The 57,519-nt window shown below is 40.7% G+C and overlaps 2 protein-coding genes across 2 annotated transcripts; both read right to left on the bottom strand.

The window, feature by feature from the left end:
- Positions 1–3,351: 3,351 nt before the first annotated feature.
- On the bottom strand, positions 3,352–7,240 carry LOC134332104 (zinc finger protein 239-like). Its single transcript, XM_063013601.1, has 3 exons — positions 7,127–7,240; positions 6,450–6,590; positions 3,352–4,411 (listed from the first exon to the last, which is right to left on the bottom strand). The coding sequence occupies exons 1-3, from the start codon at positions 7,236–7,238 to the stop codon at positions 3,513–3,515; spliced, it is 1,152 nt and encodes a 383-aa protein (XP_062869671.1). The 5' UTR covers positions 7,239–7,240; the 3' UTR covers positions 3,352–3,512.
- A 10,984-nt stretch (positions 7,241–18,224) lies between these two features.
- On the bottom strand, positions 18,225–19,936 carry LOC134318330 (zinc finger protein 420-like; the record flags this gene model as incomplete). The annotated part of the gene is made up of 1 exon (XM_062999196.1): positions 18,225–19,936. A coding segment is annotated over one exon (1,584 nt), but the record flags the coding sequence as incomplete, so codon positions are not given.
- Positions 19,937–57,519: the final 37,583 nt, after the last annotated feature.

Here is a 57,519-nt window from a genome sequence, read left to right as displayed (position 1 = left end):
TCATTTTGCTGGATCGGTTCAAATGAATCGGTTCATCAGTACTGAATCATGTGAGATGCTAACAGTTAGCGGAGAAGCTAGTAGTTTGTGTGAAAAGGAAGTTAAAGCTCCTCAAATCCTCACAGTGATATTTTATTATGAACTCTAGTTTTGTTATTAATTAGAATGTAGTTAATAATTAAAGTGTAATAAATAAATAAATCAATATTTTACTTACAGATGATTCACTTCAGTACAAACACACCAGCTGCTGCAGCTTCTTCTTCTTCTGTTTGAATTGAGGTGGTTGATCTACAACGTTCAGGTTTATTAGCGCCCCTACTGGACTGCAGTGTAAGTACTGACACTAACTCATTCATTCATTCATTCAGCTTTATTAAGCCTGATCAAGGTCGTGGGTTCACCTCCTTACAGGCTCAAAAAGAGAGACCACATCACCCCAGTCTCTGCATCTCTCCAATGGTTCCCTGTAAGTTACAAGTTATTTTACTCATCTTTAAGTCATTAAATGGATCTGCGAAGTTTTACATTGGAAACTTGCTCCAACCCTATCATTCATCCATATTATTGAAATGTTTAAAAACAATGAACCTCAAATGAAGAGTGGAAGGGATTTGCATATTGTGGCGCTGGCGAGTAGGAAGGAGAGCGTCGGGGCTGCGAGTGAGCTGCCCTTGGCAGTTCACTCAGTGGATTAGGACAGACATTCATACAACAGACAAACATAAAGGCTGCCTATCCAGCCCTCACCGTAGCCACCCCAGCCCCAACACCGGGCTACACGGCCACGGTAAGTACGGACAGCATGGCCGCAAGGGCTTCTGGGTAAAGCCCGTGGCGGCCTCCTAGCGGTGACGCTACATTGCCCCCTCCCTAATGGTCAACCGACCCGGTGACCAACTCGCCAGCGTCCACTGGGTGGCTCCTCGGCCAGACCGCACCCCATTACACTGCCGAGCCGCTCTTCCACCCACTGCTGGACCGGGCACCCTGCCCCTACAGCCACCTGGGCTAGCGCACTCAAACAGACCGGACATATTGGCCCACTGTACCACCAGAGCCACCCAAATGCCACAATCCCACTTCTGACACCAATGTGGCGCCGGCGAGTAGGAAGGCGAGCGTCGGGGCTGCGAGTGAGCTGCCCTTGGCAGTTCACTCAGTGGATTAGGACAGACACTCATTCATGCACACAGACATTCATACAACAGACAAACATAAAGGCTGCCTATCCAGCCCTCACCGTAGCCACCCCAGCCCCAACACCGGGCTACACGGTAAGTACGGACAGCATGGCCGCAAGGGCTTCTGGGTAAAGCCCGTGGCAGCCTCCTAGCGGTGACGCTACAATATTTCTCCCTCTACATTGCATAATATCATTGTGCACCAGATAACACAAGACATGATGTGAGATAAAAGTAGAGGTGCATTAATCTCAACACTGGCTCTCAAAATCAATACATACATGCAGCATGTGTGATTGTTCTTACTTATTTTGGTTCAATGACAAAATGTAGACTTAGCATGTATGCTAACACAATTCTTTGTGGTCAGTCATACTACAAACATTAACATTTACCTCAGATATGTCAGATATTTAATAATGGTTTTTATTGAGCTACAATGACACAATTTAGACTTAGCATGTATGCTAATACAATTCAGTGTGGTCAGTTATATTGAGAACATTAACATTTACCTCAGATATGCTGGCAGATTTCTAATAACTGTGAAGTTCATAGTAAAACTGTTTACCAAGTTTACATTTGAACTGGGACACTTGAAAGTAGCTCCAAAAATTGCACCTAATGTGGCAGGAAAATCCCCTGACAGGCAGAAACTTGGATGTTTAATGTGATGCTGTACAATCTTCTACAGTATAATGTTATTTAAGTCTATGGCATTGTCTCCTAATTACTCATTACTTATTATGATTAAATACAGCTGCTGACATCTTTGTGTTCATATAAACAGAACATGTCAGCCATGTTTCAGCAGCTTCTAACTTATGGCAGACCAGTTTTTTGGTGGTTCCCTGATGAAATGTTCTGTCTGCAGAAGAAAACAGTTTGGGACTCTTTTATAAACCTTTAAAAAGAGACCACTGTTCCATGATACAGTCAAACAAAAAACATCCTACCTGCACCATCCCTCTAATAAACCCGTTCTTAATCTGGTCCATCCTCGTAACTCCCAGTAAGAATCACAGCATCTTCATCTCCACGCTCTCCTGAATTTGCTCTTCTACTCTTGCTACAATTCATTTAATACACAATTATAATAGTCCACGATGACTTCTGTCTAACCTCATTAGTCAGAGTGTCCATGACCATTACAAACAGGAAAGGGTGCAGAGAGGAGCTGTGGAATTATAATATACTACTTCTCCATCAACACACTTTGCTAGCATGAAACCATAATGCTGCTCACAAATCCTCACCTCTCTTCTCAACCTAGTTCTTCTTCTCTTTCCCAGATCTTCATGCTGTGGCTGATTAACTTTATTCCATCTGCACATCACCCTTATTCTTAAAAACTGGAACAATTCTCCTTCACTCCTCAGTTTCAAATTTCACCAGAGTCTCATATGACATTGTTGCAGCTCTTGATGTGATTATGGAGGTGATTTTGGGTCATACAGGAACGTGGACGAGAGGAGCAGGAGAAATCGTTGTTCATCATTAAGCAAAAGCTAAAAGGACACTACTTCTGAGGGACAAACCTTGCCCTGCCCTTTGTACATTTTTGATACAAGCCTGGGAATGACCTAAACATTAAAATGTAACTGTTCAAAAAAATCATGTTTACAGGGCATTTGTACAAAGTTATAGAAGTACCATTTGGAAAGTGAGTTTCTTTAGCTGAAGATGCCAAAGGCCTGCCCTCTTTCAGAGCAACAAAAATGCCTTACCAAGTTAAAACAAATCAGGGAAGAAAGGAAAAGAAACGTGTGGAAGAAGTTGAGGTCTAAAAGAAAAGAAGCTTTAAACTTCTGAGATCCACCTAATTAAATTTAAACCTCTAGAACAACTCAGTTTAGTCTTCGTCTTCCCAAGTCTAAGTTCTTTGTAAGTTGCAGTTTCAAGTTGGTCACTACAGTTAGAAGTCCTTTCAGGTGTCCTACAGTAGAGTTTTACTCCAGTTTGATTTCAGCAATCTGAAAGAGCCTGACGCCTTCACCAGCCAGAAACGTATGCTTAGCCGAAGTCTGTGTGCTAGCACCGCTGCTACTCGGGATATTAAAGATCATTTAAAGTAAAAAGAAAAGTAACTTTTACATGTAGAATTTTAAAGGAAAACTTTCACTCACTCACAAGAAGGATTTTGTATCAGTCAGTCCACATACTGGTATGTTTTTAAGCCACTGTTCCACCCGACTGCAGATACTGTGGGTTCATTTATTACAATAAAAAGAAACAGGTGCACATGCTAAACATTACAGCTGCTGCTACATTAACAGGAACACTTGGTGATTACTTTGGGAATGTGGTATTAAAAATCAAACCCTTCGTTTATTCGGTACAATTGAATGTGTCACACTTGTGTTTCTTAACTGTTGTTAAATGAGCAAAACTTTTTCCACACTGTGAGCAATTATACGGTTTCTCTCCAGTGTGAATGCGCTGGTGTGTTTTGAGACCACTTTGAGTATTAAAACTCTTCCCACATTGTGAGCACTGATACGGTTTCTCTCCAGTGTGAATGCGCTGGTGTTCTTTAAGATTACTCTGTTGATTAAAACACTTCCCACACTGTGAGCACTGATACGGTTTTTCTCCAGTGTGAATGCGCTGGTGTTGTTTGAGATGATTCTGTCTATTAAAACACTTCCCACACTGTGAGCACTGATACGGTTTCTCTCCAGTGTGAATGAGCTGGTGTCGTTTAAGATGCCTCTGTTGATTAAAACTCTTCCCACACTGTAAGCACTCATATGGTTTCTCTCCAGTGTGAATGCGCTGGTGTTCTTTGAGATTACTCTGCTGATTAAAACTCTTTTCACACTGTGAGCACTGATACGGTTTCTCTCCAGTGTGAATGCGTTGGTGTCGTTTAAGATGCCTCTGTTGATTAAAACTCTTCCCACACTGTGAGCACTCATATGGTTTCTCGCCAGTGTGAATGCGCTGGTGTATTTTGAGTTCACTGTGGAACCTAAAGCTCTTTCCACAATCTGAGCAGACGTTTCCTTCTTTCTGTGTGGGACTGAGAGAGGTGTTAATGCTGACAGTACCAGAGGACGTTTGCTGATTACTGGAGCTTCTGGTGGACGTCAGATTCTCATGTTCAGTCTCAGATTTGACCAGAGTCTCATATTCATCATCGCTGTAGATCTTGATGTGATTGTGGAGGTGATTTTGGGTTGTAGAGGAACGTGGACATGAGGAGCAGGAGGAATCCTTGTTCAGTTCTGAAGCAGAAAGAATCAAATATATTTCTATAAATAAACATTGTTAGTAAATGTTAAAAAGGAAACACATTTTTCACCTAGAAAATAAATATGCTTCAACAGTTCAAAATGTTATGTTTGCTACTTAAGGAACCTTCCAGGTTGTGGTGGAAATAGAAAAATCAATGAGAGAACCCAACAAAAAGTGACTCCTGCATAAGTCACCCCACACTTCCCAGCTGAGATAAAGAAGTAGGTCTAGAACAAAAAGCAAAGTGGGTGCTGGTGACGTATTTGACCCCGGGGCCTACAGCAGGTAATGACCAAAAGCACACATCCCAAATGATTAAATAAGAGTGTTTAAAAGCGGCCAGCACAGAGTCCTGAACTTAATCCAACTGAAAATCTTTCGAGAGCTGAAATTTATCCCTATTTTAGGAATCACACTGCTCATCCTATACAGGGAAGGAACTAGAAAAGGTGTTCCAAACATTGCCTGCCCTTTCACCACTAACTGGCCAGCATACCGCGGCTGTCAGTAAACCCTCCTAGCGGTCAGTTAAACAATAAAAGGAAAAAACTCTTCGTAGGTGCCTGGAACATATGTACACTTGTAGGGCCAGTGATAGCTCAGTGGTTTACACTATTATTTACACTCTATATGCTTCCACTAGGTGAAATTATTCATAAACATGGTATAAAATTTCACTGCTATGCAGATGACATACAGCTGTATATATCAGCCAAACCAAATGATACTGACACAATCAGTAAGATAGAAGATTGTGTAAACGACATAAAAAACTGGATGTCGTGTAATATTCTTACTTAATTCAGATAAACTGAGGTTTTACTTGTTGGCTCTAAAGCTGCAAGAGACAAGTTGTCTAACCTGGTGCTAAACCTAAACACTTTCTCTGTTACTCCCAGCGCTATATAAATAAAGTTGACTTGACTTGGTTAAGGTACTAGACTAGTAAACAGAAGGTTGCCGGTTCAAGCCTCACCACCACCAAGTTGCCACTGTTGGGTCCCTGAGCAAGGTCCTTAACCCTCAATTGCTCATCATGTTCAGCTCATTGTGTAAGTCGCTTTGGATAAAAGCGTCTGCTAAATGCTGAAAATGTAAATGTACACTTATGCACAGTGATGCCACAGAAAGACCCCAGAGAAGAACCACGTTCCTGGCAAGGGAACTAGCCCAGCACAGAATTGACATTGCTGCCCTAAGCGAGATTCGCCTCACAGAGGATGGCTCGATCTGTGAACAAGATGGCAGATATACCTTCTTTTGGAAAGGCAAACCTGCAAATGAGGACAGGATTCATGGCGTGGGCCTTGCCATCTGAACAGCCCTGTTGAAAAGACTCACAGATCTACCTACTGGCTTGAGCTAACGTCTGATGAAGCTCCGTCTCCCCCTCACTGGAGCTTATGCTCCAGCCCTGACCAGTAGTGATGAGGAAAAGGAAAGGTTCTGTGCAGACCTTGATCACCTTGTGAAGTTGATTCCTGCCAGCGGAAAAACTCATCCTTCTAGGTGACTTCAATGCACGAGTCGGCAGTAATCATTGGGGCCAACAATGGGTTACTACTACTTACCCTATGCTCTAAAGACGACCTTTCCATTACGAACACCTTTCTCAGGCTGCCCAACAAATATAAGACCACTTGGATGCATCCAAAGTCTAAACAGTGGCATCTCATAGATTAACAAACCTGGCGAGTCATAGTCAAAAAAGCTGTCAAGGTTTTTAAAGAAGGTTGTAAAAAGCATACTGTCCTAGCAAAAGAAAAGTGCAAGGCTGCACCACCAGCCTTACCAACTGCCACCTTTGCCCCAGGGTGTGCGCATCCAGTATTGGCCTACTGAACTACATGCAAACTCACAGAGATATTGTTATGCACAGCTGACATCATCGAGATTGATGGTCAACCAACATTAAGACAAAAACAGAACCAGATCAGAACGACTGCACTCACAACACTGGATCTAAAGTAGCTTTATAACCACTTTAACCCCCCCCCAAGTGCAGCAGTGTGTTCCCATATTGTTTACCTGACCACAAAAAGTGTTCATCTGTATCTTCAGGTTCTTCCTTCTTCACAGGCTTCATCTGGAAACCTCCACACTGTTGGTCCACTGGGGTGAGGTGTTCCTCTGAGATTACTTGTTCCACAGGGATTACAGATCCTTCATCTAAAATTACATCAATATGTGAAGAAGAAACTCAACAACTGGAGGAAATGTAAAATTGTGGGTTTAATCCTAAATAGATTTAAATTTAAATCCAGACTGGAGTGGAGCAGCACTTCTCCACAGGACAGTACAGTACAGTACAGGTTCTAATCCCACTATCCCCATTCTATTATTATTTCTACTGATTAGTGACACCAGTACTAACCACACTGTACTGTACCACACTGTACTGTACCATACTGTACTGTACCATACTGTACTGTACCATACTGTACTGTACCATACTGTACTGTACCATACTGTACTGTACCTCACTGTACTGTACCACACTGTACTACACTGTACTGTACTGTACCACACTGCACCACACTGTGCTGTACTGTACCACACTGCACTGTACCTCACTGTACTGTACCTCACTGTACTGTACCACACTGTACTGTACCACACTGTACTGTACCTCACTGTACTGTACCACACTGTACTGTACCACACTGTCTGGTGGAGAAATGGCTCATTACTCCATATTTACTTACAGAAGAAATCATCGTCCTCATCTTCATCTTCTTCTATTTTTATTATTTTTATCTGGAATCCTTCATGTTGTAGATCCTCCGGGGTGACGTGTCCCTCTTCTGCTGACTGCATTATTAAAGATCTAATACAAAGATAGATAGATGTACTTATTTCTCCTTTAAGGAATATTCTGCCTAATTCTTTTAGACTCTTTTAATTGGCTATTGTTTATTCTGTGAGGCTCTAAACACGGTGAGAACGTTACAACTATTGTGGGCAGCATCTGGCAGAAAAGATCTCTAATAGAACTTCTTACATCTTCAGTAAAATAAAGATTGAAGAGAATGAACACATCACACATTCTTCTTTTTACTGGGTTTGAGCTTTGTACAATTTGTCTGAATAACTAAATGTAAAATAATAAATGTGTTTTAAATCATTGATCGATTTATTTAAAACTACTTACAATCAATCACATTTATAGCAATTATAACAGAGAACAAAGAACTGAACTGGTAGCTCAGTGGTGGAGATACTGGTCTAGTAATTGCTCACTGGTTCTAGCCACACTCTTCTAAGTTACCACTGTTTACATTGTTTGATTGAATCGATTCATCAGTACTGAATCATGTGAGATGCTAACAGTTAGCAGAGAAGCTAGTAGTTTGTGTGAAAAGGAAATTAAAGCTCCTCAAATCCTCACAGTGATATTTTATTATGAACTCTAGTTTTGTTATTAATTAGAATGTAGTTAATAATTAAAGTGTAATAAATAAATAAATCAATATTTTACTTACAGATGATTCACTTCAGTACAAACACACCAGCTGCTGCCGCTTTTTCTTCTTCTGTTTGAATTGAGGTGGTTGATCTACAACGTTCAGGTTTATTAGCGCCCCTACTGGACTGCAGTGTAAGTACTGATACTAACTCGTTCATTCATTCATTCAGCTTTATTAAGCCTGATCAAGGTCGTGGGTTCACCTCCTTACAGGCTCAAAAAAGAGAGACCACATCACCCCAGTCTCTGCATCTCTCCAATGGTTTCCTGTAAGTTACAAGTTCTTTTACTCATTTTTAAGTCCTTAAATGGATCTGTGAAGTCTTACATTGGAAACTTGCTCCAACCCTATCGTTCATTCATATTATTGAAATGTTTAAAAACAATGAAACTCAAATAAAGATTGGAAAGGATTTGCATATTTCTTCCTCATAATATCATTGAACAGTTCAAGGAATCAGTAAGAATTTTACTGCGTAAAGGCCAAGGGTACAAGCTTTAGCTGAACGCCCATGATCTTCCATCCCTCAGACGGCACTGCATCAAGAACCGCCACTCAACAATAGCTGTTATAACCACATGGGCAAGGGATTACTTTGGCAAACCTTTATCAGGCTCTACAATATGGAGTTACTTCACAAATGCCACGTAAAAGTTTACTGTGTGAAAAAGAAGCCTTAATGATGGTCTAAATATATGTGTCAGACCCTGGTGTGATTTCCCTGTTAGTGCGGTTCAGTACAGTGAATCTGAAGCTTCCTTACAAACTTAGGTGCACCAGATAAGTGGAGCACAACACAAGACATGATGTGAGAGAAAAGTGGAGGTGCATTAATCTGAACACTGGCTCTCAAAATAAATACATACATGCAGCATGTGTGATTGTTCTTACTTATTTTGGTTCAATGACAGAATTTAGACTTAACATGTATGCTAACACAATTCAGTGTGGTCAGCCATATTACAAACATTAACATTTACCTCAGATATGATGTCAGATAACTAATAATGGTTTTTATTGAGCTAGAATTTAGACTTAGCATGTATGCTAACACAATTCAGTGTGGTCAGTCATATTGAGAACATTAACATTTACCTCAGATATGATGACAGATAACTAATAATGTTTTTTATTTAGCTACAATAACAGAATTTAGGCAAGGCAAGTTTATTTGTATAGCACCTTTCATACACAGTGGCAATTGAAAGTGCTTTACATAAGGAAAAAAATTAATTAAAAGCATTAAAACATTCCTGAGATCTAGAACCTCAGAAAGACATATTGCAAACATTTAGTTACAATTAAGATAATATGAAATTCAAACAAGAGAGATAAAAAATTAAGAAAGTGAAAAAAAAAATATATATATTGTAAAATATACCCTACAATTTGGGAAATGTGAAATTAAAACAAGAGAGATAAGCAATTAAGAACATGAAAACTAAAAGAAAATATAGTAAAATATACACTACAATTTAGAAGAGCATGAAAAACTAAAAGAAATATGGTAAAATGAGGGTAATAGCAAAAATTTCGAGCTCAATCATAGGCACAAGAAAAAAGAAATGTTTTTAACCTGGATTTAAAGATTTCTACATTTGAGGAACATCTAATATCTCCTGCCAGTCTGTTCCAGTTATATGCAGCCCAACAGCTAAATGCTGCTTCACCATGTTTAGTTTGGACTCTGGGCTCAACTAGCTGACCCGAGTCCATGGATCTAAGAGATCTACTGGGTTTATATTCTCTAAACATTTCTGAGATGTATTCTGGGCCGAACCCATTCAGTGATTTATAGACCAGTAGCAGCACTTTAAATTCTATTCTGTAACTAACCGGAAGCCAGTGTAGAGATTTTAGAACTGGAGTGATGTGCTCAGTTCTCTTCGTCTTGGTTAAAACTCTAGCAGCAGCGTTCTGAATGAGCTGTAACTGTTTAATGGTCTTTTTGGGAAGTCCATTTAAGAGACCATTACAATAGTCCACCCTACTGGAGATAAAAGCATGGATCAGCTTCTCTAGGTCTTGTTGGTACACTAGACCCTTGATTTTGGCTATATTTCTAAGATGTAGAAGGCTGTTTTGGTGATGGTTTTTATATGGCTGGTGAATGTGAGATCTGAGTCTATTAGAACGCCAAGATTTCGGACTTAGTATTTGGATTTAAGGCCCGGGAACTGAGGTGTTCACTGACACTAGACCTCTTTTCTTTGCTGCCAAACACGACAATCTCTGTTTTGTCCTTATTTACAGTGCCTAGCAAAAGTATTCGGCCCCCTTGAACTTTTCAACCTTTTGCCACATTTCAGGCTTCAAACATAAAGATATGAAATTGTAATTTTTTGTGAAGAATCAACAACAAGTGTGACACAATCGTGAAGTGGAACGAAATTTATTGGATATTTTAAACTTTTTTTAGAAATAAAAAAACTGAAAAGTGGGGCGTGCAATATTATTCGGCCCCTTTACTTTCAGTGCAGCAAACTCACTCCAGAAGTTCAGTGAGGATCTCTGAATGATCCAATGTTGACCTAAATGACTGATGGTGATAAATAGAATCCACCTGTGTGTAATCAAGTCTCCGTATAAATGCACCTGCTCTGTGATAGTCTCAGAGTTCTGTTTAAAGCGCAGAGAGCATCATGAAGACCAAGGAACACACCAGGCAGGTCCGAGATACTGTTGTGGAGAAGTTTAAAGCCGGATTTGGATACAAAAAGATTTCCCAAGCTTTAAACATCTCAAGGAGCACTGTGCAAGCGATCATATTGAAATGGAAGGAGTATCAGACCACTGCAAATCTACCAAGACCCGGCCGTCCCTCTAAACTTTCAGCTCAAACAAGTAGAAGACTGATCAGAGATGCAGCCAAGAGGCCCATGATCACTCTGAATGAACTGCAGAGATCTACAGCTGAGGTGGGAGAATCTGTCCATAGGACAACAATCAGTCGTACACTGCACAAATCTGGCCTTTATGGAAGAGTGGCAAGAAGAAAGCCATTTCTCAAAGATATCCATAAAAAGTCTCGTTTAAAGTTTGCCACAAGCCACCTGGGAGACACACCAAACATGTGGAAGAAGGTGCTCTGGTCAGATGAAACCAAAATCGAACTTTTTGGCCACAATGCAAAACGTTATGTTTGGCGTAAAAGCAACACAGCTCATCACCCTGAACACACCATCCCCACTGTCAAACATGGTGGTGGCAGCATCATGGTTTGGGCCTGCTTTTCTTCAGCAGGGACAGGGAAGATGGTTAAAAATGATGGGAAGATGGATGGAGCCAAATACAGGACCATTCTGGAAGAAAACCTGTTGGAGTCTGCAAAAGACCTGAGACTGGGACGGAGATTTATGTTCCAACAAGACAATGATCCAAAACTTAAAGCAAAATCTACAATGGAATGGTTCACAAATAAACGTATCCAGGTGTTAGAATGGCCAAGTCAAAGTCCAGACCTGAATCCCATCGAGAATCTGTGGAAAGAGCTGAAAACTGCTGTTCACAAACGCTCTCCATCCAACCTCACTGAGCTCGAGCTGTTTTGCAAGGAAGAATGGGCAAAAATTTCAGTCTCTCGATGTGCAAAACTGATAGAGACATACCCCAAGCGACTTGCAGCTGTAATCGCAGCAAAAGGTGGCGCTACAAAGTGTTAACGCAAGGGGGCCGAATAATATTGCACGCCCCACTTTTCAGTTTTTTATTTCTAAAAAAAGTTTAAAATATCCAATAAATTTCGTTCCACTTCACGATTGTGTCCCACTTCTTGTTGATTCTTCACAAAAAATTTAAATTTCATATCGTTATGTTTGAAGCCTGAAATGTGGAAAAAAGTTGAAAAGTTCAAGGGGGCCGAATACTTTTGCTAGGCACTGTAACTGTAAAAAATTCTGGCTCATCCAGTTATTGATGTCCTCCAGACACTGACACAGTGAATCTATTGGGCTGTAATCATCTGGTGAGAGAGCCAGATATATCTGTGTGTCATCTGCGTAACCATGGTAATCAATGTTGTTAGCCTGTAGCATTTGGCCTAATGGCAGCATATAAAGATTGAACAGAAGAGGTCCGAGAACTGATCCCTGGGGGATTCCACATGTCATAGCCACCCTGTCAGATTCACAGCTGCCAATAGTGACGAAGTAACTCCGGTCTTCTAAGTAAGACCTGAACCAATTAAGGACTGTTCCGGAAAGTCCAACCCAGTTTTCCAACCTGTCCAGCAGTATTCTATGGTCTACAGTGTCAAAGGCAGCACTAAGATCCAGTAAAACCAGAACCGATATTTTACCCGAGTCAGTATTCAGCCGTAGATCATTTAACACTTTTACGAGAGCCGTTTCAGTGCTGTGGTGAGCTCGAAAGCCTGACTGAAATTTGTCAAAATAACCACTGGAATTCAAAAAACTGCTGACTTGATTGTAAACAACTTTCTCAATGATCTTGGCTATGAAAGGAAGATTTGAGACCGGCCTGTAGTTGTTTAACACAGACGCATCCAGAGATCTCTTTTTTAGGAGTGGCTTAATGGCAGCTGTTTTCAGTGACTTTGGGAAAATGCCTGATTCTAGTGAGCCATTAACTATTTGTTGCAAATCAGTTTTTACAGAGTTAAAAATAGTTGTAAAAAATTCAGATGGCAGCATGTCGATGATTTAAGATGCTGAACTGTTTTCTCCAGAGTTTTTTGGTCTATTGTATTAAATTGTGACATAATAGTCATGTTATTTTTAGGTGTCTGTAGGGGCAGCATGGTTTCATCGTTTGACTGAGTGGCGTTGATGGTCAGTCTAATAGTTTTGATTTTTTCACAGAAGAAATGAGCAAACTCATTACATTTCTCTGTGGACAGAAGTTCTGGTGTGATCCGTTTTGGAGGATTTGTAAGCTTGTCGACCACGTTGAATAGAGTGCGGGTGTTGTTGATGTTCCTGTTAATGATCTTAGAGAAGTGCAGCTGTCTAGCCCTGCATAACTCGGAGTTAAAACTACAAAGGCTTTGCTTATAGAGATCATAGTGGATTTGAAGTTTAGTTTTCCTCCACTTAGGTTCAGCTCTCCTGCATTCTCTTTTCAGAGCTATTACCATCATTGCGTTATGCCATGGTGCTTTCTGTTTGCTCAACGTTTTCATGACTTTTACCGGGGCAACCACATCCATGACAGTCAATATTTTCACGTTAAAGTTATCCAGGAGTTCATCAACTGACTCTGCAATTAAAGTTGGTGATATAGCTATGGCCTCCATAAACCGAGAACTAGTACTTTCATTTATGCACCTTTTCTTAACAGAAACTGAGCTAGTTTGAGCATCTGGAGTGATCAGCATTTCAAAGAAGACACAAAAATGATCAGAGAGGGCCAAGTCCTTGACCATAACAGAAGAAATGTTAAGACCTTTAGAAATAACTAGATCCAGAGTGTGCCCTCGAGTATGTGTAGGCCCTTTCACATGTTGCAATTGACCAAACATGTCAAAAAGTCCAAAAAGTTCTTTGGTGTTATTGTCCTTGTTATTATCTAAGTGGATGTTAAAATCCCCAGTTATGATGAAGAAGCTGTACTCAGTGGAGATAACTGACAGTAGTTCAGCAAATTCATCTATAAAATGTGCAGAGTATCTTGGAGGTTTATAAATGGTTAAAAATAAAATTTTGGGAGTACCCTTCAAAATAAAACAGAGGTATTCAAAAGACATAAAATTGCCAAGTACAGTCTCTTTGCACTGGAATACATCTTTAAATAAGGCAGCTACTCCTCCACCTTTGCTACCACTTCCACACACATTCATAGAACTGAAGTTTGCTGGTGCTGTTTCGTTAAGAACAGCAGCACTGCTGCCTTCTGCTAACCATGTTTCAGTTAGAAACAGAAAATCTAAACTGTATGATAGAATTATGTCATTCACTAAAAATGATTTGTTGGCTAGAGATCTAATATTAAGCAGAGCTAGCTTTAAAGAAACCACAGGAGCCCCTGGGGCAGCCCGAGGTTGTGGTGGTACAGGTAAGAGGTTAGACTGGTTGACTTGATATGCTGAATGCGTTCTATTCTTTCTATTTCTAATCAACACAGGAATAGAAAACATTTCAGGCATACTGGGTCCAAGCTTACTCTCCAAACTGTTGTCAGTATCATATCTGCTATAGCGAGGACCCTGAACACATCACAACGTGTTATCATTGTTTTGTATTCTGAAGCCGCTATCAGTAGCACTCGCTGAACATTCTGAACTCTGTACAGCCAGAGTAGATAAAGTACAAGGCTGCTGCTGACGGTGCTGAAGTGGCCTCAGAGAACGGGGAGGGGGCTGTGGACAGGGGGGGAAGGGGTGCCCTGCGCTTTTTGGGTCAAACCTGTGGACTGGCTGAGATGGAGTGTGAGAATTTAGTCCCAGCACACACCAGTTTCTCCATTTTCTCTGTGAAATCCATATGTGGAGGCGATGTTGTTGAGAGAGAGAAGTTGGAGGATGACTGTGATGTCGCTGCTGCTGACTGCTGTGTCACTGCCTGATGATGAAGGTCGTAATAGCTTTCGTCAAGAGTCAGGAACTCAGCCTGAGCTGTGTTCTCCAGTGATGGGGATTGTATGTTTGATGGTCCTTCATGGTTGAAGGCAGGTGAGGGAGGTTGAGGATGCACGTATTGTGTCGAGTCAGTCCAAGAAGCAGATGGGTGGCGAAGAGCAAAATGGAGGTTGTCCTTTAGTGCCTTCACTCCAGTCTTGCTTAGGTGGGTGCCATCTGAGTAAAAAAATTCTCTGCGTCCCCAGAATAGATTAAAATTGTCAATATAACCCAAACCTTTCAAACTGCAGGTTCTGCTTAGCCACGTGTTGAGGTTGAGTAGCCATGAAAACATATTAGATCCTCGGGCTGGGAGAGGCCCACTGATGAACTTCTGAGCAGTCAGCTTCTCAAGTGTATTAAACAGTTCAGTGAAGTTGTTCTTTAAGATTTCTGACTCTCTGCGAATGTCACTTCTGCTCACGTGCAGAATAATTCGGTCGATCGCTCCATGCTGGGAGAGGATGTTGGGAAGTTCCTCATTTAATTCCGAGACAGTCACGTTCGGGAGACAGCATGTTAGCATTGATCTGCTGCCTATATTCTTGATGGCAGAGTCACCGACGATCAGAGTTTTCGGAGCGTTCTCTGCGTCAGGCGAGGGCCTCTGCTTAATCAGCCTCGTGTTTTTGCTAGCCCGCTTTGAGACCCCTTTTATAGTCAGCTTCTCTGGTTTTGTTTCGTTACCATTACCACTGGGGGTAACCTCGATCAGATTTCTGAGTGGTTCAAAACGATTCAGCAAAGGGATCGGTTTTTGTTGCGACCCTGCTATTTTCCCAAGGGGTGCAATTGTGCTAGCTTTTGGAATAGTTTTAGCTTTCCGAGCCCATGATAAACAGTCTGGCGTGGAAGAAATTAAGACAGCCACCTGCTGCTTTTGTGCTTTTGGTTTTGCTCCAAGTTTTTGCCACCGACTTATTCTCTCACATGGTTCGTTTCTGTTCCCGTTTTGATTGAATTCTGTCAAGCTTCGGGAAGTCTGTTAAGCTGTCTAGCCTTAGCTTAGCTGGTTGTTCTGTGTTAGATTTTGACTCACCCTCGAGTGATCTGGAACCATTTCTTCTGTCCGTTCCAGGTAGGATTGTGAGCATTTTTGTCTCCAGCACAGCGATTTTCCGTAGGAGTCTGTAGCAGTTGGAGCAGCACGAAGAACCCGCTGTAGTGATAGGAGCCATGGTAGTCCTGATAACTGTGCCCGAGTTCAGTCTGACGGCTAGTGGAAAACTCAGTTAACTAAATGTCTAGTTTAATGTATTTCTGTGCCTTTCCAGCCGATCTATTGTCGGTGTCTACTGATTGAGCTCTATATTTTAGAAATAAAAGATAAAAAATAACTAAAATAGCTAAAAACTAAAAGCAAGCGGAGAGCAGACAGAAAGCGTGCAGCCAGCATGTATGCTAATACAATTCAGTGTGGTCAGTCATATTGAGAACATTAACATTTGATAGCTAGTGATAGCTCAGTGGTTAAGGTACTGGACTAGCAAACAGAAGGTTGCCGGTTCAAGCCCCGCCACCACCAAGTTGCCACTGTTGGGTCCCTGAGCAAGGCCCTTAACCCTCAATTGCTCATCGTGTTCCGCTCATTGTGTAAGTCGCTTTGGATAAAAGCGTCTGCTAAATGCTGAAAATGTAAATGTAACATTTACCTCAGATATGATGGCAGATAACTAATAATGGTTTTTATTCAGCTACAATGACAGAATTTAGACTTAGCATGTATGCTAACACAATTCAGTGTGGTCAGTCATTTTAAGAACATTAACATATACATCAGATATGATGACAGATAACTAATAATGGTTTTTATTCAGCTACAATGACAGAATTTAGACTTAGCATGTATGCTAACACAATTCAGTGTGGTCAGACACACTAGTAACATTAACATTTACGAGGCTGTAATTCTAGTGTGTTTATTTGATATGAAGTTTCACAAGTTATTCCGGTCATTTAGGGTTTGTTTTAGGGCTTCCAAACACAACAGAACTCGTATCTGATGATTGTGTGGTGGTCGGATGTATCAGGGATGGACAGGAAGGTGAATACAGGGACCTTGTGGACGGCTTTGGCAAGTGGTGCGTGAAGAACCATCTGCTCCTGAATGTCTCCAAAACTAATGAGATGACCGTGGACTTCAGGAGGAAGAAGACTGTGACCACCCCTGTTACCATCATGGGTCAGCATGTTGAACAGGTGGAAACGTACAAGTACTTGGGTGTCTGGCTTGACAACAGACTGGACTGGAAGGTCAACACAGAGGCTGTGTACAGAAAGGGGATGAGCAGACTCTACTTTCTGAGAAAGCTCAGGTCCTTTAATGTGTGCAACAAGATGCTGACCATTTTCTACCAGTCTGTTGTTGCGGGGGTTCTGTTCTTCCTAGCAGTGTGCTGGGGAGGCAGCATCAGAGCAGGAGATGCAAAAAAACTTAATAAACTGATCAAGAAGGCTGGCTCAGTCTTGGGCTGCTCACTGGATGGCTTCGAGTTGGTGGTCGAAAGGAGGTCTGTAAACAAACTCATTTCCATACTGGACAATCCATCACATCCCCTCCATGACCTCCTAGTCAGACAGCGGAGCACCTTCAGCAACAGACTCTTTCAGCTCCGCTGTAAGAAGCAACGATACAGGAAATCGTTTGTACCAACAGCGATCTCACTGTATAACTCATCCCCACCGTGCCGGGACATCATCGCTCACTGAGTTAATACCAAGACTATCAGGACAGACTCATAGAACATTATCTGTCACTCTGTTTATTTCATTACACATCTGAACATTTAATGACAAGACACTTATGTAATTTTTCTATTATATTACATATTGCATTTATACTGTATTTATTTCTACCAACATTGTACTACAATGCTTACTTATTATTTCTTATGCACCGTAAGCCTATTTAATTAATAGTTTTAACTGGGTCATTTATTTACTTAATACTTTTTGCTATTGTACCTTGAGCTGTTGTAATACTTGACTTTCCCTCTGGGATTAATAAAGTGATCTATCTATCTATCTATCTATCTATCTATCTATCTATCTATCTATCTATCTATCTATCTATCTATCTATCTATCTATCTATCTAATGTTTACAGTTGAAGGAACTAAGTAGACAGGATCTTAAAGTTCACCTTAAAACCCTCAACATCAAGTTGAAAGCTTAACTGTAAACTGATGAACTTACAGTAACTGTGAAGTTCATAGTAAAACTGTTTACCAAGTTTACATTTGAACTGGGACACTTGAAAGTAGCTCCAAAAATTGCACCTAATGTGGCAGGAAAATCCCCTGACAGGCAGAAACTTGGATGTTTAATGTGATGCTGTACAATCTTCTACAGTATAATGTTAATTAAGTTTGTGGCATCGTCTCCTAATTACTCATTACTTATTATGATTAAATACAGCTGCTGACGTCTTTGTAATCATATAAACAGAACATGTCAGCCATGTTTCAGCAGCTTCTAACTCATGGCAGACCAGTTTTTTGGTGGTTCCCTGATGAAATGTTCTGTCTGCAGAAGAAAACAGTTTGGGGCTCTTTTATAAACCTTTAAAAAGAGACCACTGTTCCATGATACAGTCAAACAAAAAACATCCTACCTGCACCATCCCTCTAATAAACCCGTTCTTAATCTTGTCCATCCTCGTAACTCCCAGTAAGAATCACAGCATCTTCATCTCCACGCTCTCCTGAATTTGCTCTTCTACTCTTGCTACAATTCATTTAATACACAATTGCAGACTGCAGAAACTGTGGGTTCATTTATTAAAATAAACAGAAACAGGTGCACATGCTAAACATTACAGCTGCTGCTACATTAACAGGAACACTTGGTGATTACTTTGGGAATGTGGTATTAAAAATCAAACTGTTAGTTTATTCGGTACAATTGAATGTGTCACACTTGTGTTTCTTAAATGTTGTTAAATGAGCAAAACTCCTCCCACACTGTGAGCACTGATATGGTTTCTCTCCAGTGTGAATGCGCTGGTGTTTGTTGAGATTACTCTGTTGATTAAAACTCTTACCACACTGTGAACAATGATATGGTTTCTCTCCAGTGTGAATGCGCTGGTGAATTTTGAGATGACTCGGTTGATTAAAACTCTCCCCACAATGTGAGCACTGAAATGGTTTCTCTCCAGTGTGAATGCGCTGGTGGGTTTTTAGATGACCCTGTGTACTAAAGCACTTTCCACACTGTGAGCACTGATATGGTTTCTCTCCAGTGTGAATGCGCTGGTGTTGTTTAAAAGTACTCTGTTGATTAAAACTCTTCCCACACTGTGGGCACTGATAAGGTTTTTCTCCAGTGTGAATGCGCTGGTGATTCCTGAGATCAATCCGTGTAGTAAAACTCTTTCCACACTGTGAGCACTGATATGGTTTCTCTCCAGTGTGAATGCGCTGGTGGATTTTGAGAGCACTCGGTTGATTAAAACTCTTCCCACACTGTAAGCACTGATATGGTTTCTCTCCGGTGTGAATGCGCTGGTGTATTTTAAGATCACTCTGTCTATTAAAACTCTTCCCACACTGGGAGCACTGATATGGTTTCTCTCCAGTGTGAATGCGCAGGTGATTTTTGAGAACACTCTTTATATAAAAGCTCTTCTCACACTGTAAGCACTGATACGGTTTTTCTCCAGTGTGAATGCGCTGGTGGGTTTTAAGAAGACTCTGTTGATTAAAACTCTTCCCACACTGTGAGCACTGATACGGTTTCTCTCCAGAGTGAATGCGCTGGTGGGTTTTGAGATTACTCTTTGTATTAAAACTCTTCCCACACTGTGAGCACTGATACAGTTTCTCTCCAGTGTGAATGCGCTGGTGTTCTTTGAGATGACTCTGTTGATTAAAACTCCTCCCACACTGTGAGCACTGATATGGTTTCTCTCCAGTGTGAATGCGCTGGTGGGTTTTGAGACAACCTTGTGTATTAAAACTCCTCCCACACTGTGAGCACTGATAAGGTTTTTCTCCAGTGTGAATGCGCTGGTGTTGTTTAAGAAGACTCTGTTGATTAAAACTCTTCCCACACTGTGAGCACTGATATGGTTTCTCTCCGGTGTGAATGCGCTGGTGTATTTTGAGAGCAATCCGTGTAGTAAAACCCTTCCCACACTGTGAGCACTGATATGGTTTCTCTCCAGTGTGAATGCGCTGGTGTATTTTGAGAACATTTTGTGCATTAAAACTCTTCCCACACTGTGAGCACTGATACGGTTTCTCTCCAGTGTGAATGCGCTGGTGTATTTTGAGATCGCTCTGTCTAATAAAACTCTTCCCACACTGTGAGCACTGATATGGTTTCTCTCCAGTGTGAATGCGCTGGTGATTTTTGAGAACACTCTTTATATAAAAGCTCTTCTCACACTGTGAGCACTGATATGGTTTCTCTCCAGTGTGAATGCGCTGGTGGGTTTTAAGATGACACTGGAACTTAAAGCTCTTCCCACATTGTGAGCAGACGTTTCCTTCTTCCTGTGTGGGACTGAGAGAGGTGTTAATGCTGACAGTACCAGAGGACGTTCGCTGATTACTGGAGCTTCTGGTGGGCGTCAGATCCTCATGTTCAGTCTTAATCTTCACCAGAGCCTCATATTTATCATGGTTGCAGCTCTTGATGTGATTGTGGAGGTGATTTTGGGTTGTAGAGGAACATGGACACGAGGAGCAGGAGGAATCGTTGTTCAGTTCTGAAGCAGAAAGAATCAAATATATTTCTATAAATAAACATTGTTAGTAAATGTTAAAAAGGAAACACATTTTTCACCCAAACTGAGATCCTGTGTTAAAGTCCTGTAACCTGATTCATCCTGAATTATTAATGTCCTGCTCACATAAGTGATGAAACCCAGAACAAATCTTTATTAGTAGTAGTGACGGTGGTAGCGGTAATAGTAGTGGTGGTAAAAGTCATAGTAGTGGTGTTAGTAGTGGTAATAGTAGTGGTGTTAGTATTGATTTGTGTTCTTGGACTGGTGTTCATTTAAACCAGAGTAATGAAATGTTTACTATGGAAGCACTTCTGTAAGTCACTCTGATTAAGGGCGTCTGCTAAATGCAGAAAATGTAAATGTAGTAGTGGTAATAGTAGTGTTAGTTATGGTGGAGGTACTAGTTTTAGTTATGGTGGAGGTACTAGTAGTGTTGGTTATGGTGGAGGTATTAGTAGTGTTGGTTATGGTGGTGGTACTAGTAGTGTTAGTTATGGTGGAGGTACTAGTTTTAGTTATGGTGGAGGTACTAGTAGTGTTGGTTATGGTGGAGGTAGTAGTAGTGTTGGTTATGGTGGAGGTACTAGTAGTGTTGGTTATGGTGGCGGTAGTAGTACTGTTAGTTATGGTGGTGGTACTAGTACTGTTAGTTATGGTGGTGGTACTAGTAGTGCTGGTTATGGTGGAGGTACTAGTAGTGTTGGTTATGGTGGAGGTACTAGTAAGGCAAGGCAAGTTTATCTGTATAGCACCTTTCATACACAGTGGCAATTCAAAGTGCTTTACATAAGGAAAAAATAAAAGCAGTAAAACATTCCTGAGATCTAGAACCTCAGAAAGACTTCTTGTAAACATTTAGTTACAATTAAGAACATGAAATTCAAACAAGAGAGATAAATATTAAGAACATGAAAAATTAAAAGAAAATATTGTAAAATATACCCTACAATTTAAGAAATATGAAATTAAAACAAGAGAGATAAGCAATTAAGAACATGAAAACTAAAGGAAAATATAGTAAAATATACCCTACAGTTTAGAGAATATAAAATTAAAACGAGAGATACACGTTATTATAAGTGATTAATTATACCGCAGTAATGTCAACAAACACTCATACACTACTCTATAAAAAACTTATTAAGAGCATGAACAACTAAAAGAAATATGGTAAAATGAGGGTAATAGCAAAAATTTTGAGCTCAATCATAGGCACAAGAAAAAAGAAAAGTTTTTAACCTGGATTTAAACATTTCTACATTTGCGGAACATCTAATATCTCCTGCCAGTCTGTTCCAGTTATATGCAGCCCAACAGCTAAATGCTGCTTCACCATGTTTAGTTTGGACTCTGAGCTCAACTAGCTGACCTGAGTCCATGGATCTAAGAGATCTACTGGGTTTATATTCTCTAAACATTTCTGAGATGTATTCTGGGCCGAACCCATTCAGTGATTTATAGACCAGTAGCAGCACTTTAAATTCTATTCTGTAACTAACCGGAAGCCAGTGTAGAGATTTTAGAACTGGAGTGATGTGCTCAGTTCTCTTCGTCTTAGTTAAAACTCTATCAGCAGCGTTCTGAATGAGCTGTAACTGTTTAATGGTCTTTTTGGGAAGTCCAGTTAAGAGACCATTACAATAGTCCACCCTACTGGAGATAAAAGCATGGATCAGCTTCTCTAGGTCTTGTTGGTACACTAGACCCTTGATTTTGGCTATATTTCTAAGATGGTAGAAGGCTGTTTTGGTGATGGTTTTTATATGGCTGGTGAATGTGAGATCTGAGTCTATTAGAACGCCAAGATTTCGGACTTGGTCTTTGGTTTTTAGAGCCCGGGAACTGAGGTGTTCACTGACACTAGACCTCTTTTCTTTGCTGCCAAACACGACAATCTCTGTCTTTTCCTTATTTAACTGTAAAAAATTCTGGCTCATCCAGTTATTGATGTCCTCCAGACACTGACACAGTGAATCTATTGGGCTGTAATCATCTGGTGAGAGAGCCAGATATATCTGTGTGTCATCTGCGTAACTATGGTAATCAATGTTGTTAGCCTGTAGCATTTGGCCTAATGGCAGCATATAAAGATTGAACAGAAGAGGTCCGAAAACTGATCCCTGGGGGATTCCACATGTCATAGCCACCCTGTCAGATTCATAGCTGCCAATAGTGACGAAGTAACTCCGGTCTTCTAAGTAAGACCATAACCAATTTAGGACTGTTCCGGAAAGTCCAACCCAGTTTTCCAACCTATCCAGCAGTATTCTATGGTCTACAGTGTCAAAGGCAGCACTAAGATCCAGTAAAACCAGAACTGATGTTTTATCCGAGTCAGTATTCAGCCGTAGATCATTTAACACTTTTACGAGAGCCGTTTCAGTGCTGTGGTGAGCTCGAAAGCCTGACTGAAATTTGTCAAAATAACCACTGGAATTCAAAAAACTTCTGACTTGATTGTAAACAACTTTCTCAATGATCTTAGCTGTGAAAGGAAGATTTGAGACCGGCCTGTAGTTGTTTAACACAGACGCATCCAGAGATCTCTTTTTTAGGAGTGGCTTAATGGCAGCTGTTTTAAGTGACTTTGGGAAAATGCCTGATTCTAGTGAGCCATTAACTATTTGTTGCAAATCAGTTTTTACAGAGTTAAAAATAGTTTAAAAAAATTCAGATGGCAGCATGTCGATGATTTAAGATGCTGAACTGTTTTCTCCAGGGTTTTTTGGTCTATTGTATTAAATTGTGACATAATAGTCATGTTATTTTTAGGTGTCTGTAGGGGCAGCATGGTTTCATCGTTTGACTGAGTGGCGTTGATGGTCAGTCTAATAGTTTTGATTTTTTCACAGAAGAAATGAGCAAATTCATTACATTTCTCTGTGGACAGAAGTTCTGGTGTGATCTGTTTTGGAGGATTTGTAAGCTTGTCGACCACGTTGAATAGAGTGCGGGTGTTGTTGATGTTCCTGTTAATGATCTTAGAGAAGTGCAGCTGTCCAGCCCTGCATAACTCCGAGTTAAAACTACAAAGGCTTTGCTTATAGAGATCATAGTGGATTTGAAGTTTAGTTTTCCTCCACTTACGTTCAGCTCTCCTGCATTCTCTTTTCAGAGCTATTTCCATCATTGTGTTACGCCATGGTGCTTTCTGTTTGCTCAATGTTTTCATGACTTTTATCGGGGCAACCACATCCATGACTGAATATTTTATCTGAACGTTAAAGTTATCCAGGAGTTCATTAACTGACTCTGCAATTAAAGTTGGTGATATAGCTATGCAGATGACACACAGCTGTATATATCAGCCAAACCAAATGATACTGACACAATCAGTAAGATAGAAGATTGTGTAAACGACATAAAAAACTGGATGTCATGTAATCTTCTTTTACTTAATTCAGATAAAACTGAGGTTTTACTTGTTGGCTCTAAAGCTGCAAGAGACAAGTTGTCTAACCTGGTGCTAAACTTAAACACGTTCTCTGTTACTCCCAGCCCAGATGTAAAAAACTTAGGTGTCACAATAGATTCAGATCTCTCATTTGATACACACGTTAATAATATTACTAGAGTTGCTTTCTATCATTTGCGTAACATTTCTAAAATAAGAAATATACTATCTGTTAATGACGCTGAAAAACTGATCCATGCGTTTATAACTTCTCGGTTAGATTATTGTAATGCTCTTCTAACTGGATGCTCTGGTAGATCCATAAACAAACTCCAGTTAGTTCAAAATGCAGCAGCTCGAGTGCTAACTAGAACTAAAAAATTTGATCATATCAGTCCTGTTCTATCATCTCTACACTGGCTGCCAGTAAAATTTCGCATTGATTACAAAATACTTTTACTAACTTATAAAGCGCTACATGGTCTGGCTCCACAGTATCTGAGTGAACTTATTAATCACTACAGCCCAGCACGTCCACTTCGTTCACAAGATGCAGGGTTACTTATAGTTCCTAAAATTAAAAAGACCACAGCTGGTGGAAGAGCGTTTTCTTACAAAGCTCCACAACTTTGGAATAATCTTCCTGCCTCTGTTCGGGATTCGGACACAGTCTCAATGTTTAAGTCTAGACTGAAAACATATTTATTTTCTCAGGCTTTTGATTAGTATAGACAAAGGCGCAGAGCTTGGGGGTTCTTGGTTATAGAAACTTGTGGTGATCAGGGATGTTGGGTTGCTGTCGTTCTGCCTCTCTTGTCCGATCACTCAGGTTTGGTGACGGTGGGGAGATGGGCGCTGATGTCCTGTGAAAGCCTTCATGACCTTGTTACCTGCTCGCTCTCCCTTTTAGTTATGCTGTAATAATTAGGGCTGCCGGAGTCTAAAACTCTCTGTAAAACTGTTTGTCAACTAGCATTGTACATTATTAACTACATTCTCTGTTGTTTTACCCCGAGGGCATTCTGATGGAAACCTGTTTACCCGCCGAGGTTAAGGATTAAAGTCGAGACTGCAGTGCCAACGATGCTGCTCCTGCCGGATGTGACTGGTCTGGAGTAATTGCAACGACAAGAAATCACTACAGACTTTATTGAAGACTAGAGCGGATAACAACTCTATTATTATTTAATTGTTTATTTATCTATTTATTACCAGTTATGACTTTTAGATCATTTAATTCTGTGTTTGTATGATTTGTGTATTTATTTAAAGTATCCTCCAGACCACCCAAGAAGGATGGGCCCTGCTGAGTCTGGTTCCTCTCAAGGTTTCTTCCTGTAATTTTCAGGGAGTTTTTCCTTGCCACAGTCGCCCTCGGCTTGCTCAACAGGGGTTTTTGTATCTGTTGGTCCTGGATTTTGTAAAGTTGCTTTGAGACAATGTATATTGTAAAAAGCGCTATATAAATAAAGTTGACTTGACTTGACTATGGCCTCCATAAACTGAGAAGTAGTACTTTCATTTATGAACCTTTTCTTAACAGAAACAGAGCTAGTTTGAGCATCTGGAGTGATCAGCATTTCAAAGAAGACACAAAAATGATCAGAGAGGGCCAAGTCCTTGACCATAACATAAGTGTTGGTTATGGTGGTGGTACTAGTAGTGTTGGTTATGGTGGTGGTACTAGTAGTGTTGGTTATGGTGGAGGTACTAGTAGTGTTGGTTATGGTGGAGGTACTAGTAGTGTTGGTTATGGTGGAGGTACTAGTAGCAGGACTAGTGATACGATTTCAATTCCTGGAGCAAAAATAAGGTCACAAAATAACACTTTATTAAATAAAAATGTGATTTTGCTGAAGATAAAAAAAGTCTTACTGAGTTCATCTGTATCTTCAGGTTCTTCCTTCTTCACAGGCTTCATCTGGAAACCTCCACACTGTTGGTCCACTGGGGTGAGGTGTTCCTCAGAGATGACTTGTTCCACAGGAATTAAAGATCCTTCACCTGAAATTCCATCAACATGTGAAGAAGAAACTCAACAACTGGAGGAAATGTAAAATTGTGGGTTTGGTTTTCCAATCACAAATAAATCCTAGTTAGATTTAAACCTTAAATCCAGACTGGAGTGGAGCAGCACTTCTCCACAGGACAGTACGGTACAGTACAGGTTCTAATCCAACTATCCACATTCTCTTATTATTTCTACGGTACTGTACCACATTGTACTGTACTACACTGTAATGTACCACACTGTACTGTACTGTACCACACTGTACTCTACTACACTGTACCACACTGTACTGTACTGTACCACACTGTACTCTACTACACTGTACCACACTGTACTGTACTGTACCACACTGTACTGTACCACACTGTACTGTACCACACTGTATTGTACTGTACCACTCTGTACTGTACCACACTGTACTGTACCACGCTGTTCTGTACCACTCTGTACTGTACCACGCTGTACCGTACCACGCTGTTCTGTACCACACTGTACTGTACCACGCTGTTCTGTACCACTCTGTTCTGTACCACGCTGTTCTGTACCACACTGTACCGTACCACGCTGTTCTGTACCACACTGTACCACACTGTACTGTACCACGCTGTTCTGTACCACTCTGTACTGTACCACACTGTACCACGCTGTTCTGTACCACTCTGTACTGTACCACACTGTTCTGTACCACTCTGTTCTGTACCACTCTGTTCTGTACCACACTGTACCGTACCACGCTGTTCTGTACCACACTGTACCACACTGTACTGTACCACGCTGTTCTGTACCACTCTGTACTGTACCACACTGTACCACGCTGTTCTGTACCACACTGTACTGTACCACACTGTACTGTACCACTCTGTACTGTACCACACTGTACCGTACCACACTGTACTGTACTGTACCACGCTGTTCTGTACCACTCTGTACTGTACCACACTGTACCACGCTGTTCTGTACCACTCTGTACTGTACCACACTGTACCACGCTGTTCTGTACCACTCTGTACTGTACCACACTGTACCACGCTGTTCTGTACCACACTGTACTGTACCACGCTGTTCTGTACCACTCTGTACTGTACCACACTGTACCGTACCACACTGTACTGTACCACACTGTACCACACTGTACTGTACCACACTGTACTGTACCATACTGTACCGTACCACACTGTACTGTACAACACTGTACTGTACTGTACCACGCTGTTCTGTACCACTCTGTACTGTACCACACTGTACCACGCTGTTCTGTACCACTCTGTACTGTACCACACTGTTCTGTACCACTCTGTACTGTACCACACTGTACCACGCTGTTCTGTACCACTCTGTACTGTACCACACTGTACCACGCTGTTCTGTACCACACTGTACTGTACCACGCTGTTCTGTACCACTCTGTACTGTACCACACTGTACCACGCTGTTCTGTACCACTCTGTACTGTACCACACTGTACCACGCTGTTCTGTACCACACTGTACTGTACCACGCTGTTCTGTACCACTCTGTACTGTACCACGCTGTACCGTACCACGCTGTACTGTACCACGCTGTTCTGTACCACTCTGTACTGTACCACACTGTACCGTACCACGCTGTACTGTACCACGCTGTTCTGTACCACTCTGTACTGTACCACACTGTACCGTACCACGCTGTTCTGTACCACACTGTACTGTACCACACTGTACTGTACCACACTACTGTACCACACTGTACTGTACCATACTGTACCGTACCACACTGTACTGTACAACACTGTACTGTACTGTACCACGCTGTTCTGTACCACTCTGTACTGTACCACACTGTACCACGCTGTTCTGTACCACTCTGTACTGTACCACACTGTACCACGCTGTTCTGTACCACTCTGTACTGTACCACACTGTACCACGCTGTTCTGTACCACACTGTACTGTACCACGCTGTTCTGTACCACTCTGTACTGTACCACACTGTACCACGCTGTTCTGTACCACACTGTACTGTACCACGCTGTTCTGTACCACTCTGTACTGTACCACGCTGTACCGTACCACGCTGTACTGTACCACGCTGTTCTGTACCACTCTGTACTGTACCACACTGTACCGTACCACGCTGTTCTGTACCACTCTGTACTGTACCACGCTGTTCTGTACCACTCTGTACTGTACCACACTGTACCGTACCACGCTGTACTGTACCACGCTGTTCTGTACCACTCTGTTCTGTACCACTCTGTACTGTACCACACTGTACCGTACCACGCTGTACTGTACCACGCTGTTCTGTACCACTCTGTACTGTACCACACTGTACCGTACCACGCTGTTCTGTACCACACTGTACTGTACCACACTGTACTGTACCATACTGTACCGTACCACACTGTACTGTACAACACTGTACTGTACTGTACCACGCTGTTCTGTACCACTCTGTACTGTACCACACTGTACCACGCTGTTCTGTACCACTCTGTACTGTACCACACTGTTCTGTACCACTCTGTACTGTACCACACTGTACCACGCTGTTCTGTACCACTCTGTACTGTACCACACTGTACCACGCTGTTCTGTACCACACTGTACTGTACCACACTGTACCACGCTGTTCTGTACCACACTGTACTGTACCACGCTGTTCTGTACCACTCTGTACTGTACCACACTGTACCACACTGTTCTGTACCACTCTGTACTGTACCACACTGTACCACGCTGTTCTGTACCACTCTGTACTGTACCACACTGTACCACGCTGTTCTGTACCACTCTGTACTGTACCACACTGTACCACGCTGTTCTGTACCACACTGTACTGTACCACGCTGTTCTGTACCACTCTGTACTGTACCACGCTGTACCGTACCACGCTGTACTGTACCACGCTGTTCTGTACCACTCTGTACTGTACCACACTGTACCGTACCACGCTGTTCTGTACCACTCTGTACTGTACCACGCTGTTCTGTACCACTCTGTACTGTACCATACTGTACTGTACCACGCTGTTCTGTACCACTCTGTACTGTACCACACTGTACCGTACCACGCTGTACTGTACCACGCTGTTCTGTACCACTCTGTTCTGTACCACTCTGTACTGTACCACACTGTACCGTACCACGCTGTACTGTACCACGCTGTTCTGTACCACTCTGTACTGTACCACACTGTACCGTACCACGCTGTTCTGTACCACACTGTACCGTACCACGCTGTTCTGTACCACTCTGTACCACGCTGTTCTGTACCACACTGTACCGTACCACGCTGTTCTGTACCACACTGTACTGTACCACACTGTACCACGCTGTTCTGTACCACACTGTACTGTACCACGCTGTTCTGTACCACTCTGTACTGTACCACGCTGTTCTGTACCACACTGTACCGTACCACGCTGTTCTGTACCACTCTGTACTGTACCACGCTGTTCTGTACCACTCTGTACTGTACCACACTGTACCGTACCACGCTGTTCTGTACCACTCTGTACTGTACCACACTGTACCACGCTGTTCTGTACCACACTGTACTGTACCACGCTGTTCTGTACCACTCTGTACTGTACCACGCTGTTCTGTACCACTCTGTACTGTACCACACTGTACCGTACCACGCTGTACTGTACCACGCTGTTCTGTACCACTCTGTACTGTACCACACTGTACTGTACCACTCTGTTCTGTACCACACTGTACCGTACCACGCTGTTCTGTACCACACTGTACTGTACCACACTGTACCACGCTGTTCTGTACCACACTGTACTGTACCACGCTGTTCTGTACCACTCTGTACTGTACCACGCTGTTCTGTACCACTCTGTACTGTACCACACTGTACCGTACCACGCTGTACCGTACCACGCTGTTCTGTACCACTCTGTACTGTACCACACTGTACCGTACCACGCTGTTCTGTACCACTCTGTACTGTACCACGCTGTTCTGTACCACTCTGTACTGTACCATACTGTACTGTACCACGCTGTTCTGTACCACACTGTACTGTACCACACTGTACCACGCTGTTCTGTACCACACTGTACTGTACCACGCTGTTCTGTACCACTCTGTACTGTACCACACTGTACTGTACCACACTGTACCACGCTGTTCTGTACCACACTGTACCGTACCACGCTGTACTGTACCACGCTGTTCTGTACCACTCTGTACTGTACCACACTGTACCGTACCACGCTGTTCTGTACCACTCTGTACTGTACCACGCTGTTCTGTACCACTCTGTACTGTACCATACTGTACTGTACCACACTGTACCATACTGTACTGTACCACACTGTACTGTACCTCACTGTACTGTACCACACTGTACTGTACCACGCTGTACTGTACCACACTGTACTGTACCATACTGTACTGTACCACGCTGTTCTGTACCACTCTGTACTGTACCATACTGTACTGTACCACGCTGTTCTGTACCACTCTGTACTGTACCACACTGTACCATACTGTACTGTACCACACTGTACTGTACCTCACTGTACTGTACCACACTGTACTGTACCACGCTGTACTGTACCATACTGTACTGTACCACACTGTACTGTACCACACTGTACTGTACCACTCTGTACTGTACCACACTGTACCATACTGTACTGTACCACACTGTACTGTACCACGCTGTTCTGTACCACTCTGTACTGTACCACACTGTACCACACTGTACTGTACCACGCTGTTCTGTACCACTCTGTACTGTACCACACTGTACCGTACCACTCTGTACTGTACCACGCTGTTCTGTACCACTCTGTACTGTACCACGCTGTTCTGTACCACTCTGTACTGTACCACACTGTACCATACTGTACTGTACCACACTGTACTGTACCTCACTGTACTGTACCACACTGTACTGTACCACGCTGTACTGTACCACACTGTACTGTACCATACTGTACTGTACCACGCTGTTCTGTACCATACTGTACTGTACCACGCTGTTCTGTACCACTCTGTACTGTACCACACTGTACTGTACCACACTGTACTGTACCACACTGTACTGTACCTCACTGTACTGTACCACGCTGTACTGTACCATACTGTACTGTACCACACTGTACTGTACCTCACTGTACTGTACCACGCTGTACTGTACCTCGCTGTACTGTACCACACTGTACTGTACCACACTGTACTGTACCTCACTGTACTGTACCTCACTGTACTGTACCACGCTGTACTGTACCATACTGTACTGTACCACGCTGTTCTGTACCACTCTGTACTGTACCACACTGTACTGTACCACACTGTACTGTACCTCACTGTACTGTACCACGCTGTACTGTACCATACTGTACTGTACCACACTGTACTGTACCTCACTGTACTGTACCACACTGTACTGTACCACACTGTACTGTACCACGCTGTACTGTACCACACTGTACTGTACCACACTGTACTGTACCACACTGTACTGTACCACTCTGTACTGTACCACACTGTACCATACTGTACTGTACCACACTGTACTGTACCACGCTGTTCTGTACCACTCTGTACTGTACCACACTGTACCACGCTGTTCTGTACCACTCTGTACTGTACCACACTGTACCATACTGTACTGTAGCACACTGTACTGTACCACACTGTACTGTACCTCACTGTACTGTACCACACTGTACTGTACCACACTGTCTGGTGGAGAAATGGCTCATTGCTCCATATTTACTTACAGAAGAAATCATCGTCCTCATCTTCTTCCTTTTTTATTGTTTTTTTCTGGAATCCTTCATGTTGTAGATCCTCCGGGGTGACGTGTCCCTCTTCTGCTGACTGCATTATTAAAGATCTAATACAAAGATAGATAGATGTACTTATTTCTCCTTTAAGGAATATTCTGCCTAATTCTTTTAGACTCTTTTAATTGGCTATTGTTTATTCTGTGAGGCTCTAAACACGGTGAGAACATTACAACTATTGTGGGCAGCATCTAGCAGAAAAGATCTCTAATAGAACTTCTTAGATCTTGTTGGAATGAGTCTGGAGCTAAATGGATTTAGATGATGCTTAATCGTATTAAAAACATCTATTTAAAACATATTCAGGTTTGTTTCATGACTTTTTGTTTATTCCATGATTCCATGTGTGTTCCTTCATAGTTTTGATGTCTTCAATATGAATCTACAATGTAGAAAATAATAAAAGAACTTCTGACTGGTACTGTGTGAGGGTTCCATTAACGTGGAAGCGTCTCATTAATAGAAAAGCTGATGGATCTCAGAGCTAAACACCTCTGGAGCACATTTTTGGAGTCTGTTACAGCATCAAATTCTAAATATGTTTCTGTTTACAAACTACAATGAAGTTAATCAGTGAAACATTGGAAATCTTTTCTTTCTACTTTTATCAGTGAAATAAAGATTGAAGAGAATGAACACATCACACATTCTTCTTTTTACTGGGTTTGAGCTTTGTACAATTTGTCTGAATAACTAAATGTAAAATAATAAATGTGTTTTAAATCATTGGTCGATTTATCTAAAACTACTTACAATCAATCACATTTATAGCAATTATAACAGAGAACAAATAACTGAACTGGTAGCTCAGTAGTGGAGATACTGCACAGCTAGCAAGATAGATCTGGGCCAATTCCGGCTCCGGTTCGGCAGTGTCGGCTGTCTGTCGGCTCGGCACCCCGCATCTGGCCCGATTATGGCTGCATGTCTGCTGACTGAGACTCAAAGCAACTTTTTTAATCCAATATAGTTGTATATGTATGTGTAAAATTATTTTACAGTCGCTTGATAAGCTTGTTTGACTTGAACCAGATGTACATACGCTAAACAATGATAATTGTTTATAGCACAGATAACTGACAAGTGATTTTTAACTATTACCCTAACGTTAATACATGGTGTCAGATAGAATCAGTTCACTACTTCAAATACGAAAGGTTCCCTGAACGCATGCGCGAGGAACCTTGTGCATTTAGTTTAGTTTAAATAAGAAAACCGTTATCTTTTACACTTATTCACTGAGGATTTCAAGGTAGCGTTAACAGCTGCTCTTTAGGACTAAAAACTTACTAAAACATTATATTAAAAATACTGATATACTGTAGTAACAGAACAATAGATATAATCGAATAATTTCGTATTTTCTATAATTAATAAATTTATTATAGCTATGTTTTAACGTTAGCCAAAAATGCTAGCTTGGCAGGTACGGTAAACTAACTATCTAGCCAGCTATACATAAATATGGCAGCAAAAGGCTATCAAAATTAATTTAAAACATACATCTAAAGGAAACTTATATTATGAATACGATACAAACCATCAAACAATATAGCCATGTTATATTACACACATTATATTAAAAAAAAACTACATTAGTTACCTATACCTACAGCTGTGTGGAGCTGGTGGTCCATCTTTTTTGAGTAAGGGTCGTGATGTATATAAAAGGTTGGTTACATTAGTTCCCTCTTCCTGGCAGTTGACAATATTATAAAAACTTTTAGTCATTGGCTGGCATAAATAACCCAGGAAACATGTTTACAAAGACAAAGCACATTATCATGCCTAAAGCACATATTTACAAGTCTTTATGAAGTTCCTTGATTGAATGATTGAACTAATTAAGTGTTTATATTTCTGCAGTGACTTTTTGTGCACCCCTGAGTCCAGCTCACTCAGCCACCTTCTGTTATTTGTCCTACACTGATCCTGGTAAGATGTTTACAAAAGCTGCTTTTATCAACATACAGTTTGAAAGACATTTTTTAAGATTGATTAGGGATAATGTACGCAAGCACTGTACACTCACTGTAAAATATTATAATCAAAAAGCACATTATCATGTCTAAAGCACATATTTCCAAGTTTGCGCTTATGTTCTTCGGCCTACTAAAGTCACTGTTTCTTCTGCTCTAGCACTGTTCTGGAAATCATTTTTAACCAGGTAAACATATTTAAACTACAGTTACTTTTTTTTCTTATTCAACATTTCTTTTCAATCATTAAGTGGAACTGAAAAATTTGAATAAGATCCACATTGATCTGTGAAAAAAAGTTTTTGTTTTCATTCCAGAATTACAGACCAGTGTCAGGAGGCAGGAGTCAATTATGGCAGGACAAAACATTTTTATAATAAATAAAAATACTTGAAATAAAATATTGAAAAATGTGTTTTGGTGTACTCTATTATTATTATTACTTATAATTATAACAAAGTATATATATATATATATATATATATATATATATATATATATATATATATATATATATATATACACAGGGGTTGGACAAAATAACTGAAACACCTGGTTTTAGACCACAATAATTTATTAGTATGGTGTAGGGCCTCCTTTTGCGGCCAATACAGCGTCAATTCGTCTTGGAAATGACATATACAAGTCCTGCACAGTGGTCAGAGGGATTTTAAGCCATTCTTCTTGCAGGATAGTGGCCAGGTCACTACGTGATGCTGGTGGAGGAAAACGTTTCCTGACTCGCTTCTCCAAAACACCCCAAAGTGGCTCAATAATATTTAGATCTGGTGACTGTGCAGGCCATGGGAGATGTTCAACTTCAATTTCATGTTCATCAACGCAATCTTTCACCAGTCTTGCTGTGTGTATTGGTGCATTGTCATCCTGATACACGGCACCGCCATTGGATGCACATGGTCCTCCAGAATGGTTCGGTAGTCCTTGGCAGTGACGCGCCCATCTAGCACAAGTATCGGGCCAAGGGAATGCCATGATATGGCAGCCCAAACCATCACTGATCCACCCCCATGCTTCACTCTGGGCATGCAACAGTCTGGGTGGTACGCTTCTTTGGGGCTTCTCCACACCGTAACTCTCCCGGATGTGGGGAAAACAGTAAAGGTGGACTCATCAGAGAACAATAAATGTTTCACATTGTCCACAGCCCAAGATTTGCGCTCCTTGCACCATTGAAACCGACGTTTGGCATCGGCACGAGTGACCGAAGGTTTGGCTATAGCAGCCCGGCCGTGTATATCGACCCTGTGGAGCTCCCGACGGACAGTTCTGGTGGAAACAGGAGAGTCGAGGTGCACATTTAATTCTGCCGTGATTTGGGCAGCCGTGGTTTTATGTTTTTTGGATACAATCCGGGTTAGCACCCGAACATCCCTTTCAGACAGCTTCCTCTTGCGTCCACAGTTAATCCTGTCGGATGGGGTTTGTCCTTCTTGGTGGTATGCTGACATTACCCTGGATACCGTGGCTCTTGATACATCACAAAGACTTGCTGTCTTGGTCACAGATGCGCCAGCAAGACGTGCACCAACAATTTGTCCTCTTTTGAACTCTGGTATGTCACACATAATGTTGTGTGCATTGCAATATTTTGAGCAAAACTGTGCTCTTACCCTGCTAATTGAACCTTCACACTCTGCTCTTACTGGTGCAATGTGCAATTAATGAAGATTGGCCACCAGGTCCAATTTAACCATGAAACCTCCAACACTAAAATGACAGGTGTTTCAGTTATTTTGTCCAACCCCTGTATATATATATATATATATTTAAGCAATAGAACACGAGAGGGAGTGTGTTATCGCAAATAACATCACGGCTGTGATTCGGTCGCCATAGATCATCACAGCCGTGATGTTATTCGCGATAACACACAACCTCGAGTGTTCTAGTGCTTTTATACAACAGTTTTTACAAAATAAAGAAAGAAAATAAATCAAAGAAGCCCTGAATTTCATAATAAATATGCTTTAATATTGACAATACCTTCCGCCAAAAAGTAGTTCCACAACGAATATAAAGTTTAACACTACAAAGCAGACATCCCAAGTTGCAAAAACTCATTTCAGGGAGGTAAGAACAACAAGAAGAAAAAGTCAAGAACCTCCGAAGAGAAAAAAAAGAAACAAAAAACCTCTTGCACACACCAAAGGATTATGGGTGAGAACAGAACTCTTAGGAGCTGCTAACTGGGCTATTAAGCTAACTGTTCGCATTACAAACACATTAATGTTCCCTACATAGTGCACTAGATTGTGTATCGGATAACGCATTCATGTTCACTACATAGTGCACTAGACAGTATATTAGACAATTGATTTATGTTCTCTACACAGTGCACTAGATTGTATATCAGATAACGGGAATAAAGTCGGTGTCGCCTGCGTGCGCGTTTGTGTGCATGAAGCTTGTCGTTACTGGCAACGCATCAGCTAACCCTAATACCATTGTGGTGTGAAAAGACCGTACTGTTATCACCAATATCAGCACGTTTAGAACGCTTCTCAACCAATCAGATTGTAAGGTCGGAACTACCTGTTGTGTATATGTGTATGTGTATATGTATATATGTGTATATGTATATATGTGTATATGTATATATGTGTATATGTATATATATATATATACAGTGTATATATATATATATATATATATATATATATATATATATATATATATATATATATATATATATATATATATACATATACATATTTTTTTTTTTACAGAGTATTTTCATAGCAATAAGAAGCAAGAACAGTTGTAGTAGTCCCAGTGACCATTAAAGGTTACATATGGCTGGGGAAAGCCTTTTAAAAATCTACTGCAGGCCAGAACTGGGCCATTATTGGCCCGATAATGGTTGTTCTGGCTAGCAGGTGGTTAAATGCTGGCATATTGCTGGCAGTCATGGCTGGGATCCGGGCAGCCGTATACGGGCCACAATCTAAACGTCATTCATTTTGACACCAAAACACACACAAAAAGTTCCGGGTTCTAGCTGGGTGGTCTAGTAATTGCTCACTGGTTCTAGCCACACTCTTCTAAGTTACCACTGTTTACATTGCTTGATTGGATTAAAACATAGGTGAGCACAGTGGCTAAGTGGGTAGCACTGTCGCCTCACAGCAAGAAGGTTCTGGGTTCGATCCCCTATCTGTGTGAAGTCTGCATGTTCTCCTCGTGTCTGCGTGTCTCCGGATGCTCCGGTTTCTTCCCACCGTCCAAAAACATGCGGTGAGACACTGAACGGTCCTATAAATCAGTGCATTGTAGTGCCGGTCCCAAGCCTGGATTTAGGGAGGGTGTGTCAGGAAAGGCATCCAGCCTAATAACTGTACCAAATCTATAACGAGAGCAGCCGAGGACATACATGTAGATAGATTGTATTAAAACATCATCGCAAGTCACTTTAGGTAAAAGTGTCCACTAAATATCATAAATGTAAATCAAAAATCGATGTGTTACTACAAAAATGTTAGATTTAGTTCTGATAAACTGATTCATTTTGCTGGATCGGTTCAAATGAATCGGTTCATCACTACTGAATCATGTGAGATGCTAACAGTTAGCGGAGAAGCTAGTAGTTTGTGTGAAAAGGAAGTTAAAGCTCCTCAAATCCTCACAGTGATATTTTATTATGAACTCTAGTTTTGTTATTAATTAGAATGTAGTTAATAATTAAAGTTTAATAAATAAATAAATAAATATTTTACTTACAGATGATTCACTTCAGTACAAACACACCAGCTGCTGCCGCTTCTTCTTCTGTTTGAATTGAGGTGGTTGATCTACAACGTTCAGGTTTATTAGCGCCCCTACTGGACTGCAGTGTAAGTACTGATACTAACTCAGTCATTCAGGCATTCTTTATTAAGCCTGAAAAAGGTCGTGGTGCTCTTATTATTATTATTTACTATATTTAATCACAAATAATCAAATATTTTGCTGTGTTAATGCTGTGGTTCATACTGTAACAAACTCTGTAGATCAAACCCTGATGAAAAATTCAGCCTAGAGAAAATCATGATGTTAACTGGATGGATTCATGATGTAATTCACTTCCGTGCTTACAGACCCAGTGTCCATCCTTGTCATTCCGAGAGTTGCAGCATCTTCATCTCTGCCACCTCCAACTCCCTCACTTGTATTTTGTCAGTGCCACTGCCTCTAACTCCTACACCATACCACACCTCACTAGTGGTCCCTTTTGTTCTAATAAAGTGAATAAGAAGCAGTCAGCAATTAGAACTAGTAAGTAGAATTGAAATACAAAAAGCGTCACTCCTGTCCTATGAAACCTAAGGATGCACACAGAACTCCCCCTACCTCAGACTCAGACTCAGCTTTATTGTCATTCAAAACCATGTACATGATTAGAACGAAATGCAGATACTCAGGTCTCGGTGTGTGTAAACATAATAAAATATAGGATATAAATAGCAAAAAGAACTATGTTAAGTAAAAATAAAACTTAAGACTTAAAAAAAACTACAAGAAATAACTAAGATAGGAATTTAAATATTTACATATACAGTACATTCAAGTATTGCTCAAGTATTATTGCACAGGAACTACAGCAGCTTTATGTGGATCTAAAGTGCATGATTCAAAGTATAGCAGCAGAAAAAGGGCAGCACCAGGTTACAGGTGTTTAAGGTAACTGGTGCATAGACAGTACATGAGGGGTGGAGCAATTTAGCAGTCTGCATCCGGAAAGAAGCTGTTTTTCAGTCTTGTTGTTTTTGCTCGGATGCAGCGCAGCCTCCTACCAGAGGGAAGGGGGGTGAAAAGTCCGTGTGCAGGGTGGGTGGGGTCACGGAGGATGCAGGTGGCCTTACACCTGGTAGTGTATATGTCCCCGATGGATGGTAAGCTGCATCCGATGGTCCTCTGTGCAGACTTTACCACTCTCTGCAGCACCTCCTTCTCTGCCACAGTGCAGCCAGCATACCACACAGTGAGGCAGGTGGTCAGGGTGCTCTCCACCACACAGCTATAGAATGACCTGAGGATGTCTGTGTGAAGACCTGCCCTCCTCAGCTTCCTCAGGAAATACAAGCGTTGGTTGGCCTTCTTTATGACAGCCATGGTGTTGGTACGCCAGGTGAGCGTGTCAGTCAGGTGTACCCCAAGGTACTTGACGGAGGGGACCATCTCCATAGCTAATTCAATCAATGAGTAGAGGAGGAGGGGTTGTACCAGTCCTGCGGAAATCCACAACCATCTCCTTGGTTTTCTGAACATTGAGGATGAGGTTGTTGTCTCTGCACCACCATGTTAGGTCCTCCACCTCCTTCCTGTACGCCGACTCGTCTCCGGGGGTGACGAGTCCGACCACCACTGAATCATCCGCGAACTTGACCATGAGGTTGTTCTTGTGGTGTGCTCTGCAGTCGTAGGTCATGAGTGTGTACAGTAGTGGGCTGAGCACACAGCCCTGGGGGGAGCTGGTGTTCAGGATGATGGTGTTCAGGCATCACGGGTTCTCAGCCGGGAACGCACCTCACCGTTGATCCATGGTTTCTGGTTCTGCCTGATGGTTATAGTCTTTGAGGTGGTCACATTCTCCATGCACATCCTAATGTAGTCCATAACAGATGTTGTGTATTCCTCCAAATCAACATTGCTCTCTGATGTTGCAGCTTCCCTGAAGATCTGCCAGTCTGTGGTCTCGAAGCAGTATAGATTTGGTCTTAATTTGAAGAAGAGAAGCTCAGGTAACCCAGTGGTTATGATTTTATGCTGCTGTTTTACACTTATGCTTTTTACTGTGTGTTTTCATTTTGCATTGATAGCAAAGTATTATCAAATATTAAACTTTTTCGTGATTTTATGCTAATTTATTTAAAGTAAAATGAACATCATAGAGTTAGGGTAATCCGAGATTCTGCTGTTTAGTTTAATATTGTCAATATTAATACAAGTAAAGCCTTGTAATAATACAAAATATAAACACTTTAATTCTGTCAAAATTGTCAATACCTTTATGTATGTTTGTTTGTGTGAATTTTGCATTTAATAAACATACATTGTAGGAAAACCTATTATGCATTATTTTCTGATTTCCAAAAAATCCACTGAACTTGCTAGTGTCACATCTGAGGCCATTACAATATTATTAGTTTTCACAATATTATGTATGGTAGAAGAAGAAAGGCCCAAATTATTTGCAATCTTATCTTCAAAATTTTTGTTTTTGAACTTATTGACCAATTTCACAAAATTTCGAACAAAGTTGTGAGCCACATCCCATCTTTTTGGAGGAGCAGCTGAGTGACCACAAATGTTGTGAGAAGGAATGATGGCAATACAAAGTGGTAAATGCTTTACAGTACCAGTTTTTTACTGCTGTGCTTCAGGCCTGAAACGGAGGAATGGATTTAAATTAACAAAACGAATAAAGTTGACCCAACAAATGATGAAATTTGTGTGTTTGTACTATCTGCAATAAAGAAAGTCAAAGTACATTTAAGAAACAGTTTTTAAGAAACAAAAGTTTTTTATTTGCATTTATTTCAATTCGGTCCCAAATTTTTCCCTATTTATTTATAATAACCCTATTTATCCTTTTATTTTTTTACTTCTAACATTGTGCTTTGCACAGTCAGGTCTTTTTCTGTACATAATTGTATGCGAAAAATAAATGTAGAATATTTGTATTTGCAGACAATAAGTAGTACAGGTCTTTGTGGTGGCATCTACTGACATCTAGTGGTTGTAATGGATAACTACATCTTCACCACCAGTAATACAGTAATGAAATGGCAAGGGTAAATTGTGAGAATAATTAATGATCGTGCCAAAGAAAATGTTTCTCTATTAACATATAATTTATTTAATTAATATTACATAAATCCAAAAGCTTCTGCTCCGAATATTTTATTATATAAAGCTTCTGCTCCTAACCCTATTTTTTATTATTGAAATACAAGAAGTAGAGGGTTTATAAATAGAACACAATCAGAATAGGCTGATTTGAAATTCTTCATGTCATAATCTTTTTAATGTTGACAATGTTGCAAACAAGAAAAATACTGTAAATGTCCAAGTGTGCTTCATGTGTTTACTTAACAATAACACACGTGATTATCCATAAACATTTACATTTCTCTATATTTCAAGAGGTCATTTAAAACTAAGGATTGTGTTAAGTATTTTCTGTTCTTGTACATTTCTGAGGGTTTTTTTATCAGCTTATATTTTATTTGTAAAAAGAGTTTTATTATTATTATTAGTTGTTTTTACTTTTGTCAGGTTTGTGGAATGAATGATGTACTTGATGGTAATGTGTGAATGCAATTGGCTCTGTATGTTAAATAAGAAAAGGGTTTGTGTAACGATGACTATAATAGTTGAATAAATACGGTCGCTTGTGGCGCCTGGATGGCTGAGCGGGATGGTCAGTTAGCACAGTAGAGCTTTGCGGTGTGAGTTCGAATCTTGGCTCTGCTGGTGTACTGGTCACCTGGGTGACCCCTAGCGGGGGGTGTTCCCCTGCTGGGGTTATCAAAACTCAAAGTCTGATTGTTTAAAAAGTGAAGTGCACTTTACCAGTGTAATAGCAGTGGTGTATAGTAACGAAGTAATAATACTGTGGCGCCGGCGAGTAGGAAGGATAGCGTCAGGGCCGCAAGTGAGCTGCCTTTGGCAGATCATTTAATGGTTTAGGGACAGACACCCATTCATACACACATACAACAGACAAACATATAAGCTACTTACCCAACCCTCACCGCAGCCACCCCACTCCCAACAACGGGATACACGGCTACGGTGAGCTTAGACACCACTGCCTTAAGGCTTTCTGGGTAAAGCCTGTGCCGGGCCCCTAGAGCGACGCTACAATACTTCGTTACAGTACTTAAATAGTTTTTTAGAGTATCTGTACTTTACTGGAGTATAAAAAAATGCGTTAACTTTTACTTTTACTCCACTACATTTTCTAAAGAAATTGTTTACTTTTACTCCGATACATTTGCTGTATGCGAATTCGTTACTCGTTACAACAAAATAAAACGACAAGAATTTTGTAGCTAAATAATGTGAGATGTGTGACAGACTGCAGCAGGTTTGGCGAATCTGCGCTTGTAAATTACATCAGAGGTTAAACACATTAATGCGCAGATGCAAACGTTTTGTAAAAGCGCTTCGTTCACTCAAAGATACGGAATAATCGGCATTTCAGAATCTCCCCGTCCTACACACTGATGTATGTTAGGAATGATTAACAAAGTAAAGCCACAGCACCATTGTTTTTATTATTATTATTATTAGCATTAACATTGTTCAGATATCTAGCTACCGATTACATTTGAACCACAAATAAAACGTTTCACTACATTAGTTTGTAATTAATTCAGTGCAGACATGATGTGTCCCATCATTTTTAAAAACTCACCTACAGACAAATATTTCCTTAGATAACTTCTGTATTACACTGACAGAGGAAACATTCATGGTGCTGAGGAACATGCAGCACGTCTTTAACCCTTTAATGCTCTCAACAAGAACTCAACTTTCAACATTTTATGGATGATCTTTCAGCTGCTGCTGCTTCAGGTTGACACATAAGTTAGAAATGGTGTTTTCTTAAAGTAAGAATACCAATATTGTTTGAGTTTAACACATGCCAATCAGGGAGTAGATACAGCCCAAAAAAAGATTATTTAAATACAGCTTATTTTACCCAGCTATTTAGATTCAAACTAATGGTTGAGCAGATCATTAAAGTGTTAAAAGTGCCACACGTTTAGTTAAACTTGCTTGAGTTTTGCTTTTAAATTAATTCTGCCAAAATTCTGTGATTTTAGGTTATTGGTATATATACAGTATCTAGGGTTACTACCCAAATCAAAAAAATGGAACAGTATAGAAAATGCAAATAAAATAGATGCAGTGTTTTTTACATTTACATCGACTCTTATTTCATCTTTTATGAACCCAAAATATTTCATGTTTTGTCTGGTCAACTTGATTCTTAACATACACATACATGCATTTTAAGCTACAACACATTCTAAATAAAGTTGGAACAGGGCAATTTAGTCCTCGTAATAAGGTTAAAAAACAACTAAATAATGACGTGATTTCAAAAATGTGATGTGAACAGCTCATTATAATCACAAATTGGCACAGATCATGTTCAGATGGAAGGAAGAAAAAAGCTTGTTAATGTGGTTTACAGGCTTAAAAGAACAATCTTCATATTTTTCTAAATGACCGCTTCAGTTTATACTAACAGCATTTACTTTTACTTCTACTTTTAATACTTAAGTACATTTAATATCAAATTACTTTTAATACTTAAGTACATTTAATATCAAATTACTTTTAATACTTAAGAACATTAAACATCAGATACTTTTAAAAGGTGACTTTTACTTCTATCAAAGTAAATTTCTGGTAAGATACTTGTACTTTTACTCAAATATGGCCTTCAGGTACTTTATACACCACTGTGTAATAGACACCTAAAAGACCCATTAGAAATAATAGTAGGTGTTGTACAGTATTTATATGTATGTAATATATAGGATAATAATGTGTACAAATTGAATGGATAAACTTGGAGAAGAATATGTATGAGGGTGTCAGGGTCAGTGCTGTGAATAGTCTGTGACTTATTAGAATATGTGATGAAGCTTGGTTTAGGGGAAAAAAATCACCAAAGCGTTCCGGATCACCAAAGTGGTTTTTGGGGATAGGAGCCAAACCGAAGGCCCAGACATCACCAGATTCGTCCCAGGGGCTCCCCGTGTCGAGACGCACCGTATGGCACGGTCCCGGTCCTTCTAGCTCAAAGTGATGGAAAAGACTAGGGTTAGGGAACATATCGCCAAATCACCGAAGGGGTTTTCTGGGGATAGGAGCCGAACCCAAGGCCCAGACCTCACCAGATCTGTCCAGTAGGCTCCCCGTGCCGAGACGCACCATATGGCACGGTCGTTTTCCAGAAAAAGTTTTCGGTAAGGCTCTGACACTGTGGTAGAACAATAAGTGGTTCAAGTTCAATCAATCAATCAATCAGTGGTTCAAGTTCATATATATATATATATACGTATGTTTTAAACATATAATTTATACGTTAATCTTCCGTGTGTTGTTGATTTAGTTTTATTTTGTTTATCGTAAAAAAGCGCTTGTGTTTACTAACGTGAATTCGTGCTGTGTTGGAAACTAGGAAACTTCTGCTACCGGCATCCGAATTAAGCCGGTTTTGTTTGTTTTTTGTACTTCAGCGCATAAACATCTTAATTATCCAGAATTAAAACCGTTTTCGGTCCGCACGAAGTGCGTTTGTGTTTGGTTGTGTTCTGTATTTCAGCTCTTAAAACACCTTTGTTTTGTGGGGAGTTATAACCGTTTCTGTTCGTAGGAAGCGCGTTTATTTGTTTTGTACACCAGCGCATAACACCGTTCTCCTTTAGAATTACAGCCGCTTTTGTCTGAACGAAGCGCGTTTCTGTTTGGTTGCTTGTGTTTGGTTGTGTTCTGTATTTCAGCTCTTAAAACACCTCTGTTTTGTGGAGAGTTATAACCGTTTCTGTTCGTAGGAAGCGCGTTTATTTGTTTTGTACACCAGCGCATAACACCGTTCTCCTTTAGAATTACAGCCGCTTTTGTCTGAACGAAGCGCGTTTCTGTTTGGTTGCTTGTGTTTGGTTGTGTTCTGTATTTCAGCTCTTAAAACACCTCTGTTTTGTGGAGAGTTATAACCGTTTCTGTTCGTAGGAAGCGCGTTTATTTGTTTTGTACACCAGCGCATAACACCGTTCTCCTTTAGAATTACAGCCGCTTTTGTCCGAATGGTTTGGTTGGTGGTTTTTGTATTCCAGCTCATCATCGCCTGTTTCATCCGGAATTAAAGCCGTTCTTCTGTGACTACCAGCAGAAGCGCCGGTGAATCCAACATAAACAACATCACCAATTCATCTTGTAAAGCTAAGTACAACCCCTGGCAAAAATTATGGAATCACCAGTCTCTGAGGATGTTCCTTCAGTTGTTTAATTTTGTAGAAAAAAAGCAGATCACAGATATGACAAAAAACTAAAGGCATTTCAAATGGCAACTTTCTGGCTTTAAGAAACACTAAAAGAAATCAAGAAAAATAATTGTGGTAGCCAGTAACAGTTAGATTTTTAGAACAAGCACAGGGAATAAATTATGGAATCACTCAATTCTGAGGAAAAAATTATGGAATCACCCTGCAAATTTTCATTACAAACACTAACACCTGCATCAGAGTAAAGCTGCTCGTTAGTATGCAGGTAAAAAAAAGTGATCACACCTTGGAGAGCTGTTGCAACAAGTGGACTGACATGAATCATGGCTCCAACACCAGAGATGTCAATTGAAACAAAGGAGAGGATTATCAAACTCCTTAAAGAGGGTAAATCATCACGCAGTGTTGCACAAGATGTTGGTTGTTCACAGTCAGCTGTGTCTAAAACCTGGACCAAGTACAAACAACATGGGAAGGTGGTTAAAGGCAAGCATACTGGTAGACCAAGGAAGACATCAAAGCGTCAAGACAGAAAACTTAAAGCAATATGCCTTGAAAACAGAAAATGTACAACAAAACAAATGAGGAACAAATGGCAGGAAACTGGAGTCAACGTCTGTGACCGAACTGTAAGAAACCGCCTAAAGGAAATGGGATTTACATACAGAAAAGCTAAAAGAAAGCCATCACTAACACCTAAACAGAAAAAAACAAGGTTACAATGGGCTAAGGAAAGGCAATCGTGGACTGTGGATGACTGGATGAAAGTCATATTCAGTGATGAATCTCGAATCTGCATTGGGCAAGGTGATGATGCTGGAACTTTTGTTTGGTGCCGTTCCAATGAGATTTATGCAGACGACTGTCTGAAGAAAACATGCAAATTTCCACAGTCATTGATGATATGGGGCTGCATGTCAGGTAAAGGCACTGGGGAGATGGCTGTCATTACATCTTCAATAAATGCACAGGTTTACATTGACATTTTGGACACTTTTCTTATCCCATCTATCGAAAGGATGTTTGGGGATGATGAAATCATTTTTCAAGATGATAATGCATCTTGCCATAGAGCAAAATCTGTGAAAACATTCCTTGAAGAAAGACACATATGGTCAATGTCATGGCCTGCAAACAGTCCGGATCTCAATCCAATTGAAAATCTGTGGTGGAAGTTAAAGAAAATGGTCCATGACAAGGCTCCAACCTGCAAAGCTGATCTGGCAACAGCAATCAGAGAAAGCTGGAGCCAGATTGATGAAGAGTACTGTTTGTCACTCATTAAGTCAATGCCTCAGAGACTGCAAGCAGTTATAAAAGCCAGAGGTGGTGCAACAAAGTACTAGTGATGTGTTGGAGTGTTATTTTGTTTGTCATGATTCCATAATTTTTTCCTCAGAATTGAGTGATTCCATAATTTATTCCCTGTGCTTGTTCTAAAAATCTAACTGTTACTGGCTACCACAATTATTTTTCTTGATTTCTTTTAGTGTTTCTTAAAGCCAGAAAGTTGCCATTTAAAATGCCTTTAGTTTTTTGTCATGTCTGTGATCTGCTTTTTTTCTACAAAATTAAACAACTGAAGGAACATCCTCAGAGACTGGTGATTCCATAATTTTTGCCAGGGGTTGTATATTTCTTTGTTATTATGGCCCCAGTAGGAGCGCTGTATCCATGTTCCGAGTGTAATATGTTCAGTTATTCCTTCTCCGTGTTTAGTGATAACTTTACATGTGATAAGTGTAGATTAGTTGTTAGTCTGACGGAGAAGATCTCAGTGTTAGAAGGGCGCATTCGGGCGTTAGAACAGACTACTACTAGTGAGGGCTTAGATTCAGCTGTAGCAGTCCCGAATGCCAGCAGTTCAGGTGTAGAACCCCAGACTCCGGCATTAGAGCCCTCACAGCGGGGCGACTGGGTGACGTCTCGGCGACATAGTCGTAGGGCAAAGCACCGACCATCTCAGTTGCACGTGTCCAACAGGTTTTCCCCACTCAGTGAGCCACCCGCTGAGAAGCCTGTTAATGTAAGTGCTCTGGTTATAGGAGATTCTCAGCTCCGACACGTGTGTATTGCGACCCCCATAGAGACACCAGCAACCATAGTCAGCTGTATTCCGGGGGCCAGGGCGCCTGACATCAGAGCAAACCTGAAAGTGCTGGCTAATGCTAATCGTAGATTTTCGAAGATTGTTATCCACGTCGGCACTAATGATGTTCGTTTACGGCAGTCTGAGGTTACTAAGAGTAATGTTAAAGAGGTGTGTGAGTTAGCTAGGTCGATGTCTGAGGCAGTAGTGTGCTCTGGCCCCTTACCGATTCGACCCAGTGGCGAAACCTACAGCAGGTTGTTGTCGCTGAACCGCTGGATGTCTAAATGGTGCTCAGAAAACTGCATTGATTTTGTAGATAACTGGTCCACCTTTGAGGCAAGGCCTGGTCTTTTAAAGCGGGATGGTGTCCACCCCACGTGGGAGGGTGCTGCTCGCATTTCTTGCAGCATAGGTGACAGGCTTTACCACCGCGTTAGTGTAGCGGCAGATAGTGTTAAATGACTATCCAGAGCCAAGACCAGGCAGCAGACTAACAGGCCTAACCGACTGTCTGCGAGTCGCCATCGGACGTCACCCGGAATCCTTAGGTCACAAACCATTGAGACTGTGTCTGTTTACCGTGGCAGGTGTAAGCCAAAACAAAATCAAAAAGTATGTCATAATAACTTAATTAAAATTAATCTAAATGAGCATCATGAAAACCATAGTAAAGCTAAACTAAAATTAGGACTTCTAAACATCAGGTCACTTGCATGCAAAACAGTAATTGTAAATGAAATAATTACAGATAATAGTCTTAGTGTACTTTGTTTAACTGAGACCTGGGCTAGACCTGATGAGTATCTAAGTTTAAATGAAGCATCTCCTCCGGGTTACAGTTATGAACATAAGCCACGTCTTAGCGGTCGTGGTGGAGGAATAGCCACAATTTATGACAAGGACATAGGTCTCACTGTAAAATCAACTCCCATAACAAACTCGTTATGTTCTTATCTCTGACATAGCCAATAAATGTTCATCTGATAAAACTAGTATGTTTAAGCTGGTTACTGTTTATCGACCTCCTGGTCCTTACTCAGAATTTCTTAACGAATTTGCCGATTTTTTTTCTAAATTAGTTTTATCAACTAAGAAAGCTTTAATTGTTGGTGACTTTAATATCCATTATGAGGATAAATGTAATCCACTCAAAACTGCGTTTGACTCTATTTTAGAATCCTTAGGCATCACCCAAAATGTAACAGGACCCACTCACCGCTGTAAACATACCTTAGATTTAATGGCTTACTTATGGTATAAACATAGACAACCTGGAAATTGTACCACAGAATGACTTAATTTCTGATCACTCTCTACTAATTTATGAAGTGTCCCTGTCCAATAAGGTACAGCAACCACATCGTTTTAAATATAAGCACACTATTACATCTGCAACTGCAGCAGCGTTCATAAACTGCCTACCAGAATTACCAAATATATCAGCATCAGAACCTAAAGAACTAGATCAGGCAACTCAAAACTTAGAGACTGTATTGCGCGCAACCTTAGATAACATAGCCCCACTTAAAACTAAACTGATTAGGGAGAAAAAACGTGCTCCTTGGTACAATGACCACACATGCGCACTTAAACAAGAGGCACGGAAATTAGAACGCAAGTGGCGTCACACTACACTGGAAGTGTATAAGATTGCTTGGAAAGATGCTCTAACTGAGTATAAACATGCACTTATAAAAGCTAAATCTTTATATTTTTCGTCCCTAATAGAGAAAAATAAAAACAATCCTAGATTCCTTTTCGAGACAGTGTCCAAATTAACTAAAAACGTCAATGAAACTGAATCTAATATACCGCCTGACTGTACCAGCGATGATTTTTTAAAATTCTTTAATGACAAGATGGAAAAAATACGACTTCAGCGTCAGAGTGTGTCACCTGCCAATGTTAAGTATGGACTCACTCCGAGCAGCATTGGTGATAATAGTAACGAGTTAATCCAACTAAATTCCTTTAATCCAATCTCCCAAAATGAACTAACTGTGTTGATTAAATCATCGAAGTCATCATCGTGTATACTCGATCCTGTTCCAACTCGTTTACTTAAAGATTTACTCCCAGCTATTGTAGAGCCCCTGCTTACATTAATCAATGCATCCCTTAGCCTTGGATATGTACCTAAATTGTTTAAAAGTGCTGTTATTAAACCACTGATTAAAAAACCTAATCTTGATCCACATGTACTAGCTAATTATAGGCCAATTTCAAACCTTCCTTTTGTCTCAAAGATATTAGGTATCCGAGAAATTTTTTATTTTCTTTCGGGTCCAGGGGCACACGATTCGGTCAAAAGGCGCGTCTGTGCATGGGCTCCTCAGTGGCAGAGTCCCGAGAGCGTAGGTGTTGGCCTTCGCCCGTGAATCGAGAAAAAACACTTTGGTAATCCGAGACGTTTTTGCGATCCGTCCCCTAGACACAAAGAACAATCTAGGGTCATACTTTAATTTTCCGTTCCGGGGGCAAACGCTTCGGTCAAAAGGCGCGTCTGGGCATGGGCTCCTCAGTGGCAAAGTCCCGAGAGCGTAGGTGTCGTCATCCGTCAGAAAATCGAGAATAACCATTTTGGTAATCCGAGACGTTTTTGCGATCCGTCCCCTCAACACTGTTCCTGGATAAGCACTGGACTGTCAGATCGCCGAAGTGGTTTCTCGGAGATAACGGATGAACCAGAGGCCCAGGCCTCACGGGGATGCGTCCAGGAGGGTCCCCGCGCCCGCACGGACCGTATGGCAGGCACGGGCACAGACATTTTTGGGGGCAGGTGCTCAAGCCAAGAAAAAAGGGCACCCATCGCCAAAATTATGAATAAAATAAAAATAAAAAAAAACACAGTAGGACATTTAATTTGTATATTTCTTTTTGTTAACACAGTCGATACACATCTAATCAAATAACTCTAACCCTAACCCTAGATTTTGTGCTTCTATCCCTCTTTAATTTCTTGCTTGTATAACAATGGCTTCAACTAGCAATAGATTTTCTGTTTTAGAGACTCTTGAAGCAACGGAACTTGAACAGGATGGAGAAAACAACTTTTTAACACACAAGTCAATTTTAAATCAGATGCAAATGTCTAGAGCTCTTCGGAAATCCTACTTTAAGCTAATACAAGCTACACACCATAATGAAATCATAGAAACTGCAATCAGAACTGGGGCTTTCCCTAAGGGCATGGTGAAACAGGCCAATAAATTAACGACATTTATTAAGCCATCATGTCCCAGTCATAATACCACGAGTAAAGTTAAAAACAATACCCACAATTGGATGCTGGCAAATATGCAAATTCTCCTGGAGCACTGCAGCCAGGTTCTGGTAGATTTGAATCAATCTATTCAAAAATTCGAATTAGCTGATTGGGAAATTGCGGTGAGGTGGGCAAAAACAGATTTAGACACAAGCTCAAAGATGAAGTGCTAACTGAAACTAAATCAACACTAGTAGCTAAATTCGCTTCAAGTGGGATCTCCGAACAGCAAGCGAAACGACCGCCACCCTCCAAACAAGGTCAATCTAAACAAAACTTCTTACCTACTACAGTTTGTCCACAGGCTTCTGCCCCGCCGCAGGACCCGATTGAGGTTGGTCAGAACCAGGTCAGCCTCTGCAGGACTGAAACGGTGCAAATTGAAATCCATCAGCAACCTAAAATAGTACAAAAACAAAACAGTACAAAATTGCAGGTTAGTGACAACAACAAACACAAGACATCAGTAATGTTAGTCTCCCTGAAACATTTAATGATATCTTCTCATTTTCTTTAGAGGCATCACAGAGAGGGGGCGCGGGGGACCATGAGGAGATGGGTGGAGGGAAGAAAATGATGCTTAAGCCTTCTAAGGGACGGATGTCTGACCAAATGAAAGCTTTATCTGAGCCCTCCCTCCTCCTCCCTTTGTTTCCCTTCAGCCCTCTCAATGTGAGTAGACCTATAGAGTCAAGTAGATTAAATACCTCACTGTGAGCGTGACCCCGCTGCTATTAAGCAAATTAATGTTCTACTGGCCACCCGGCTGGTTTTAAAGTGCGTGGTCATAGGGGTCAAGGGAAGGAACGAGGAAAAACCCAGAACGATGGAGTAAGTGCCAAAGTGCAAGATGTTTATTTGCTCCAGTAAGGTGAAAAAAAAAACTATTTACACTTTTTATCAAATATATATATATGGCGTTTATCAGCCTTTTCAGTCCAAAAATACAAAATAAATAAACAAATAAACAAACAAAAAAAAACAAGCAAAATTAAAGTCCATACACTAGGACCGAGTCGGATCCGAATCATATGATTCACCCAGGCTATCCGCTCGACTCTGAATCAAATTACGTTTTTCAACTCACAGCCTCTCGTTCGCTCCGACGCACATACCAGCGTCACTCAACTTCACTAACTCCCGCTGTTGGCCGTACACCCCTTTAAAAGCAGAGGTGCGCGGCAAACGCAAATGGAATGCTCCATTTCGTCCGAGTAGGTAAATACATGAACAGATCGGCATGTATTACTCCTGTACATTTTGTTACACTGTCAGCATGCGATCGCGCTACACTTTTATAACCCACATGGCATGCATATTCAGCCCGATCGCGAAGTCTTGGTGTCATTGCGCCGATGCCGAGCGCGAATGCAGGTAAACCCCCCCCTCCTTCTCTGAGAGAGTGCGCTCGCCGCCTCCCTCATAGTATGGGATTTTACCGATGCACAGGTTTCTTCTCCTTCCCTTCGCGGGACCCAGGTAATGCGTATGTACATTGTCTTTGCTCATTATCAGTTTGTTGTAGTCCGTTTTCATCTGCTTAAACCTATTCCGTCAGATGTGCGCATCATCTGGCGGGACAAAAAAAAGTCATTTTGCTCTAAGCAGCGGGTGTATATATGTACAGAGAGTTTTCAGAGGAGAAGGGGATGACGACTTGATCAGGGTCGTCATCACACTCACTTCAAGACAATAGACCCACACACAAGGAACAGGTGAAGTTCCGAGTGCCCACAAAACACCCTAGAACAAATAAAAAAATCACAGATTGGGCTATTGACATCACGAAACCTATTGTATTCATTGGAGATTCCAACTTAGCTAGAATACCTTATTTTGATCACCCGGATGTCCAGATAGACAGTTTCCCGGGTACAATTACAGGAACTGTGGAGGGTGGCTGACACAGTCTTCCCCAATGCGACCATTTATACGCCACTGATTCACTTCTCTGACCTTTTACAGGAACAGCAACAGAACAACCTTACAAAATTGAATGATTTTATTTGGGAACGTGGTAATCCCCTACAGGATCTTAGTAGACTCAGGTTTAAGGTGGACCCGAGGGACCCTATCCACTGGACCAGGGACACAGCTCTCCAGATCCTCAATTACTGGTTAGATCAGTTAAACTTCTGAGGACCTCAAAGTGTCGAACACAATCTCTTAGAAATAGTAAAAGTGGTGAAACAAAGAAAAACATAATTAACTTGTCCAAGACATTTACCCTTACAACAGCTCAAGAGGACCTCCTGAGCAAGGGATTGACCTTTGTCCCAGTGACACAAAAAGTCAACTTGGAGGAACTCAGAGGTGACATCCATACATTTAATAGGAAACTCAAAATATTAGATTATTTCCAATACCAAAATAATAACTTAATAATTCCCTTTACAAACAAATCTCATTGGCAACCCCCGATAGACACCATTAGTTCACCAGTGCGTAAAATGGTTAAATCTAATCTGAAAATACTCACCGATACTTACCCGATTAGAAATCCAAAAGGTGACAACCTCAATGTGGAGGAACGCAGGGCTCTGGTGGACCTGAGGAAAAATGACGATATTGTTATTAAACCGGCTGATAAAGGATCAAGTATCGTTATTTTAGATAAACAACAATATGTACATGAGGCAAAAAGGCAATTGAGCAATGATCAGCATTACAAACAACTAAATCACTCGTTACAGGCCAAAACCCAAAGTATGGTGGGAGAAATCTTGCAGGATCTAAAACTGGGGGGATTCATAACATCGAAACAATGTAATTATTTACTGGGACCGAACCCACCTCGAATGCGCCAGTTTTACCTCCTGCCAAAAATCCATAAGGACCCGGCAACATGGACAGTCCCCTTTGAGGTCCCCCAGGGTCGACCCATAGTGTCAGACTGTGGAAGTGAAACATATAATACAGCTCAGTACATTGACCACTTCCTAAATCCCATTTCTCAAAAGCATGCGAGCTATTTAAGGGATACCTACGACTTCGTTGAAAAACTGAGGGGGGGTGTCTTCCCTAATAATGCATTTCTCTTCACCATTGATATAGAAAGCCTCTACACAAACATTGACACCAACATTGGGATGCAGGCAGTGAAGAGATGCTTTAGTAAAAACCTAGACTCAGCCCGCCCAGATAAACAAATTTTACAACTTTTAGACATAAACCTCACCAGAAATGATTTTGAATTCAATTCAGACATCTATCTGCAAACACATGGCACAGCCATGGGTAAAAAATTTGCACCAGCCTATGCCAACATTTACATGGCGGAGTGGGAAGAAACGTTGTTTAGTAAATGCGCACAATTACCCATACTGTATTACCGTTATTTGGACGACATTTTTGGGGTCTGGCAGAGTGACCGTACGTCATTCGAGCAGTTCCTACAAATGGCCGCTACACATCACCAACACATCCGCATTAAGGCGACGGTGGAGGACCACAGTGTGGACTTTCTGGACACTACTGTCTTCTTTGTACCTAAAAATGAACATAAAACATTACACACCAAAATATTCTTTAAACCCACTGATACACATAGTCTACTCCACAAGTCCAGCTATCATCCCAAGCATACTTATAAAGGGTTAATCAAGTCACAATTAATACGGTTTCATAAAATTTGTACACAAGAAGAACACTTTAAAGAGGCTACTCACGTACTCTTTAAGGCGTTACGACCTCGGGGTTACTCCAAACGGTTCCTGCGGTCAGTTAAAGCGGAGACGTTGCAGGGATTGCCCTCACACGCCTCCGGGGCACAGTCCCATGCCCCAGACATCATTCCGCTAATCACCACTTTCTCAGACACATCCCGAACCATCAACACAGTAATTAAAACGTCCTTTCAAAAACTACATCACAATCCACAACTCGGAAAATTCAAAGTCATTTCTGCGTACAAGAAAAATAAAAGTTTGAAAGACTCACAGCAGATCCACGAGGCCCCCAAAGATCGGCGCATTGGCATCAGGTGGTAGTCCTTAATTCAGGTGGGCGGGACTATCTTATAGATAGACACATCACATTGACCACTCGCAATCTCATCTACATGATCACATGTACACATTGTGAAAAGAAATATATCGGAGAAACAAAACACACCATGGAAATCAGGTTGAAACAACATCTCTATAACATTCAAAAACAATATGTTAATACTTACCTGGTTTCCCATTTTGCAGCTGTTGGTCATCTACATCTTAAAATAATGGGTCTGGAGAGCTGTGTCCGCTGGTCCAGGTCCCAGAGGAGGAGGAGGGAAGTACACTGGATAGGGGAACTTAGAACCATCCATCCAAATGGATTTAATAATAAAATCTAAAACCTAAAAAAACAGATCAGCTGGTTAGATACCCGCATGCATAAGAATACATATACAATGGTTGTGGGGTTAGATATAGATGTAGGTACTTTGTGTAAGTGAATGTAAATATGGGGTCCCATCAAATTAGAAATTGCATTGCTATGGTTTTTCTCATGTGATTGTGATATGCCACTTTGCCTTATCTTTGTGTGTTTTTTCTATTTCAAGCACTTAAAGCAACTTAGCACTTATGCATGTACATTTTGATGTATGCATATTTCTATGATGTGGACAACTATAAGATTTGTTATTATAATGAGGGTTTATTTAGGTATTTCCCTATCTATCTATCTATCTATCTATCTATCTATCTATCTATCTATCTATCTATCTATCTATCTATCTATCTATCTATCTATCTATCTATCTATCTATCTATCTATCTATCTATCTATCTATCTATCTATCTATCTATCTATTGACATTGATTGATTTAAACTAATGTGATCATACATGCATCCTACTTACCAGTCCCCTGGTGGAAATACAACTCTGGTCACACTCAAGTGGACTTGGGCGATCCTGGAACATACCCACAACAGTCCCTTTGAATAATAATAAAATTTTGTTTTTTTAGGGAGTGGATTTGCGGTGTTGCACTTCAATTTTGGTGTTTTGATCGGGGTTAATATTGCTAGCACTTTATCACACTTCATTTAGCACTTACAGGGATTGCTGCGGAGACTTTCAGGTGGTACTCACCGGTTGATTTCACCTGGAAAGAGAAATATATAAAGAGAAGAAAAGAGAAAGTATGCACAATTGTATGGTCACATAAATGAACAATAAAATTGAGAATGTACATGTACTGTATATGTATGCGGATATTGATTCAGTTTTGACAGATGTTTTCCCACCAAACTTCCCTTCCCCCCATCCACCATAGCCTACCCTTAAATAGCCTAACTACAATAAACCCTATCTTAACCATACCTTACTCTACAGGACTTCAGTCCTAACCCCAATAAGCTTAACCCTAATCATAATTCACCCTTAAACTACCTTAACCATAACCTTAATAACCCTATCCTAATCATAACCTATCCCTAAATATTCCAACCCTAATGATAATAAACTTAATCATAACTATAATTTATTTCTGAGTATTCTAACCTTAACCTCAATAAACCCAAGCCTAACCCTAATAAACTTAATCTTAACCACAAACACCTAATTACTCTAACCCCAACCTCAATAAATCTAATCTCAACCTAATCCCTAATTACTCTAACCCTAACCTCAATCAAACTTAATCCTAACCATAACCTAACTCCTAATTACTCTAACCCTAACCGCAATAAAATCTAATCTCAACCATAACCCAACCCCTAATTACTCTAACCCTAACCTCAATAAATTTAATCCTAACCATAACCCAACCCCTAATTACTCTAACCCTAACCTCAATAAATTTAATCCTAACCATAACCTAACCCCTAATTACTCTAACCCCAACCTCAAAATATATATAACCACAACCCAACCCCCAATTACTCCAACCCTAACTTCAATAAACCTAATCTTAACCATAACCTAACTCCTAAATTACTCTAACCCTAACCTCAATAAACCTAATCTTAACCATAACCTAACCCCTAATTACTCTAACCCTAACCATAATAAACCTCATTTCAATCATAACCTAACCCTTAATTACTCTAACCCTAACCATAATAAACTTAATTTCAACCCTAACCTAACCCCTAATTATTCTAACCCTAACCACAATAAACTTAATCTTAACCATAACCTAACCCCTAATCACTCTAACCCTAACCTACAAATAAACCTAATTTAAACTATAACCTAACCCCCAAGGATTCTAACCCCAACCCTAATAAACCTAATCTTAACCACAACCTAACTTCCTAATTACACTAACCTCAACCACAATAAACTGAATTTTAACCATAGCCTAGTTCCCAATTATTTTAACCCTAACCTCAATAAATCTAATCATAATCACAATCTAATCCCCAATTACTCTAATTTCTATATACCTAATTTTAACCATAACCCCAATAAACTCAATCTTAATCACAATCTAACCACCAATTACTCTAACCCCAAACCCAGACATAAACTATTCTGATCATAATCCATTTTATAATGAATTTAATTTTGGCCCCAATGAATATATTCTTGACCCTGACCCATTTTTTACCACCTTAACCATAAATAATAATATTATTAATTGACTAAAAACATAAGTCTAGAGGGAAATTCCAAAACAAATGAAGGTCCTACGTAATAGTAACCTTAATAAAAGATGGAAAAAAAGGTTATAACATAAGAGGGACACCTGAGGGCGCCATAATCAGTGTGATGTCCTCGGGAAGACAGTTCAGGTCGGAGAGGTGAATCAGTGAAGCTGGCCCCCCATGTGGTCAGAAATGGAATATAAATATTATTATTCGTTTGTGCTGCGTTTGTGCTGGTTTGTGCCGTAGGAATCATCGTTTGTGCTGGCACCGTTTAAGAGAAATTAAGTATTATATTGTATTACCCGTGACGTCACTCAGCCCCCCATCAGAGCCCAAATTGCACCAAAACCATCTCATTCGTTTGTGCTACGTTTGTGCTGCTAAAAGAAAAATTTGTGCTCTTTTAATTCTCAAGTTATTACGCTATAAATATTACACCTGTGACGTCACCAGCCCCCCATTAACGTCCAAATTGCACCAAAAGCATCTCATTCGTTTGTGCTGGTTTGTGCTGCTAAAAGAAACATTTGTGCTCTTTAAAATCTTAAAATCTTTAATCTTTTCAAATTAAAGGAAGTGTTTTACTGCCACTGCTGAAGGTGGTTATGCCAGTTTTCATGTTAACAACAATTATTTTTTTACATGGATGATACAGGTCTTTAATAGTTGTTTTCCAAAAGAAAACATTCCCGTATTTTCTTTATTTCCATTTTATGCTGCTTTGTTTATTAATCAAACTGTTCAGTGTGACACATTTGCAAACAGGTTAGGGTGATATAAGGTATTAAAGTATATTATAAAGTATTATTTTGGTCCCTTTATACAAACCCAGAAAAGATCTCCTTCTTGCTAATAATGTACAATTTGCTCGAGGCCTCTGTTGGATAAGGGTCCCAAAAGCATTTTCCCCATCCTCACAGCAAGAAGGTGCCTGGGTTTGATTCTCTGGCTGGGCACCCAGGGTCTTTTCTGTGTGGAGTTTGCATGCTCTCCCTGTGCACTGGTTTTCTCCCACAAGTCCAAAGACATGCAGTTAGGCCAGTTAAAACTACTAAAAGTTGCCCTGTGTGTGAATATGTTAATTAATCAGACTCACCACAACCCTGACCTGGATAAAGCAGTGGTAAAACAGACAGTAAATGAATTAATCAACATTTTCAAAGTTGTTTAAAAAGGTTAAAACATATTA

This window comes from Trichomycterus rosablanca, chromosome 1, assembly GCF_030014385.1.
Source record: "Trichomycterus rosablanca isolate fTriRos1 chromosome 1, fTriRos1.hap1, whole genome shotgun sequence".
In the NCBI taxonomy this organism is placed as follows: domain Eukaryota; kingdom Metazoa; phylum Chordata; class Actinopteri; order Siluriformes; family Trichomycteridae; genus Trichomycterus; species Trichomycterus rosablanca.
This window is presented reverse-complemented; position numbering and strand designations above follow the sequence as displayed.

Excerpts from the sequence above, each read along its gene's own strand:
- LOC134332104 (XM_063013601.1), bottom strand. The coding sequence starts at position 7,238 with ATGCAGTCAGCAGAAGAGGGACACGTCACCCCGGAGGATCTACAACAT. Across the intron at positions 6,591-7,126 it reads TGAGGACGATGATTTCTTCT|ATGAAGGATCTGTAATCCCT; the intron begins GTAAGTAAATAT and ends ATGTAATTTTAG. Across the intron at positions 4,412-6,449 it reads TGAACACTTTTTGTGGTCAG|AACTGAACAAGGATTCCTCC; the intron begins GTAAACAATATG and ends TTTCTGCTTCAG.